General features: G+C 40.8%; 1 protein-coding gene across 4 annotated transcripts; it reads left to right on the plus strand.

Annotated features, from left to right (window-relative positions):
• The first annotated feature begins 12,163 nt into the window (after positions 1–12,163).
• Positions 12,164–54,869, plus strand: LOC125878838 (zinc finger protein 646-like). Of its 4 annotated transcripts, none has more exons than XM_049560265.1 (7): positions 12,164–12,380; positions 19,958–20,223; positions 22,529–22,775; positions 44,561–44,650; positions 46,997–47,212; positions 49,178–49,360; positions 52,765–54,869. In XM_049560265.1, the coding sequence occupies exons 1-7, from the start codon at positions 12,246–12,248 to the stop codon at positions 52,930–52,932; spliced, it is 1,305 nt and encodes a 434-aa protein (XP_049416222.1). In that variant the 5' UTR covers positions 12,164–12,245; the 3' UTR covers positions 52,933–54,869. The 4 variants fall into 4 exon arrangements, with proteins under 4 accessions (XP_049416222.1, XP_049416224.1, XP_049416223.1 ...); XM_049560267.1 differs by having other exon boundaries at positions 49,178–49,312; XM_049560266.1 differs by having other exon boundaries at positions 49,181–49,360.
• The last annotated feature ends 1,537 nt before the right edge of the window (positions 54,870–56,406 follow it).

Consider the following 56,406-nt stretch of genomic DNA (forward strand, 5'->3'; position numbering starts at 1 on the left):
CTCCCAAAGCACCTGCCCTGCTGGAGTTTATTTGAACACAAAATCCATCCTCCTTTCTTTCCTCAAGAAGACTTCAATGACTCTGTCGTACAGTTTATCTGTGCATTTCAGTTCCACCAGTAAGTCCTTCTCTATCGACATGGAGGCTAATGCTGAAAGCCGAGTCTGTCCAGTCGTATTTCTGACATACCTTTTAATTCGCTTTAAGGCCGAGAATGACCGCTCTACAGAAGCAGTGGACACAGGGATAGTCACTGCCACACAGGCCAGTGCAGTTGCTCCATGCTCTCAGATTATTCTTCTTTAGAAAATCAAGGAGATCTGCGGGACTTTTCCCTTCAAAATCAGTCATGGCATACATTACAGTCAGTTCTGTTTTTAGTCGGGACAGATCAAACAGTGTTCCGTGACTCTGTGTTAAACTGGAGAAGGCTGTTTGCGGGAATTTTCTCCGGTATGTCTGAAAGTGGGGGTCGAGAAGGGAGAGAAACATTAGCTTTTCGTGGTCTTGAAACCTATTCCGTATCTGGCAAAGAATGTTGTCCAGAATATTGCTGTGGAGTTGCTGGTAGTGTGCGTGAAGGTCTCCTTGTGCTGCGCGTGGGCCTCTGCGAGCGCTCGGACCACCGGAGATGCGCGCTGCGTCCTCGTAGATCTGACCAGAGCGGCCCCTCTCTCGCTCAACTGTGTCACAAAACTCCTTCACCCTTGCCAGACAGAACTGTACACCCAATGTTTTTTTTCTGCAGTATTCCAAAAAGCACATCAGCATGCTCAAAAATCCCATTAAATGTGTTAAGCAAAAAAATAAACTCAAAATAATCCAGGCATGCATTAAATATATCAGTACAAAGCACAGTGTCCTCGTCATACTCATCATGGTGTTCCAGTATGTGGTCAAACAGCTCCTTTAGTGCAACTCTCTTCTCAAAGACTGCATTGACCAATCTTAATGCATATTGCCACCGCGTTGGTGCAACGTGAGGAAGACGCCGCTTGCAAATGTCATCTAGTATTTTGGTGCGTTTGGAGGATCTGGAGAAAAATGCAGCGAGACCATTCAGGTTGGCAAAAAACCCTTGCATTCTTTAAGCTCTGAGGCTCCTTGAGTCAGCACCAAATTTAGTCGATGTGCATAGCAGTGAATTAATAAGGCCATAGGTGCCCTCTCTTTAACTTGAGCCTGCACCCCGTTAAGTCCAGATGACATGACCGCTGCGCCATCATAACATTGTGCCAAACTTTGTCCTTTGTCACATTCCTCAAAGAAACGGAAAATAAGAGCGGCAATATCATCAGCTCGACTGCCACTAGAAACATCTTCAAATTTGACAAAACGCTCCTTGACACTTGTGTCCGTCACATAACGCAGGACAAGTGCGAGCTGTAGGCCTACTACATTACCCACGTCTGTCGTCTCGTCCACCATAACAGCTAAAAAGGGTGTTTTTTTTAAATCTCCATTTTGATCTCTTCTCCTGTTACTTCAGCAATAGCATAAATCAAGTCGTTCTGTATTTTGCCTGACGTCCCAGTAAATAGGCTACTTTGTTAGTGGACAGGTGGTAAAGTAAGTCTTGGCTGTTTTCAGCAAAAAAGAAAGAAACTCCACATAGTTGCCTCTGTTTGTGGACTCGGCGCTTTCATGGTGTCCCCGAAATGAAAGTTCCTCTTTACCCAAAAACACAATCTATCAGTCTTTTCAAGATTTCTCTGTTTTTCTTCACCTTTTCGTTGTGAAGCTCCGTTTCCCTGCGCACTTCGTTCAGCTGTAGATCCACTCGCGTGTCCCCAAATTTTTTTTAACAGCACCGTTGCTTCCAAGTGCCCAGCCGTGCTTTGGTGTCTCGTTGCTGCCTTGGTTAAACAACTCAAGTTTGCAAACCCAGTGTGGCCCCAAACACCAAATCGATCGGTTGCGAACAACAGGCATTCCCAGCAGTACAATTTGCAATGCCTCTCGGAAGCTGTGAGAAACGACAAACCCTTTACCCGCCTGGGACAGGGTAGCTAGCGTGGGAGTTGGCGTGGGAGAAATATCCAGCTTTTCTTGAAAGGTCCGTCTTGAAAATGGCGTTGAAAGTGTATCTGCCACCAAATCAACCTCTTCTCCTCCTTCAGCCATTGCGGAGTTTTTAAACAAAACAGCGTTTAGCTTTTTCGCTTTTAGCTACCACTAGCCTACGGTCCACCAGGTCAACAGGTCAGGTTCAGTTTGGTTGTTCTGCATAGCCCTCCCTCTCACTAGTGCGTATCCAATCTAAGGACGTGAATAGCTAGGGCCTGCCAGTGCCGTAGAATATAACAGAGTCGCGACAACGGAAGTCCAAAATGCTTGTGCGTCACGTGACTCATGTAGACCTCGGATAGTTCCCAGAAGTTACCGGCGGGCCGTTTGAATACATAATGCTCAGAGACAGAACTCCTATTTTTGGTAAGTAGCTGTCAATAACTACACTGATTTATAATATATGTGTAGTATATGTGTAGCACGCCATAAACAGTTACATCTTTATGTTGTTTTTTGAAGTAAAATGTGCTAATATTTGAGGATTAGTCTTAGTTTACTACGGTTAGGTAACACTCTATTAATCCCAACCTTGGAAATTCACGTTACAGCAGCTTAATACACATGATGTGTAGTATTTTTACTGTAAAAATATAGGAATGTATAGATATCCCCCAGGAAGTGGCAAAATATTGCACACAGGAATATTACACAGTATGTACACAGTGCAGAGTTTAAATATAGCCTAAGGGATGAGGATAAGGATATGTAATTATATATGGGCCAGTATAAGTATATTAATGACATAGCATAATTATGATAGAAATGTATTATTACACAGTATAACTATGTGTAATGTGTATATAACATATATTATTGTCTGCCTTGTTTAAATATGTTCGTCTTTCCTTACATTGGTGAAACAGCGTGTTGCTTTTATTGCTTTAAATGATGTTTTCAATTCTGTCCGTAGTCTTGTATGGTTGTCAGGAGTAATCACATCCTAACATTTATTGATAATGTAATGATTGTAATGATTTATAACGAATGTTACTTTCAGTGAGACAGAAGGAGACCGACGGGTGACTACCAATGACTGTCAAGTGACAGCACAATGGTTCACTGGGCTAGCAGCAGCAGCAGCAGCAGCAGCAGCAGCAGCAGCAGCAGTTTATAGACATATATATTTTATGTATCTTTGTCTTTTTACTATGTACTTATTTACTATAACAAATTAATTTTTAATAAACTCAGAAACTGTCTGTGCCTTTCCTTCTGTGTTGTCCTCTCGTACAGTCTCCACCATGGTGCTGTGTGGGGATGTTCCAATCGTTTAGAGAGAGAGAGAGGTGCACATGCACAATTTCTTCATTGACACAGAGATGAGAAATTTTTTTTGGCTTAAGTCAGGAGGAGTAACCTGAGACTCACTACAGACTACAACAACAAAAATATGTAAGGTTATCATTCTCAAATACTGCATTAGCACATTTCCACAAACAAAGACCACACTATTGGGAAGCTCAGTGTTTGGTTTATTAAAAATAAGGAACAGGGAAAGGCTTGCAAAACCCACGGAGTTGAGACTCAGGGTAAGGGGGTTGTTTTATTGCGGGGTGAGTTCAGGCTCCATTGCATCCCCCTGTTGTTCCTGTGCTGAAAGAGAAAAAAAAGAAAGAGGAGAAATGGTTAAGCACATGTATATATGCCTGGGTCTGACGTTGCCTTGTGAGATAAGGCACAAGTATGACAAGTGGCATCAGTTTTAATTGCATTTGTTTGAAGTTGTCTTATGGATATGTAATGAGTTTATACATGTTCAGTAAGTATAAAGTGTTCCTGAATACTGTATGCATTCAACCACTATGGGATATGTCTGTAGGTAGACAAAAGTGAGTTTTGTGTGGGAAGTCACTGCAGGCACATTTTGATGCAGACCAAAAAAGGCAAGACAAGGCTTTGAGCAGATTTAATTCCCACCATCTTTGTGCATCATGCTGTGAGCGCCCCTGCACCACAATGCACCCCTGGACCTGTAACATCATTGTTATTGCCACTCCTGAACTGTAACATTAATGGTCCTCATCCTGCAGCACTCCTGACACAAGGCACGCAGCACCACTAAAGTATAATTCCTTAAAATGTTTACTTATATTTCAGTGTTGGGTGCTGTTGTAACTGATCAGCACACTGGAAACCAGCAGGTGGCTCTACCAGCTCTGGTGTATTAATTTGCACTAGTCATAGTGACTGACTGGCAAGCCAATTTGCTTTTGTTGTGCTAACCTCAGCCTCTGCCTACTGTGTTTCATATGACTGGCTCTCAAATATTCATCCCTGTCTCATAAGTTATCAGACTTTGATCCTATGTCTGGTCGTCCCTGTGTCCATAGTTATCTGTTCATTTGAAAAGGTCTGGGCTATTTAATTGTTTAATATCATCACACTGTTATTTATATAAGCAGGGGATTTTAATACAAAGTTGTAACCACTGTATGTGAACGCGTGAATCGGTCAGATCTGCACTCCAGAGGAGAGCCTTCATTAGACTATGCAATATCGCCCACTACTGGGTTTGTAAGTTAATGAACTAAAGCTCTCTGTGCTTTAATTAGCTGCTGTGAAACAACATGACCCTCTTCTATTTTATAATGCCTATTAATATTATAATATTATAATGACGGTAACTGATAATATGCAATGTATTACATTTTCAAAGTAACTTGCCCAACACTGTATATCGTATATTATATATTCAATATAATTACTTATATAATTAATATAAAATGCAGTATAATACATATTAAGTATGATTCCTTATCTCTGTAACTACTTGAAACACACCTTGTTAAGTTTTAAGTCTCACCAAGGTCGACTCAGCACTTATCTGCAGCGTCCTCTCTCACACAGTGGTCCTGCAGCATCACTGCTCCACCACCACCCAGTGCTAGCATGATCATATACATACATTTGGTATTTAGAATAATTCCCCATTTAGCCTGGTATGTTTCATTTATCAGAATTACTTATCTTGTGTTTTAAATCTCATTCAGGTCCTCAAACTTCTCTCTCACTTCGCTATCAGTGTAATATCAGCTGAGCTGTAACATATTATACACAGGTATACTCAACAGAATCACAAAGCCTAAAAAACAGACCATAAGTTCCATTTTTGTTTCATTTCACCTCCTCCACTCAACAATCATGCAGCAATGTCATATTTAACTGAGCTAATATCTAACTCATACTGGCTCGCAAAAAATCAGGACTGGAAGCACTCTAACTTCCCAATGTTAGATAAAATGGTTCAGGAGAAGACAATTTAAAACTAACAGACTGTTCATGGTTAGCATTACCTGTATGGTGTGTACAGTATGTACAGTGTCCTAGCCTAATCTGTTATCTTATCTTTTAACATTACATAAATCTACTAATTTAATGGGAGATAATCCACTAACAAGCTTTAATACACATGTTAATTTAGATAAGTTGTGCTGATAATGTAAAATTTGAGTCTTTGGACATATTACCCGTTAAAAGTACATCACAGCCGGTCTTTTCTGCTATAACTCCATTGCGCTGCTAGCATGTACTGCTTACTTGTGGGAACTAATGAGAGGCTCTGCGATCCGCCATTGCTGTGAAAAAATGGCCCATTAGAGTGAACAGAGAAGACGCGACTCTCTATTCAAGGGCTCTGGGGCCTGCTAGAAGGCCCCGGTGAGCCAACTCGAAATCTAATTGGTTATCGCAACTGTCTGTTTTTCATTCACTTACAGTGTACAGGGGCCCTCACTGTTGATTTTGAAGGCCTTGGGGCAGATTTCTTGGACTTGGCAACACATGATAGCTCAAATCTGATTGGATAAATGCTCTAACATAAATATACAACACTGGAAGCATCGCAACCAACAGGAAAGCTATGAAGGAAGATAATAGATGACGGGAAATGATTTAATACATATTTATGAAATAAATAAATAAAAAATACATATATTAAAGAAAGTGAAATTTAATTTCTGGTGATGTTTAGGCCAGCAGAGAAGGCCTTGCTGGCCCTGACGGCCCACCACTGGGTTACAGGTGCAACAAAGTTTAGGTCAGCAAACAAACAAAACATTGCTTTGCAGCCTGGTGCTAAGGTACTCTTTAATGAAGATGGTGACCATGGTAAACAGTACCTGCTAAACATGTGAGCATGATAGCATGCTGATGGTAGAATTTTTACTCTAGCACTCCTGTGCATGAATACAGCCTATTTGCCACAGTTGTGTCTTTACAGGATATTAATCCTCTAACTGCTCTGCAGACAGTCAGCCAGCTCTTCCTGCTTCATTTTCCTCAGGAAGTGCAGTAAAATCTTCAGAAGAGCCTCTCTGCTGCTTCTGCTCTGCTCTTCCTCCTCACAGTCCACCATGTCTCCCTTTTTCTCCTGACCCTCTGAATCTTTATGACAATCTGAACAAAGGATGCTCTGAAAGATTTCCAGCTCATTCTTCATAAACGTCATCACATTCTCTTAAAGCAGCTGCAATAATGAACAATGAATGACCTTGTGAAATACAACATCACAACACCTTGATATGAATTGTCTTTTAGAAAGAGTAGCATGGAGCTGATATTGTAGCCTATTTCATATTGTGTTAACATTAACAAACCATAAATATGGACTCCAGATCAGTTTGATGTTCCTATACAGGCTCACTGTTGGTAGCCTCTGTCTCCTCCTGGTGGAATCTGAAAACAACGATTTGCAAATTTGCAATAATACACACACACACACACACACGCGCGCGTTTTGAGGCACAAAACTGCAGTTTCACACTGCATAAAACACTGCATTTTACATGATGATACATGGTGTTTAGAAATACTCTCCCTATGTGAGTGTGTCCATGTATTTATGTGTGTGTGTGTGTGTGTGTGTGTGTGTGTGTGCGTGTGTGGGTGTGTTGAGGGTATCTGTAGTGTAAAATGAGCCTTGACCGATTGAAAGTGTGATGGAATGTATTACAGTTCTTTACAATGACTTCAGCTCTAATTTCAGAACCTTGATATCCCTTTGCACATCTCTAGACACAAAACTCAAAACTAATTGCACAATTTTTTCAAAACTGCTAACACTTTTTCCAATTCCTTGGATACTATACACATTAACCCAAGATCATTTGTTCATTTAACTAAAATCACCTGTTCAAAATGACACAACTTAACATGAAAGTATTACCATTTCAAAATGCAATTCACACATTACATCTGAGATGACTGTCTATTCATTTCATTACAATGATCTAACTATCAATGTATACAACCAGGGCTGCCCCTGACCAAACTGGGGCCCTAAGCGAAATTTTATTTGGAGGCCCCCATCCCAAATGTATCATAGGTACAAAATGACCGTACAACAACTTGCCATTTAACTTGACAACCTTTACTGGAAATAACAAATGTACTGTAGATACAGTAGTTTGGCTGTATGAGTCAAATAAAATGAAAAAATTCAACCTGAAATAAATAAATAAATATTAAATAAAAATAACTTCAAACTGAAATAAATAAATAAACAAATCTGAGTCACAAATAGCCATCAATTACTCATCAAAAGAAATTAACTTCCACCACCTCAATCCCCCACCCTTGATTAAATACTGAAAATAAAATAAAAGAGGGGGACAGGTTTTTCCTATTTAATCTTATTTTGTTATATTTCTCCCTCTCCCCTCTCTGGGAGCGTCCGCCCTCCCGGCCCTGCACATACCACTGAGGCTCTTTTGGACGACATGTCGACAAGTCTTCACCTGCTGCAGCTCTGCAAGTGCCTGCCAGCGCACCCCTCCTATTGTTCAGATGTCGAGTGCTGTCAATCATTGCAGCGAGGCATGGGCGGTCAGGTCTCTTCTCTCCTTCCTCGAGCTGATTCTACGTGCCTCACGGTACCGCATGTGCGCATCCATTGTGCATATGCGCAAATGCGTCCCCTCGCACAAAATGTGGCCCCCGTGGAAGATGAGGCCCTACGCACAGCGCGTGTTCTGCGTTTAGGGAGGGGCGGCTCTGTATACAGCTGCTCAAAATAATAAGTTAAAATTGCATTTCTCTTAATGCACAGTTTTATGGAAACTGCTGAACAATATTTAATGTTTAGATCATGAAAGGCCCTTGTAATTGCTTTTCCAACACTCTCAACACGTTACTGATGATTGATTTCACCTTGTGGTATGAGTATAAATGAGTGGGATCCATGACAGCACAAGCGATTTCAGTACAGTAACATGGAACTGGCAGACAACAGAGGTCAAGCAATGGGAAGAGGAAGACAAGGAAGACATGGTGGTCAAAGGATTGGCAGGGGTCACGCATCCCTTCTGAGAGGTGGTCGTGGGCCTCTTATGAGAGGAGAGCTTGGGCCTCAACAGAGAGGTGGCCACAAAAATGGTCACAAAAATGCAATGAACTATTTTTTTAAACTAAAATGTTAGTCCACTGATCTCTGCTACATTAAGAGGACACTGAAGTTTAGCTCTGTGTCATGTCTGCATTGAGCTGACATTTGGTACTACTGGAAGTCTTTTATGGTTACACACTTCACCAAAGATGTAACTTTCATTTCTACATTGGTGGGGATGCATATGATGTGGGGGTCTGGAGGAACCTCCCCCAGGAAATTTTGTAGTATCAAACACTTTATTTCCTGCATTCTGGTATAGTTTTATGCACCATTTTATGGTGGTAATGTCTATGTAAAGAAAATTCAGGCGGCAGGTGAGGATTCAGAATACAAAAATGGGCTATGATGTAACATTATGCAGTAAGGCTTTCATGAATTCTGTATTGCTGTCTAATATTTTGGTCTCCTGTAAATCAACTTTAATGTCATCTCTGCTGAGTCAGCACACATGGAGCATGGTTTACACTGTGTCCTTGGTCTGGGGCAGTAACCTGTTTAAATGTTTGTGGCACCTATACACATCAGTGATATATTAATTCATTTAGAATAATTTATAAAGCCCTGGACTTTAATATCTCGTGTGTTTCGGCAAGATTTCAACTCAAGTCTAAAACTTGGCAAATAAAAAAGACACACACACACACACACACACACACACCATGCTGGTTATTTACAGTAGTAGGAGAGAGGCAAAACCTGTTAAGTGAATATATATTTAATTTTCCCATAGAAGCAGATTTATTGGTTTTAATGTCAGTAAAAAAAAAAACAAAAACACTCACATCACTATAAAGGCTGCCAGAGACTTGATTTTATAAGTGTTTGCTGTAATTATGTCATTTTTTTAATCAAGTCTTCATTTATTTAAAAGATTATAAACAAAATCGCACCATGGCAATGACTTTAAATGCTTAATTGTTTAAGGTATGTTGATTTTAAACATAGAAATATTACAGTTACCATTAACAAAAGATGATAAAAAAAAAAATTGGTATGAGAATGAAGTATTCTCTTTCACAAACACACTTCTGTAAATTGTAACAATCCAAACTGCTCTAAAATTGGTCCCAAATTCTTTGAGTTTAGAATGATTTTTAGTGGCTGGGCTGTTTGTATGACTGCTGCATTCACATGGAAGATTAAACCATGAGGTAATGAAGTGAACAAAATGCTGTCTGGTTACAACTGGTAATCTATTCTGTTGAAAAGTAGAAGTAAATAAAGGTGTCCAACATGTCTCTTGTTTTAAGTGAACTTTTGCAAAGTAGTTAGCCTACTTACTGGAGCTCAGTTTCCTTTACATTGTTACAACAATCTTTTTAAAGCTATGAATGCATTGTGTTGCGTATATAATTGGCCCAAGTGCTTTCATTTTTTATTATTATATAGTTTAAAACTGTCCCTTTCCCCTGGAATTTCCGCCTATGGATGAATTTGAAAAAAAAAAGACTAAGGCAAACAGCTAACCCCGGGACACACACCCAGGCTTGATCAACCTGTGGTGGGCCTGCTCAGTGGAGGGCGTCTTGTGTTAAATGGCCGAAACACCCGTCGATGCTGAGGTACACAACTGACGATGTGTCCCGGCGGTAAAGCCTCATAGCAGCCATCTTTCAAGAACTTCCCATGAATTAGAAGTGGTGCTACAAGAGGGACTGCAACATCTAGTCCTTTGAACAAACTTATTCAGAAAATCTTTATTTACATTTTTACAAAAATTTAGGCCTAAAGAAAATATGGAAGTATACAGATACTTCAGATACAGATACAGATACAGGGCTATCACACTGTAAAAGTACTCCATTACAAGTACGTGTAGGCTAGTTACATAATTACATTAGTAAAAGTTTGTAACATAAGCCCCTTTTCCACCAACATTTCCAGGAATTTGTTTACCAATAATTCCTGGTCTGTCTGTGCGGTTTGCGTTTCCACCTCACCTCAAAGTTCCGGAAAATGTATTCAAATTAGCGTGATGACATAGGTGATTCGGCATGTGTCCTGTATTTGGCTCCGTCAGCTTGGCTGGTTAGGCTACATGTCGGTGTAGGGAGAGTTGGGGCTGTTTGTCTCAGCCAGCAGCTAAGTTTAAAAGTATTTTAAGATAAGTGTCAAAGTTAGTCTACATACAGACAGCTGTCATTTCAGCTTATTAGTAACAATTCGCTATCAGCTGAACTAGTGTGCTGTCCTTGTGTAAGACATAACGTTAGTGTCAGTGAGTGAAGCTTGTAGAAATGAAATAAAGCTTGTGGTGGCTGCCTGTACCAGGAAGTGCGGAACGCTGCAAGTGTGTGCTCCACCAATCAGTGTTTTCGGCACACACCCCCTCCCCTCAAGAATTCCGGGTAATCTGAAAAGTCCTACCAAAGACGGTGGATAAACCAGTAGTAGTAGTAATCCAGTATCTTTGGTCCTACCTCCCTGCTAGGTACTTTTTTCCAGGGTAAATTTGGGGTTGAGGGAAAGTTTTTTACCCAGGTAATTTCGGTGGAAACGTGTAGAGGTTTTTCAAAATTCCGGGTAATTGATAAAAGTTCCTGCAGTGGAAAAGGGGCTATAGGCAAAAAAAAAAAAAAAAAAAGTCATATTGATGGGTGGCTTAAATGTGTAATATTTTATTACCTCATCACACACTTTGCATACAAAATCTTGACTTGTAAAGTAGACTAATAGCTATCAGACATAAACGTAATAATTCTCTCTGCAGCAAAAATATAAACTAGCATGAAATGAAAATGATGATATTTGAAACATTTACCACTAGTCTGTTGTACAAATGATGTGCATCTTTATTTTACACCTAACTTTGATCTAAAAACATTTAGGAGAACAGAGAATAGCCATAAAGTGTGACGTTAGGCTACAAACCAGGGTCGTCAAAAATATAGCCTGCGGGCCAGAACTGGCCTGCTAAAGGCTCCAATCCAGCCCACTGGATGACTTTGCACACCTGAGATTGATACACTTGTGAAGGCTAAGAGGTGGCAGGTTTCAGGAGTAAGTTAAACAGTGAGTAACCTGCTTCATGTAAAATGTTACTTCAGAAGCTTTTCACCCTGACCAGAATACAGCTCTGAAAAGCAACAAGTAGGCTACTCTGTGCACAATATTATCATATCAGCAGCTTCAGTACAAAAAATGTGTATCAGACTCCTATCTTAAAACAACATGGATGGAACTCTATTGCTAAGGTACTGCCACAACTTTTAATTTGTAAATTTGTCAGACAGGGGATAGCTTAACCTGTGTGGTGATGCCAGCCATTACAACACAGGAGTGAAAATGTAAGGAGAAATGTTTGACATGTGTCATTCGATTAATGCGAGAAAAAAAACCAACAACCCTAAAACGTATTATTGAAATTGCACTTATTTTCTTACGATAGGCTATTTCAGGCTGTTAATCTGTTTTGTTAACAGATTAATGTTTTCAGAAAATACTTCTTTACTTTAAAAGAAGGAGGAAAGTCGGAGGTGTTGTTAGTTATAGGTTATTATATGCAATGGTTTTACCGGTCCGGCCCACTTAAGGTCAAATTGGGTTGTATGTGGCCCATGAAGTCAAATGAGTTTGACACCCCTGCTATTAAGTGTTCGCTCACCACACTCAGTCTGTGTTCTCTCACTCCAGTCCAGCAGGCGGCAGTAATGTTTCATATGCTTCAATATGTCCGCCGCCAAAACTCTCATTTCACAGAAGAAATATTTTTCTTTTCGGAAGAAGATCCCGACAAAGCGGCCCTATTTCTTTTCAGCCAGAAAAAGTCGAAGAATCCGAAAACCGACGATGTACGCCAGGACTAATACCGGCAGCACACACGGAGACTTTCAAGATAGAAACGGAGTGAATTATGTGACATCGACAGAGTCTTTCGGCCACTGCTCTCAATTGTTCTGGAAAAAGGATCCCAACGACTCCGGAGTAAGAAAGCCAGCTGCGACTCCCGTTAGCTAACGTTGGCGAACCCAGCCATCAAATAGCTTTATCAAAAGGCTAATGGAGCAACATTTTACTAAATAAGCACTGGGCACATCCTGATTTTTACACGGGATTGTTAAATGAGTGTCTGACCACCAGTTCAGTAATACTGATATGAAGCTGAAAGTTTTGTTCCAGAACAGCTTCGTTAGCTATGTGCTAGCGTTAACGTACCAGTGTTCATGCTGAGCGGCTCATGGCCTACTTTCACTCTTAGCTGCTATGCTAAGTGGCTAGTAATCATTAGCTCCTGCATATTTTATCTGTTACACCTTCTATATAGGGTTTAGTGAACCTGGACGTGTATGCCCAGCGATGTGTCACAGCTGTGTTGTGTGAGACGCCGAAGGGTTAGGAAAATACATGTTATTGTAACCAAGCATCACCAAGCTAATGCTAACATCAGACAACACTGGCTGCCTCAGTGAAACACCGTGCGCTTAGCTTACGCTAGAGCCCATGCAAAACATGGCAGCGTTTTTCTTTTGGGTCCAATTTTGCATAAAACGGCATATTAAAGGGTCTGTTCCAATGTCGTGAAGTGTAAAGGGTCTATTGATCAATGAACGCAGAGGTGTTTGCACGACGCCTGGAATATTATTGGCGAACAGCGCAAAGTAAACAGGAGCGGACTGTCCCACAGGAAATGGGAGCGGAAGACGCCCCGCGGAGGACTTTGAAAGACCTCTTTGTGAAGCCAGACTGTGCGGTTCATTCATGGTCAGATTATCTGCACTGCGCGCGCACTCATACACATACACACATTAATTTTTGTGTTTGATTTGCTTGTGGGCGGCCTTACAGGCCACTTTCATTATGCCAAGTATCTTTCGTTGTCAAACACACATGCAAGATAAATCAGTATTTATTAAAGCGTGTGAACGGGGATCTTAGCAAATTTCAGAGTTTTTTAATTTCCCCTAACTCTCCGTTGCGTAGTTAACTGCCAGAACTCTTGTGTCATTCAGGGGATTTGGCAGCACTTTCCAGGTGTCACTCTCCTGTGTCTTTCTAAGCTGGGTATATTCAAACATCTTCACAATGATGATTTACCATCATTGATAGTCGTTTTGCTTTTGTGTGATGCTGTGGGACACACAATAGCTCATGGGTAACAGTTGTTGTATGCACAGTAGGGTTGCATGATTCTTGCTAAAATGTGAATCATGATTTTTCTCCTTAGGAATAGAGATCACGATTCTCTCACATTAATACTTTTTTTTCTCAACAAAAACATTTATTGCACTCTTAAATGCTCAAGTGAATATACATGTCTGAGTTGCTTGCCGTCTAGACAGGCCTTTGAACAGACGACATACACATAAGACATATCCAAGTGCCTGACTTACATGTAACATATATCACAGTGCTGGACATAAAAGTCTCTTGTAACAAAAGAAAACCTCAAATTTTTATATTATAAATAATTTAGTATTTTAGTTTAGAACATCAAGATGATGAACTTCAATGCTGCTGGATATTTTGAAAAAATAATGTAAAGTTACAGCTTTAGAATAAATGACACACACACACTGACCATTACATGACACACCTGTCTTGAGTTAAGTGCCTGTAACAGTGGACGTTTTATTTCCCATAAATTCTTCACAATCAAAGTCCCATGTTGTTTTGTTATTTAATAGATTTGATTGTAAAGCCGCCAAAACAGAAAATATTGAGTTTTTATCTGCAGTGACTTAATCCTATCCACCTGAGAGTGAACATGAAACCGTAAAATAATGCAGATATCTGAACATAGGAGAGACGCTACACTTAAACTCAGAGATTCAGTTCAAAACTATAAAAGTTCTGAACACACAGACACTATGAAAACTTGGGGCTGCTGCACAGACCTGAGTTGAGCCACAACACATAGAAGCCTGTCAGCTTCGGTTTGACTAGTTTGGGGTTGACGTGTCTGTCTTTGCTTTTAGGTAGATTAATTTAATAAGTTACACTTACTTGGAAGATGTAATTGCATGTACAATAGTCTAACGAAAGTTTGTTACCTCAAGTAACATCGTGTGTTGGTGGCGTTTCTTTCCTCTTTTCTCTGCCCCGTGTCTGTGTGCACTAGTGAAGCACACAGCAGAGAAGAGAAAAGCGGAGGGAGAGAAACGCAGCTAAGTGACAGGAAAGCTCAGTAAAGGCTCTCACCCTGAGAACCCATAAATAAAATATTTACTGTCTTTCAGGGGCTGAGTGATCCTGTTGGTAGAAGAAACAATTGACTGCTACTGTCATAGTTCCGCAGCAAATAAGTCAACAGATGAGAGTCCTGCAGAGAAGTAGGAGCAAGTGAATTGTCGTCATTTAAGAAATGAGATCACATACATAATGGATTAAGATTGTGTGTGTGTGTGTGTGTGTGCGCGTGCGTGCGCTTGTGCGTGTTGTTGTTTTTTTTTTTTGTTTTTTTTTTTGGACTAAGCGTGCAGTCCTTATGCACAATGGCTCCCATCCCAGCCATTGAGCTGTGGCGCTCCTTCACAGTTGATGTGTTAGGAGGTACACTTTATGTAGAGTGTAGGAAAGTGGTTTAGAGGCCATTGATAAGGAGACACTTTCAAAAGCTCCCCATTGCTATTTTAGTTCTCTGATCTCTTAACCAATGCAGCCAAGGCAGCTCAATGCATTGCATCATAGGAAGACAAAATGTAACCACATAGATGCAGCAAGAAAAGAAGCATCCTACAGCAAATGCAGATAGTCAGACACAGCAGCAGAAGTATCTTGGCGACATGAGAAACTTAATAGCTTGTGTTTTTATTTTTTCAGTGTGTTTCTGTTAGAGTTGTACGGATACTGATACCAGTATCGGAAATGCCTCTGACTGCCAGGAGTTGAGACGTACAACAATTCATATCCCATCCATTTTTTTTTTTTACGCACTGGTATCGGATCGGTACTCGGTATCAGCAGATACCTAAGGTTCAGGGATTGGAATCGGTATCGGGAAGGAAAAAGTGGTATCGGTACATCTCTAGTTTCTGTACACCATGCCTCATATTCTGCCTTAACGAAGATAATGTTCAGTTCAATTTGATTGACACTGTCAGAGAGGTGTTAATTTAACCAACCTATTTGTTTATTATGGAGGTTGAAGTTTGCAGTGGTGTTGAACCGAAATGCATTTTATTGAGCGGTGTTTTTAATGATTTGTCAATCCCATTTACATATATTAGGTCAGTGTGTTTCTCAGTTTGCAGCAGTTGTTCTTGATATGTTGTTAAAGTCATGAAGACGATTTTTTCATTTTCTTGTGTTGTTGTCCACTTGCATTTGTTTTCCTAGGTTACACTGAATACAGAGTTCACACTGAACAAATGGGAACGAAGAAAGTGTATTTGCAAAAGATAATAGTGCTATACTGTACCATTACAATTTTTTTGAGACTGTGTCTTCATTTGCAGACGTGAGCGCTGGGCAGGAAGAAGCTTGTGTCTACTGAGGTGATGTAGGCTAGAGTTCTAGCTCTGGACATTTTGTCATGTGAAGCTTTAGTCTCAGGCTGGGTTTGGTTGTTGTCAAATGTCATTTTTAAATTTCTCTCGGCTCCTCTGTGACTGGGCTTATCACTGAAGTCTGGGTTATGTGTTGCAAGTAGATGCAATGCTCAGTAATAGAAGCAAAATATACAGAGTGCAGATGTGTTGCATTAGACTGGCTCAGTTTAAGGCCCATGCAGATCTATAAATTGGGCAGAGTTGCTGTCCGTGGTGCTGAGCTGCCTGTTTTCAAAGCTTTACACTTGCACATCATTTTCACCTGTTGTGTATTCTACGGCAGGCCAATGTAAAGCAATGTTTTATGTTTTGAATGAAATGTTAAGCCCACTGACTAAAGCAGGGCTTGGTAGAATGATCATCATTTAAGGAATTCATGACACATACTAAGACATACCTCATAGTGTCAGTGTATGCACTCAGTTGCATGTGCACTCATGCAAGAAAAATACACGAACACATTTTCTCTTTATTTTGTTCGTATCCATGATTTGTTCTTATTTTGTAAGTACCCATTGATTTCAGATATTTCTTCTTTTCTTATTTTTTCTTAGTTTTGCTCTGGTCGAGAACCCTAACCAAGATAAGAAAAACAAAAACATCTTGTTTTCACAGTCCACAAACTGTGTGAGAACAAACACAACTTAAATTTTGGGACAATTTTTAAAAAATGCATGAATTTGACATGGTCAAACTTAGATTATGTTTTTTTTAATAATTATGATGATTGGGTTTTAAATTTTAGGGCTTAGGAAATACCACCATACTTGGTCCATTGGTGCAAATTACTGTAATTTCAGTGACTTTGCATCCCTCTGCTGACCAGTCCTGGAATGTAACTAAGGGCATTTACTCAAGTACTCTACATCAGTACAAATTTGAGGTACTTTTACTTTACTTGTGCATTTTAATCTCATGCCACTTCTACTTCAGTACACTTCAGAGGGAAATATTTTACATGTTTAATCCACTACATTTATGTAATGACTTTAGTTACTTTACGAATTAATATTTTTGGACACAAACCATATGAAAATGTGCAGCTGAAACAATTAGTGATTTGATAAGCGCATTAATTGGCAACCATTTTGATAATTGTTGAAGTCATTTTTATTGCAAAAAAACCCCAAAACATTTCATGGTTCCAGCTTCTCAAGTATGAGGACTTGGTTATTATTATTATTTTAATAATTTTTGTTTATTAAGTTTATTTAAATTTTTACTTTGAATACATAAATACATTATGATGATTATTGTAGTTACATACTTTTACTTCAGTAACATTTTTAATGCACACCTTTTAATGGTAGCAGAGTATTTAATTTTTGTGATATTAGTAGTTTATCCACGCCTGCTGCTGATACAGCATCACTAATGTCATTGTCGTTGCTGGGTTTTAATTTTCTAGGAACACCAGTACTGACACTCTGGGAATTCATGTTTACTTTGTTTAAGTTTATTTAATAGCACATTATTTCTAGGGGTAGGGGAAAAAGTTGATACAGCATATTATTGTGATATTTTTGGCGTGGAAATATCGTATTGACCAATGGAGCAAGGTATCACTTTTTTATGACCTAAATTATTGAAATTACAAATACAAATTAACTTTTGGTAGCCTTCTAGGATAATATGATCAGTTGCTTTTACAGGTCACTAGATACAGTTTGCCGCAATCAAAATCATTGAAATGAGATTAGCTAAATGACTGAAAATTATATCTTTAAACAGATGTTGAAAAAGTTCTCTTGAAACATAATTTGTAGTTAATAAATGTAATAAATCGCAGTATTTTGCAGTACATGTTACAACAATACTCAGCATATCGCAACACATTTGAAATCACAATACTAGTGTATCATGACTGAGGTATTGTGATGATATTGTTTCATGGGGCCTCTGCTGATTCCCACCCCTATTGATTTCATTAATGCAGAAGTTTTTTTTCTTACAATCTTTTTTGGTGGCATCTAAGATTCTTGGGCACGTGCCAGAGTATTTACACATGGAACAACACCTGCCCTTACAGAATGGTAATCAGGCTTTACTTATTCCAATAAGTGGCTTGTGATCAAGTGGGGTTCATCACTTGAGTACACTCAGGTCAGAGCAAGTTTGGATGTTTAAAAACTTTTGGTGCATTTGGAGTTGACTTATTTTTTTCTTTAAACCAAAAACTAAGAGAAATGATACAACAAATTTAAGAGAATTTAAAACATTTTAAAAAGTCTGACCCTCAATTTCCAATTTTGGCTGATTCCAATTGTACGATTTAACAGCATACCCAACAATTTTTGTTCTTTTAGAGCCTTTTTGTATAAATAAAATTCAACTGAAAATGAATTACAGTATATCCCACTTTATCTAACAAGAAGGTAGGTGCAACAGATCCATATGTTCAAATGAATTATACATTTTATTTTATTTTATTATAATTTTAGTTTTAAATGGATGGTAAATGCACTTGTTCTTAAATAGTGACTTTGTAGTCGTCTGACCACTTAGAGCGCTGTTACACTAAGTCATTTTCACCCATTCACACACACATTCACACACTAGTGGTAACCATACAAGGTGCCTCCTGCTACATTCACACACCGATGGCACAACCATCAGGAGCAATTTGGGGTTCACTATCTTGCTCACCTATACTTCAACACACGAACTGGATGAGCTGCGGGATCAAACTGCTGATCTTCCAATTAGAGGACGATCTGCTCTACTGCCTGAGCCACAGGCGCCCCATACATATGTTACATATCAGAGAAAATATTAATCTATAGTGTATATAGAAATATGATAGTCAACTAATTATCTGTCTAAAACTATGTATTTATGTATACAAAACTATTTTAGGGGAAGGTAGAGGTGTGTGTTCAGTAGGCAGTATAGAAACTCCCACTCCTGTGGCGAGCAGTGTCCTCCTGGCATGGCACAAGAGGAAAAGAGAGACTCCACGCTGATGGCAGAAGAGCCAGTCACTGCAGTAACTCTGAGCTGCATGCATGTGAATGAAATATAACATTTTTCCCAATGTTGTGAATAAGTTCCGAATTTTGTTGTTAGTGGATATTTAGAAATAAAGTCATTAGATGATCTGGAAAGTTGCTAACAAGGGGGCGTGACAAAGCCTTGGTATTTGACAACCTGGTAATGAGAAGAGGTTGTGCAGTTTATGCATATTATTTTGCTCAGCACAGGATCTACTATTTTGCAGAGTGACAGGCTAGTCACTGGTCACTGTTGGTCAAGTAGAACATTAGCCAAATCCTGTCACGTCAATTAATGAGTGCATCTATAGTAGTTTAAGCAACCCTGGCCCATATTAGGGTTGGGTGATATATTGAATATACTCGATGTATTGCAGCTTGTTTCACGTGAGCTCTATAAAATGACTATTTTGCGAACATTGAGCGTAAGTGGTCACATCATTTTTTTAAGCCACTGGCTTTAGACTCACTTCTGCATTTTGATTGTCTCGTCCTCTCTGGTGGTTCTCTCTCTGTGTGTATTTTGAACTGTGCTTCAAAATAAAAACACCAGTGGTTTTACTTTTATTTATTTAATTATAACAATATTCAACTTATTTAAAACAGTATTTTATTAAATTCTATTAAAAAAGTACTTTAACTTTATTGAAACAGTACTTTAGCTTTATTTTAACAGTAGCTACTTAAGTTTTTTTCTAACTATAGTTCATTTAATACATTTGTATTTTTGTAGTCTACAGGACTTTGGAGGAGATTTCAAGAGGTCTGTACATATTGTGTATCATGATGTAGCTTAGAAAATTTGCAATATTATTTTTAAGACATATTGCCCAGCCCTAGACCATATTATACTGACAAATGTTTTGTTGTATTTCAAAATGGTAAAGGAGAAAATATAATTTCATATCAAAATTACCACTTACCAGGGAAATTATCAAATAACCAATCATGAATGTGTCAATGACTTGTTGATATACTCATATTGGAGTACTCATCTTTGATGTACTTCTCTCCCCTTTCACAGCCAAGTTCGACCATCAGCTGGTGTGATCAGCTCCCTTCGTCCTCAGCAGCACTCTCTAGTTCCAGCCTCTCCTCAGCATCACTCTCCAGCTCCAGTCTCTCCATGGAGTCCCGAGCGCCAGCACCTACACAAGCACCAGCGACAACAGCGTCAGATGACATGGAATCAGATGAGAGGCCATATGTCTGTGACCTGTGCACCTGCGCCTACAAGCATGCGAGCTCCCTGCTCAACCACAAGCTCACCCACAAGACTGGAGACTTCAGGTAGAGATTCAAGGCTCTTTTGTACAGATGATTAAGATTTTCCTCCATTCCAGATATTAGAGATGTCCCAATCACATTTTTTTGCATACAATCCGATACCAAGTCCTTTATTTTGATCCGATACCGAGTCCGATCCGTTACTTTGCAAAGCATTAAGAAAGAAAAAAAAAGAATGAATCCAAGTTGTCCCATAAGGTTTGTTTTTTATTTAGATAGTATCCAAAAAGCTTATCAGTGGTTCAACAAAACAAAATGTGAACAAATTCAATATCTTCTTCAAAATAGGCTTATATCTTTTGTAGTGGTTTGACACATGAAACAAATATTTTTCTTTTACTCAGTCAAACCCCACAAAGAAACCATGAAACCCATAAAGCAGGTCCCTTAACACCAAAATTAAATTGTTTTACCTGGTTTCTGTTAGGGATGTCCCAATCCGATATGCGGATCGTTATCGGCCGCCGATATTAGCAAAAAACGTGCATCGGCATCGGATCGCACTGCATGGAAAAATGCAGATCCAAGAACTCTGATCCAGTTTTTCATGGAGTCTGATCCAGGTTTTCCGGCCAACCCAGCACTCCGCGATTCAAGCAGTCCATTCCAGTGATCCGCTCCAGCTCTTACTATCAATCCACCAGGCCAGCATGCAGACGGCAGACACACACGGAGGGAAGGGTAGGAAGAGTAGTGGTTGATTTAGTTAACTGACTATTTGTTTTCTGCTCTGGTTTTTTGAGAGCGATATTTTTATTTGGTTTACACTCTTACTGTTTAAGTAAAGAGCACTGATGGCATTGTTTTGGGCACAATTAGTGAAATTGGAGCCATGGATGGACTATTGCTTGTTTAAACAGGCTGGCACTGACACTACTAAAATAACTGAAAAGGAAAGGCTGCATTGTTTGTGTGTGGAGTCTTGCTGCTATTTTAATTTCAATGTTAGACATTTTAAAGATTTCTTATGTTGATTTATTTTCTATTTATTAAGGGGCCAAAGCAAACCAGCTATATTTTTTAGTTAATGTTAATGTTCAAGTTTAAAGTTTGTTTATTTAACCCTGTTAACAATAAACGGGTCAGTTTCTCATACCAACTGTTGTGGATCATTCTAACTAACCCGATTAAGTAGTTCTTCTTGTTAGAGTAATATTGCTTGATCAAACCTTTTCTAACATGACTGACAACCAAATAAGTGAATATGTATAATACGTGCTTGGATCGGATCCGTATCGGCCAAAACTCAAGGCTGTAATATCGGTATCGGATCGGAAGTGAAAAAGCTGGATCGGGACATCCCTAGTTTCTGTAGAAGAAGAAGAAGAATTATACTCAATTTTCAGAAATACAAATACAACTGTAATCAGTTTCAAGAAAGTACATATTTTTTTCACCAAAGAAAAGAAATGTTCTGTTCGGTTTAGTCAGTTCAATCTAGTTCAAACAAAAAACTCCACTCCGGGATTTCCAAATAACATATCACAGTTCAAGTCAGTTCAATCCACACAGTTCGCTAAACAAAAGAAAACTCCACCCCAGGTTTTCCTGTAAACAAGGAAGTAAAGAAAATCCACTGTTTGCTCTGACTCAGTTCAGTTTCAAAACAATAAATCAACCCGGCCCGAAGGTTCCGAATAAGGAATAAGGAATAATGAATAATGAAATGAAAAGTAACCCCAGGCTTTTGCCAACTCATGGGACCGTGGGTGAACGCCGTAGTGCTCCAGCGTTGTTTTGGGCGTGGTGGCTCCGTAGGATCCCTTGATATCCATGGTGGGCCGAATACACAGAGGACTTCTGGCTCATTACTCACTCGCTGGCGTCTCTTGCCATACTGCCAGGAGCGGCATAGTGTAGGGGCTGGTCTACCTGGGCTCAGCTGATCGAGCCATCCCACTGGCTGATAGCACCGGTGGGTGTGTCTGGAGGTGAGCAAGCCATCAGCTGATAAACAGTGTCTTATAAAAAAATATATTTATATAATATACAGGATCGCTACACTTTATACATTGGAAAGCGGAGGCAACAATGACCGATATAGATGAAAAACCTGGCCATTTTTGTTGTTTTGATTCCTCCGATCTTTTATTACCAATTCCGATTTTGTAAAAATAACGTGATCAGCGCCGATACTCGGATCGGGACATCTCTACTCGATATTAATTGTTTTCAGTTTCAGACACAGAGCCCCCTCCATCTCAAATCATTGTAGGCCACTAAGTGGAGTGGATCAGGTAAATGCCTGCATTGTCATTTACCCCTTTTTACCTCTAACCTCCACACTATTGTTGTCTCTAAAATGTAGGTGCGACTTTTGCAGCAAGCCCTACACCAACTACATGTCCCTGCGCAACCATATGCGAATCCACGGTCAGAAGCGCTACATGTGCGACCTGTGCGGGAAGGCCTTCCGTCTGGCCCGGTACCTCCGTAATCACCAGAGGATCCACGATGACGGGCCCAACCGCTTCGACTGTCCCTCCTGCTGCAAGAGCTACAGGACCATGCTGGAGCTGGCCCAGCACCGTTGTACTGCTGCTGCATCCAACCAGGTGGGTATACAAGAGATGGTGCTTGGAAAAGAATGAATGATGTTCGGATGGTTTGTGTTGGGCTACATCAGTATTGCTAATATAACTATTCTGTTAGAGTCACTTTGTGGCTGTGGGAGAGCTTACATTTTGTATTGGAATGAAATGAAATGTAGTGAGATATTTAAATGTAGGATGTATTTTGCCTTATAAATACTTTCTGAATGTGATACCATGATCAAGTTTATTAAGCACAGCTCCTAGCTGAGGACATGAACAAAATGTTTGCTCATAGCGCATGCAGTACCCTGATCAATCAATCAATCAATCAAACAATCAATTTTATTTATAAAGCCCAATATCACAAATCACAATTTGCCTCACAGGGCTTTACAGCATACGACATCCCTCTGTCCTTAGGACCCTCACAGCGGATAAGGAAAAACTCCCCAAAAAAACCCTTTAACGGGGGAAAAAAACGGTAGAAACCTCAGGAAGAGCAACTGAGGAGGGATCCCTCTTCCAGGACGGACAGACGTGCAATAGATGTCGTACAGAACAGATCAGCATAATAAATTAACAGTAATCCGTATGACACAGAGAGAGAGAGAGAGAGAGAGAGAGAGAGAGAGATGCAGGTAATGGCAGTAGCTTACAACAACATTGATGAAAGTAATAATATTATAGTTATAGTTCTGGTTACTGCGGTACAATATGTTGAAAGTATGTATTAATACCTGGCAGTATACATGTGTGACAATAATCATATGTGTATAATAACAGAAGAAGTATGACTAATGACTAATGATGGCAGCAGCAGCAGGAGGCATCTGGCGGGACCACGGCAGCAGCACAACCACACACGTCACACTGTCCAGGCACCGCTGCGATACGAGTTAATCTGAGAGACAGTGGAGCACAAAGGCTCCGGAGAAGAAGCCGAGTTAGTGACATCCAGAATGGCCGGGTTAGCTAGATGCAGTAAGAGGATACGAGAGAGAGAGAGAGAGAGAGAGAAAGAGAGAGAGAGAGAAGGGGCCCGGTGTATTATAGGGGGGTCCTCCGGCAGACTAGGCCTAAGTCAGCCTAACTAAGGGCTGGTACAGGACAAGCCTGAGCCAGCCCTAACTATAAGCTTTATCAAAGAGGAAAGTCTTAAGTCTAGTCTTAAATGTGGAGACGGTGTCTGCCTCCCGGACCGTAACAGGAAGATGATTCCACAGGAGAGGAGCCTGATAGCTAAAGGCTCTGGCTCCGATCTACTTTGGAGACTTTAGGGACCACGAGTAACCCTGCGTTCTCAGGCGCAGTGTTCTGGTGGGATAATAAGGCACTATGAGCTCTCTAAGATATGACGGAGCTTGACCATTTAGAGCTTTATAAGTTAACAGTAGGATTTTAAATTCAATTCTGGATTTTACAGGGAGCCAGTGCAGAGAAGCTAAAACAGGAGAGATATGATCGCGTTTATTAGTTCCTGTTAGTACACGTGCTGCTGCATTCTGAATTAGCTGGAGAGTTTTTAAGGACTTACTAGAGCTACCTGATAATAGAGAGTTACAGTAATCCAGCCTTGAGGTAACAAAAGCATGGGCCAATTTTTCTGCATCTTTTCGGGTCAGGATAGGCCTAATTTTCGCAATATTACGCAGATGAAAAAATGCAGTCTGTGAGGTTTGCTTTAAATGAGAATTAAAAGACAAATCTTGATCAAATATTACTCCGAGGTTTCTTACAGTAGTGGCAGGGGCCAGAGCAATGCCATCTAGAGAAACTATGTCATCAGATAAAGAGTCTCTGAGTTGTTTGGGGCCAAGAACAATAATTTCAGTTTTGTCTGAATTTAACATCAGGAAATTGGTGCTCATCCAAGTTTTTATGTCTTTAAGGCAATTATGGAGTTTAGTTAATTGATTGCTTTCTTCTGGCTTCATTGATAAATATAACTGAGTATCATCCGCATAACAATGGAAATTTATAGAGTGATTTCTAATGATGTTACCTAAAGGAAGCATATATAGAGTAAACAGGATTGGTCCGAGCACAGAACCTTGCGGAACTCCAAAACAAACTTTAGTACGTAAGGATGGTTCATTGCGACGTCAACAAATTGAAAACGATCAGATAAATAAGATTTAAACCAGCTTAGTGCTGAACCTTTTAAGCCAATTAAGTGATCCAGTCTCTGCAGTAGAATTTGATGGTCAATTGTGTCAAGCGCACTAAGATCTAATAAAACAAGTACAGAGACGAGTCCTTTGTCTGAAGCAATCAGAAGGTCATTTGTAATTTTAACTAGAGCTGTCTCAGTGCTATGATGCACTCTAAATCCTGACTGAAATTCCTCAAATAAATTATTATCCTGGAGAAAATCACACAGCTGGTCTGCGACTACTTTCTCAAGGATCTTTGACATAAAGGGAAGATTAGATATTGGTCTATAATTGGCTAACACCTCTGGATCCAGGGTGGGCTTTTTTAGTAGAGGTTTAATTACAGCTACCTTAAAAGACTGTGGTACATAGCCTGTTAATAAGGATATATTGATCATATCTAATATATGAGTGTTAACTAAAGGAAAGACCTCCTTAAGTAGCCTAGTTGGGATGGGGTCTAAGAGACACGTTGATGATTTGGATGAAGAAATCACTGCAGTCAATTCTTGAAGAGAAACTGGGGAGAAGCAATCTAAGTATATATTAGATTTTACAGCTGTGTTTGAGGTTAGATAGGTACTATCTAAGGGCAGGAGGTCATGAATTTTGCCTCTAATAGTTAGAATTTTGTCATTAAAAAAGCTCATAAAATCATTACTGCTAAGGGCTAAGGGAATACAAGGCTCAATAGACCTGTGACTCTCAGTCAGCCTGGCTACAGTGCTGAAAAGGAACCTGGGGTTGTTCTTATTGTCTTCTATTAATGCTGAGTAATAGTTTGCTCTGGCATTGCGGAGGCCCCTCTTATAAGTTTTGAGACTGTCTGTCCAGATTAAACGAGATTCTTCCAGTGTGAAGAATCTATGTGACAATGATAATCATATCCGTACAATAATAGTAGAAGTATGATAATAATAATAATAATAATAATAGTAATAGTAGTAGTAGTTGGCATCAGGCAGGACCATGACAGCAGCATAATCACGATTCAGGCGTAGCCGTGATTCAGTGTTGTGGTGGGACAACAGGGTACAATGAGCTCTCTAAGATATGACGGAGCCTAACCATTTAGAGCTTTGTAAGTGAGGTGAAGGATTTTAAATTCAATTCTGGATTTTACAGCCTGTGCAGAGAAGCTAAAACAGGAGAAATATGGTCTCTTTTCCTAGCTCCCGTCAGAACATGTGCCACCGCATTCTGGATCAGCTGAAGATTTGTTAGAACACCCTGATAGTAGGGAATTGCAGTAATCAAGCCTTGTGGTAACAAACGTGTGGACCAATTTTTCTGCATCTTTTTGAGACAGGATGTCCCTAATTTTTTGCAATATTATGCAGATTAGAGAACACAGTCCATTTAGTTTGTTTTATATGAGAGTTAAAAGACAAATCTTTGTCAAATATTACTCCAAGGTTTCTTACAGTTGTGCTCGAGGCCAGAGCAATGTCATCCAGAGAAACTATATGTTAAGATAGACAATTTCTGAGGTGTTTGGGGCTGAGAACAATAACTAGTTCGGTTAACTGATTCGTTTCTTCTAGCTTGATTGATAGATATAATTGTGTATCATCTGCATAACAATGGAAGTTTACAAAGTGATTTCTAATGATGTTACCTAAGGGAAGCATAAATAAAGTGAACAGAATTGGTCCGAGCACAGAACCTTGTGGAACTCTGAAACAAACTTAAGTATGCAAAGATGATTTGTCATGAACATGAACAAACTGAAATTAATCAGATAAATAGGATTTAAACCAGCTTAGTGCAGAACCTTTAAAGCCAGTTAAATGTTCCAGTCTCTGTAGCAGAATTTTGATGGTCAGTTGTGTCAAATGCGACACTAACATCTAATAAAACAAGTACAGAGACGAGTCCTTTGTGTGAAGCAATTAGAAGATAATTTGTCATTTTTACTAGTGCTGTCTCTGTGCTGTGATGCACTCTAAATCCTGACTGAAATTCCTCAAATATATTATCTTCATGGAGAAAGTAACATAGCTGGTTTGCAACTACTTTTTCAAGGATATTTGAAAGAAAGGAAAGATTAGATATGGGTATAATAGGCCCGTTTCCACCGCAGGAACTTTGGGGTAAATTTACGGGGCCGTTGGTGCGTGTCTCCACCGCAGGAACCACCCCCGAAGGACAGAGTTCCGGAACTTTTACAGGGGCTAAACAAGTCCCTGCCTCGGAGCAGGTATTCAGAACGGCCCCGAAAAACTCCTGGCTGGGGCTTGGGGATTACTTGCTGCTGATTGGATATACTCAAGGCGGAATGTGGCGTCAACAGAAAGCAACAAAATAGCCGGCATTTTTAAAACTCAGCAGATGAGGGTTAGCTCGTTTGTAGCTTACACCGCCATGTAAACAAACTCAATAACCGGTCTGTGAAAAACATATTTTTTCCGGCGGATATCTTAGTTACAACATGATTGAGCTAGCAAAGCAGTTTTGTGTTGCCATGTGTGGTATTTATTCAGTTTTGGGAAATCACGATGTCTAGAAAGCATCAGCTGACAGGGACAGCTAACAGCAGCAGCAAAGCTAACATCAGGACGTCATCTGTTAAAAGCCTCCCGTTGTCAGAAACGACATGAAACTACTCCAGTTAGCTCAATCATGTTGTAACTAAGACATCCGCTGGAAAAAATATTTTTTTCACGGGCCACTTTGTGAGTTTAGTGAGTTATTACAGACACCGCTAACGGCTAACACACATCCAGAGCCCGGTAACTTTACAGGAACCTTCCTCCTACTCCGTTCTCTCAGTGGAGACACAGCAGTTGAGAGGGCCGAGCGAGAGGACGTTCCTGTAGTAGTTCCTGTCCCCCAAATAGTACCAGGAACTTCTTCAGTGGAAACGGGCCTATAGTTGGCTAACACCTCTGGATCCAGGGCAGGCTTTTTTAGAAGGGGTTTAATTAAAGCTACCTTAAAGGACTGTGGTACATAGCCTGTTAATAAAAGATCATGTCTGATATAGAAGTGTTACCTAAAGGTAAAACTTCTTTAAGTAGTCTAGTTGGGGTGGGGTTTAAGAGACGCATTGATGTTTTAGAGGAGGTTAGTTGTTGAAGGTTAATAGGAGGGAAGCAGTCCAAATATATATTAGGAGAGAAATGGAAAATTGCCAAAAAGCTGTTGTGAAGCAGGTTAACCAAGGCTTTCACACAGAGATTTGAAGCACAAAAGCTTGAATTGGAGGCTTCTGCAGTATTTATTTAATTTAATTAATTAATTAATTTAGAAATAGGGATGCATATTAATGAACAAATACATGAGTATATGTAAATACGCCAGATTGTAGCCCACGGCTAACTTCCATCTGTTATCCCTATAGGCAGGTTGATGTAAAAATGTAGTTTAACAGCAGTGACAAAAGACAGAGTTAAAATTCATAGCAACTGTGTAGACAAAACAGAAGACACAAGAGGTGTACAATATACATTCGAAAATACATCAAGTGTGGCCCATGACAAGACCAGAAGTTGACCAGGGATATCGTAATATTGTACATGACCCCATTGCACGTGACCGCAGGTCAATCCATCAACAATGTCAAAAGCATATACAGTACAAGACAAGACCAAAACATTCAGTGCAATAAAATACAATGCAAAAAGGAGTTTGAGTGGGGGACTGTCAGTAATGTGTAGATGGAAGATGAGACTGCAGCAATGCAAAGTCCTGTTCATGGTTCTTGTTAAGCTGTATTGAAAGAATGGATATGAATGAGTAAGATTACAAAGTGCTGCAGTGCTCATATGAACATGCTGTTGGTGTAAAAAAATGAGTTACATTAAAGTTACATTAAATCAGAGAGGAGGAGTCTGTCAAGGGTGTGTATGGAAAATGAGGTTGCAACAATGCAAAGACCAGTACAGGATTTTTGATGGAGTTGTGCTGAGATGGATTGAAAGTGATGCAATATTCATACTTAAGTGCTAGTGTGCCCATACCACTGCACATGACCACAGAGGCGCTTTATACATTAAATTAAATTAACAGTGGTTACAGATCTGATTGGACTCGAGACAGTCTTTTAAGTGTCTTTTAAAGATAGAAAGGGTAGAGCATTCCCTTATTGAGATTGCTTGACTATTCCAGGTTTTACTGTCCCTGATTGACAGAACAGTTTGTGAAAAGGAAGTGTGTCTAAATGGAATTTCAGTCTCCTCTTGAGATTGCTCTAGTGGTGGTATTACTGGAGGAGACAACACTTAGCCTAACAATACTAATTGTAATCGATAAGCTGTATCTGGCAACAGTGTTAGGTCGCTGATCCACTTGGACAGGGGAAAACGGGACATGGTGGTGATCAAGCTTAATTTATAGAGGTATCGAGTACCCTCAGCTATAGGCAAGGTTCAAAACAATTATCAGACAATAAAACCAATGTTGGTTCAACAAGAAATGAATGCTAACAGACTTTTCAAAATTGTAATTCAAACATGCATCAAATTGCATTACCATATATAAGATCTGGTTTTCTATCCCCCAAAAAGGAGTGTGGCCTTGATGTTTTGCAAAGTACTAGTGTGCCAGTCTGCTCCATCGCTATATGTAGATAGTTGACAGCAAGAATGTCTAACAAACAAGTAAAGTTAGCATCGTAGCAGTTTGCTAATCAGCAAATGCCTGCAAAGTTCGTGTTTAGTAAAGTATTGCTATATTGCTTTAAACCTATTTTAAACTGCTTAAATAAAGTCATGGAAATAGAGTAAAATATTATGGAAAAGTTTTGAAAATTCCATAGTAAAAATATGTGGGAACCCTAATTTTATTAATAGCAATGTGACATCTACAACTGTGTACAGATGTGTGTCTAAAGCTCTTCTTGAGTGAGCTGATGCCCTAAATATCTTCCAGTGGCGCAAAATAAAACTGATGCACTTCAGCTCTGCTGCTGGAAAAAATCAGAGCAGAAACACTGTGTTTTTATTTTATTTTATTTTAGTTTGTTTTGTAGTTACACAATATTGGTTCAGGTAGTTTTCCCTTTTTTCCTATAGTCTAGGTTTTATTTTTGTTTTTTTTCACACCTATTTTACTTTATAACTGAGTTAAAGTTCACTCTTATAACCTTGCTGCATGGACAGAGACATACAAAACTTTACAAGGTAGACTCCTTATCCTCCAGGCAGAAGCCTCTCTAAATAAAACATGCTAAGTGCAAAGGGCACTGATTTTTCCCAGGCCAACTATGTCAGTGCATAAAGAAACATTCTTGTGAGAAACAGAGTCAGTTATTTTGTTATGATCAAAAATTCCTTCAGAGGTGTTTCTTAGTAAACCCTCAGCATGTCTCACTTGGGCTGAGTCCAAAAAGCCTTGACTAGTGTACTTTGTTGCATCACTCTCCTCTGCACTTTCCTGGAGGGAAAACTACTTAGTCACTGTGCAGCACACCATAGGCCCGTTTCCACTGAAGAAGTTCCTGATACTACTTGGGGGGCAGGAACTACTACAGGAACGTCCTCTCGCTTGGCCCTCTCAACCGCCGTGTCTCCACTGAGAGAGTGGAGTAGGAGGAAGGTTCTTGTAAAGTTACCGGGCTCTGGATGTGACGTAATCGTTGTGCAACCATTTTGACCGGGGCGACGTAGGGGCGTAGGGAGGCTGTTAGCCCTTAGCGGTGTCTGTAATACTCAATAACTCAATAAACAGTCCATGAAATTTTTTTTTTTCCAGCGGATGTCGTAGTTACAACATGATTGAGCTAATTGGAGTAGTTTCATGTCGTATCCAACAACGGGAGACTTTTAACAGATGGCGTCCTGATGCTGTTGTAAACTGTCCATGTCATGTGCAGCCACTGATGCTTTCTAGATAGCGTGATTGCCCAAAACTGAATAAATAACACACATAGCAACACAAAACTGCTTTGCTAGCTCAATCAAAAAAATATTTTTTTCACGGACCATTTATTGAGTTACTGAAGCTATGAACGAGCTAACCCTCATCTGCTGAGTTTTAAAAATGCCAGCTATTTTGCCGCTTTCTGTTGACGTCACATCGCGTCTTGAGTATATCCAGTCAGCACCAAGTAATCCCCAAGCCCCAGCCAGGAGTTTTTCGGGGCCGTTCTGAGTACCTACTCCGAGGCAGGGACTTGTTTAGCCCTTGTAAAAGTTCCGGAACTCTGTCCTTCGGGGGTGGTTCCTGCGGTGGAGACACGCACCAATGGCCCTGTCCCCATAAAATTACGGGGCCTCGTGACTCCAGGTTTGACATGTTGTTGCTTTAATAAAGCAGACGGGGGGCAGTGTGCTGCAGCAGCAGCATTTTAAAAAGTATTATTTAAGTTAATATTAGACTGCATCTGCTCACCTGGTCTGTTTCATCTGAGTGAAACTACTGCTTGAGTCTGTGCCCTTATGTAACATCTGAGACTGTGTAGGGACCGACCAACCAAAGACCAGTCACAAAGAATCAGAGGGGACAGAAATAAGGCTGTCGTTGTCCAGGTCAATTATATATATAGCCCAGTGTCACTAATCGCAAATTTGCATTAAGGCACTTTACAATCTGTGCAGCATATGACATCCTCTGTCCTGTTCACCTTCACTTTAGAGAAGTTTCTAGATTCTGTTAGATCCCCAAAATGCCTTTTCGTAAAGGCTCAGACACACCAAATGGACTTCAGAGAACTAGTGGCAACGAAAGCTGGTCTCGGCCAAAAAGTTGCAGAATGAACAGAAATAATACAGTCGACGGCCAACCACCACGTACATCCTGCACCTGTGTGACAGGAAAATAACTCGGCGGTGGTCTGTAATCGTCATTCAAAAAGAGAAACCAAAGACCATCTAGTAGCCATTAATCACATTAACAACACAAGTCAGTGTTTAAAAAACAGAGCTTATTTGCTGTGCACCAGTGAATAATTACACAAACGAAAGGAAAGGTTTCTGCTAAAGAGCTAAATGGATAAAGAAAAATAATCTTACTTTATATAACAAGTTTGTTTTGGTCTCACACCCTGTTGACTGTATCTGTTCATTTACTTTCCTCACCTCCATTTCTTGTCTTGTGCGCTGAGCCGAACTACCAGTCAGAGTGATGTCATTCACCAACTGGCTTTGCCGTCTCTGATGCTGATTCAACATGCAGAATCAGCCAAAAACAAGCCAACAAGGTCTGACGAGGGCCAATGGTTGAGGACACACAGCACTGACTAGGGCAACAGACACTCACTGATGCACCAACACTGATGATGATTGGTGTATCAGGGCTTTAGGTTTAACGTTCGGTGTTAATCAGGTATCTGTTCAGTTTGCACCTCTGGTCATTATTCCCAGCATATTTTACAGGGAAAAGACGCTGACGGTGGTGAGACCAGCTATGTTGTTTGGTTTAGAGACAGTGACACTAAGGAAAAGACAGGAGGCTGAGCTGGAGGTAGCAGAGATGAAGATGTTGAAGTTCTCTGGGAGTGACGAGGATGGACAGGATCAGGAATGAGTACATCAGAGGGACAGCTCATGTTAGATGTTTTGGAGATAAAGTCAGAGAGGCCAGACTGACATGGTTTGGACATGTTCAGAGGAGGGATAGTGAATATATCGGTAGAAAGATGCTGAGGTTGGAACTGCCAGGCAAGAGGCCAAGAGGAAGACTAAAGAGGAGATTTATGGATATAGTGTAAGAGGACATGAAGTCAGTTGGTGTGAGAGAAGAGGTTGCAGAGGACAGGGTTAGATGGAGGCAGATGATTGGCTGTGGTGACCCCTAAAAGGAACAGCCGAAAGAAGAAGAAACTCTCTGGAGAAATGTGTGTGGCTATTGCTACACATTAGGGCCGTAACGGTACATGTATTTGTGTCAAACCATTCGGTACGCGACTTTCGGTTTGGCACGACCCTGTACCGAATTATTGGGCGCAGGATTCCATTTTATTTTATTTTGTTTTATTTTAATTCCGTTTTTGCGAGCCAAACCATTTAAAATATCTAGTTCCCTGACGGACATAATTGAGTGATGGACCGAGTCCCGTAAATCTCCGCTTTCACTTTGTGCAGCTCATTCTCGCATTTTTACAACATGGCAAGTGAGCCTGACGAACCTGAAGACCCACCCGCAAACAGTCCTCCGTTTGGGAACACTTTGGTTTCAGGGTAAAATACGAAGACGGAAATAAACAAGTGGACAAGACAAAAGCAGTGTGCCGACACTGCAGAACAGCGGTCGGGTATGTACTTGGAAACATGTCTAACATGCTAACGCATCTAAAGCGACACCACCCAAGTTTGAACATTAACCGGCACGACTAGAAAAAGCAGTCTGGTGCAAACTACGATATCGTCGTCGTTTAAAAAGAAAGAGCGCTTCCCTGACCATCGCACTAAAGAAATAACCAATGCCATTGGAGTTGAGTAAAATTGTTTAAGCTGCACTTTAGATATAAGCACGTTTTGTTTACTGCACTTTAACAAAGTGGGAAAGCTAAGTAGGTTCCTAGTAAAACTGAATCTGAGCAGGCTTTGAAGCTGACCAGCTGCACTATACTTTTTATTTTAATTGAGTAAAACTGTTTCAGCAGAAATTTATATTTATATTTTCATTCAAAAAATGTGTTAAAAAAAACAGCAGGATTTTATTTTTCACTTTTATATTTCTATTTTCATTCAAACAATGTGAAAAAGCAGGGTTTTATATATATTTGTTTCATTCAAAAATTGTGTAAAGAGTTAACTGCTGTGGTGCTATGTTTTAATAAGGTTACCAATAAATAAAAGATATTTAAAAGTTGTCTATTTTTTTCATTACTGTACCGAAAAAAAACTAACTGTGACTTGTGTACCGAGGTACGTACCGAACCGAGATTTTTGTGTACCGTTACACCCCTACTACACATATTAATTGCCAAGCCCTTTTCAAGGAACAAAATAATTGACTTAACAGCAGCTTCACTGTGAAGTACCATGAATCTATAAAGGAACTTCAAGTTAAACTTCCCTTCAGAATCAAACATAATAAAATCTACTAATTACTATGAACACCACTAAAGCAGTGTTTCTCAAACTTTTTCAGACCGAGGACCACTTAACCCATAAAACAAACACTCACAGACTCTAAGTAGCCCCCAAAAAGAATATGACAACTTCAACAGTTCACTAATTACAACCTAAAATGAGAGCTTTACCAATATCAGTCTCTGTACTCACTCATTGTTGTCTTCTTTTGCCATCTTGAAGAGAAGAATGGTGCTGCTTTTTCTAGACCTTGAGTGAAGCAATGTCTGGCTCCAAACTGGAGAGTTTCAGTCTCATATCGTAGTTCACACTGATCCGGTTGCACTGCTTTGTTTTCAGGCCAACAAGTGTAGAAAATCCAACAACACAGTTGTAGGTGGTTGGAAATGACATCAACAGTTTCAGAGCAGAGTCATCCAGCTCAGGATGTTCAGTTTGGATGTGGAGCCAAAAGTCAGTCAAACCTTTCTCCCTGAAAGTTGACTTCAGTGTCCCATATGATGCAGTGTCCACAAGGCTGTCAACCTCTCTTGGTGAAAGCTCGGAATTGACTTGCTCAATGTGCATTATGTCCACAAATGGATTTTTGATCCACTCAAAGCTTGCATCTAATCCTGGGAAATATATTCCCAGCTGGGGTTGGAGATCTTGCAGATGTTGCTGTGATCGAGATGGCCACACCACAATTCCATCTAAAGGTGTGTGGCTTAAATTTTGTCCTGAAGATGAACATGAAGATGGTGACAGTCTTCCCTTGCAGTGCCACATTCTAAGTATCGAGAGTGCTGAAAATATCAGCCAAGTATGCCAACTTTGCGAGCCAGTGGAAATCATGCATTCTGTCGTACAGTTCATCACTGTGGTGCAGGAATAACATTATCTCGTCTTGCAGTACAAATAGATGGGTGAGAACTTTTCCGTGTGACAACCAGCGAACTTCAGTGTTAAAAAGGAGTTTTGTGTGTTCCCTTCCCATTTCTTGACACAGAGCTTTAAAAAGACATGTTCAGTGGTTTACCTATGATCTTGTTGACTATTTACACTGACTCGTCCAGTACTGATTTTAGGCGCTGTGGCATTTTTTTCACGGACAGTTTTTCTCTGTGGATACAACAGTGTGTTGCTGCTGCAGATGATGCTACTGCATCAACACGCACTACTAGTCCTTTCTGTTTTCCAGTCATTGCAGTTGCACGGTCAATGCAAATGCTGACACATCGTGACCAGTCCAGGTTATTCTTCACAATGAAAACACTGAGTGAGTGAAAAATTGCTTTTCCTGTGGTGTTGGTTGGCAGGGAATGACAAAAGAGAAAGTCATCATGCACTCCACCGCATAAAGGTATCTCACAAAACATAGCAGATTTGCCTCATTCGCCATGTTGGTAGATTCATCCAACTGTAGTGAGAAAAACTGGCTTTGGCATAAACATGTCACCAACTGATCTTCGACACTTTCAGCCATAGATTTTATGCGCCGCTGGACTGTGTCATTGGAGAGAGAAATTCTATTCGTTTCATCACTGGCTTGTCCCCCAAACAATATGTTAGCCATCACCTTTGCAGCTGGTTTGTCTAAATTCTCACCTTTTGAATGAGGTTTTCGTGCTTTGCCAATCAAGAGGGATACCTTGTTAGCCTCTGGAGCTTTTGCATTTTCCCCAGGTGCAAAAAACTGTGAAGTCTCCTTCATCATACTTGTTTTCTTTTAAAAAATCCAGTAGGTTTCCCCACTTACTCCTTGTATTTCATAGCCTTGTTAACCACAGTTTGGTTTGGGATCCTCCTCATGCGCAGTCCAAAAAAACTGCACTGTATGTAGTCGCCGTGGTATTTTCATTTCACTCCTTGTGTTTAGTTTCCAGATGTTGCTTTAACTTTGCAGGTTTCATAGCCTTGTTAGCCAACATTTCATAGCATAAAACAGTGTGGTTTGGTATCCTCCTCATGCCCAGTCCAAAAAAATCTGAACTGTATGTAGTCGCCATGGTATTTTCGTTTCACCTTAGCGGTGGATTTTACGCATTCATGTCGAGTTTCACAACTTTGCGGCAGGGTCTCTTTGAGGACGTCGCTAAAGTTAAACCATAGTCCTGGGACTCCAGGGCAATGTTAACTGAACTGATGCTACTTGCATTTGCATCAAGTAGTTGCACCTTTCCAGTTGTGTCAGAGGTTTCATCTGGTTTTCTTTTGAATGACCTTGTCCTAAGCCACTGATCCATAATTAACTTAAAGGGTCTGTGTGTAATATTTGGCATGGTTTATTGTCAATCTGAATTTGAATCTGAATATTCTACCCATTAATATGTTTATATAAGTGTATTATCGCTATAAAATAAAATTTGTTTGGTTTTCGTAGCCTTATAATTATGCTTTTATATCTATCTATATAGCAAGGGCCTTGCTTTAGAGAGGTCTCCATCTTGCGCTGCCGTGTATGTACGGCAGGCCGAGTGGACAATCCAGCCAGCCAGAGAACGCGTTTCGCGTGTATAAATGAACCAACGAAGACAGCGGAAGGAAGGAAGAAGGAGGAGGAAACAGCAGAGAGTGTTAGTAGTTCGTCGATAGAGAGTAGTGAAAAGTTTTTTTAGTTATAAAGTTTGTGAATGGACCACACTTACCACGCAACAAGAGTGAATGAACCCGAACCATCATCTGCGAGGAAAAGAAGACGCAACTTCACTCTTTGTGATGCACTCTCTGCAGCGCTTTTCCTCCTGGTGATATATCTCCCAACGATGGTAGCAGTAGCACAGAATCCCATTCTGTGCATTCAGCCTCTCTTCTCACCCGCTCAGCATCAAACACATGGAGTTCCTTATCTGTATGCTCTGGCTCAAACAGGTACGGCTCTGGATCTGTGTCCGCTACAAGAAACTCTTCAAAATCGCGTTCAAAGTCGTCCATTGCAGCTACTATAGTCCGGAGATATTGCTAGGCTAAATAAACAGCTGAGCTCTGTTTACTGGCTACGCTGTCAGTCAGTGTGCGGGCTGGAGATTGGTGGAGCAGAGAGGGGAGGGGGGTCCCCATTCAGTATGGCAAACAAGTATGTGTGTAAAGTTATGAAGTGTGTCTGTTATGCTAGAAGTGTCAGAGTTTGGGAGTGGAGTGTTACCGGAGTTTCTGGAGTGCTCAATAAACGGGCCTTTTTCCTGAACGCTCTTCTGGTCTCCTGCTCGTGAGGGACTCATTACAATATCGTAAAATGGTTTAGATTTCTAAATAAACATGCACCTCCTCGCTAGATAGACCTACTCCTGAAAAAGTCGTGCGCAAGGCTTTTTGTCCCTACGAGGCCACCGTCATTTACCCGACGGGATGGGTGAGCGAGTGAGCCCTGCAATCTAGAATTTGACCACTGATGTCACTGTTTTCAACCCATTTTACACACTGGCCCTTTAAACGTTAGCACAATCCCAAGGTGGGCTAACTCTAAGCTTCGCACATTCCTGAGGTCATGGCAGATTCACGGTTGTTTTGACATAAAACGGTTGCGGTGTCACAAACCTGTTCGCTGCACTGCTTAAGTTCGACAATGCCACTAAACAGCAAATTCAAGTTTTGATTTTACATAGTAGTTGATTTCATTTTGAAATCAACCCACCTTTGAAATCAACCCACCTATGCTGCAGGCAGTTTGAGAAACACTGTAAATTTTAAAACATGAGAAGTTACCATGTTACCTTGCGGACCAGTAGGCGGCGCTCACGGCCACCAGTGGTCAGCGAACCATTCCTTGAGAAAGGCTGCTCTAAAGTAACCCTGTAATAGTGTGTGTGTGTGTGTGTGTCTGTGTGTCTGTGTTGTGAACTAACACCTTGCCTCAGCTGCAGTGTGATAAGACTTTGCTGTGGCTGGTATGATGCTATGTTCTGCTCTTTGGTGAGAGGCTGTGTGCATTGTTTCCCTCTCATACAGCACATTAATACTAATGTAATGCAACTCTGTGTGTTCAAAATCAAGATGGTTATTAATATTACTGCAATTTAACAGGGTTGTTTCTGTCACAAAATGAGGCAGAGGTGGTACCATCCTGATCATGTACACACACACGTGCATGTGTAATGGGCCTTCAACTGGCTCAAGGAAAAACTTGTAATGAGCAACATATTTTAGGCGTACTAATAATTATGTGATTGGGAAAAAAATGCAATTAATAATAAACTGTGGCCAAATTAGTCAGTTGTGATTTTCTGTGGTCCCAGCAATAATTGTTTGTGTTCTGAAGAAGCAGTTCACACGACCTGGTTAAGGTTGAGACTGAGAATATGTCCAAAAATACTGATATACTGATTATCTCTTAAAGATATTTTATTCTGCTTGTAAAGTATTATTTACTAGTCCATACCCATTGAGTGCACAGTTGCCCACGTACATTTTTACATGGTGTGTGTTTGGGATACAGGTCATAGGAAATTGCAGATTAAATATTCAACTGAACCCATTAAGAAGAGCAATGTATTCAGACAGAGTTGTTGTGAATTTTATAGTACAATTGCTTTATTGAAAGTACAGTAGTACCATTGGCAATAGTGGGATAGTTTTGGGCTAAAACTGTACATTAGTATTCGAGGTAGCACAATGAAAGGCAGATAGTTAAAGTGTTTATATGTGAGGGCGCACTGGTTGTTCACATGGGAAAGATGCGGCTAGCCCTTGTTGCAGCGGTGGGGGTTGGAATCCGGCCTTTGCTCATTTTTCTGTTGTTATAGCGCCATCCAGTTGCCAAATAAAGGTAAATTTCTCCATTCACCTTGAGGGGTCCTGTTCTACATATCTACCAAGTTTAGTAAAAATCGATACGGCGGTTAGGCCTAGATAAGCTATTATCTCTCTAGCACCCCCATTTTGTTTGAGCGGGTCAATAATGGAGGGGTCCCCTCAGATTATGTGTGGTCATATGCCTACAAAGTTGCGTGGTGATGGGTGAAACCCTTGAGATGTTATACACCTTTATGTGATGAGCCATGCCCTCCGCAATATTCATTGCCTTATAGAATCTCAGTTTTAGTAAGTTTTCCAACTTTTGCCAGGAGGGAACTTTAGATATTGGTCCCTAGATTATGTTCACAGAGTTTCATGCAGATCGCTCAAACTTCCTAGGAAGAGATCGATTTGAAGTGTTTTTCAAAAATTCAAAATGGTGGAAAATCTACATAACCGGAAGTTATGGGTTCTTGAGGCACATTTGTTCCTGATGAGGAGAGGCATCTCTGTGCAAAGTTTCATGTCTCTACAACATACGGGGCATGAGATATGCCCATTCAAAGTTTGCAATTTCAATCGGTTGCTATAGCGTCCCCCTTTGGCCAATTGATTTAATATTGCTTCATTCGCATCCTCCCATGACCCTCTACCACTGTGCCAAATTTCACATGGATTGACCAAGTCAGTGAGGAGAAAAACGTGGAAGACACACAGACACACACACACTCAGAGTTTTTGTCATTATATAGTAAGATAAGATACAAATGTAGATCTCCTGTTTTTTAAGCATTTAAAAGAGTAATTCCATAAATAATTGTATTTGAAATAATCCCCTCTGCCTTTACAAGACAGCCTGTTGTTTTGTTAATAATTAATTTTGATAATTTTACCTTCTAATTTTAATAACTTAATTTTATCAGTACGCTTTATGTGGCAGTTAGGTTCTCATGTCATGTAATGAACTAATATCAAGGCTCCAGACTGCGACCAAATGGTCACAATTTTTTTAGTCAGTGTGAGTATTTTTTTCAACTACTTGCTAGTGTGCGACCCGCAAATTTGCAGACGTCTTTTTTTTCCCATGTTGTGAAACAAGGGAGCGAGTCCGCCATCGTAGGCCAGCGTGTGTGAGAGGAGGGATGTCCGGGAGCGAGTGATTAGTTAACTGCAAAGATCACTTCATCTACACTCATCATTAGGCTTGTTCAAGATGAACTGCACCTCACCTGGAAAGTGGATGAGAGCAGGCGGCTGCAGCAGTAGATGGCGACAACAAGCTGCGGTCAAGTCAAATGTCGACTCTCTAGATTTGCAGACTGAGTCCTCACAGACTTCAGTTGAACGTAGTGTGACGTATTTACTGTCATACATAACGTCTGTGAGGACAGTAAGTGCAAGTGGCTGATAGACAGCCCTCGACTGTTTTACTCGTTGCCGTGGAAACATTCAACTATTGCTGCTGTCATATACACATATATGCTATATAAGTTGATGAACAGTGCCTACCCATCTGTTCCTGCAGACAACAAAATATAAATCCCATGTATAACCTTTTTTGTGACTAAACAAAAATGTATCAATATATCTGTGTACAACAGGCTACACACATTCAAAAACAGAAATGTTTGTAAGTAATCCTGTAAGGACAGGACTATAACTCAATAAAGGAGCAGCTGCAGCAGTCGGCTCATCTCGCTGTGTTGCAGAACAGAGCATTTCAGGAGATCCTTCGTCCCCACAGCAATAAGACTGTTTAACACCTCCTAAATCCAGTCACACACACACTAACACACATCACATTAGCCATTAACCACAACTGGCTGCACTGTGGGATGGACAATTTTATTTTAATTCAGTTTCTATTGATGCACTTATTTTAACATATTTTATTTTATGACTATTTTAATACCACTGTGGTGGTGGTGTTGTTGTTGATGATGATGATGAGGGGAAGTGTGGTTGTTGTTCTTTGTCTTTTATGAGCTGCTGGACAGCTGAATTTCTCTCCGGGGATGAATAAAGTTCTTTGTATTCTGTTCTATTCTATTCTATTCTATTCTATTCTAAGTTGGGCATTACTGACATTAGAAGACATTCTTTTGTTGTTTTTCGGCCAATTTTTTTAGCCTATTATTACACTGCGCAGCCTGATAGGCTGCAATAATAAAATGCATTTTCAGTCCCTCTATGGCCTGTACTTAAACATATTTCTGTATCATGATGTTGATGTTGAATATTATTTCTGGCCGACACAATTACAAGTAGCTTTTTAATAGGCCTATCAATAACTCCTTTAAGGTTTTTTTGTTTTTCCAGCAGTTGAAAAACCCACCTCACGTCCGTATTGCAATGAATAGTGGGTTATTAAATTAGTGAAGTCTGCACTCCAAGCAGACTCTCTGGATGTTTTCAGAAAGTCTGCTTGAGGCCCCTTACTCCCAGACTTCCTGGGAATACACCTCCCAAGTCCATGAGTCTGCAGCTGCAGTGAAGTGTGGACAAATGGATTCATCCCGACAATTTCCTGACAGTTTCCAGCAGCCTACAGGAAGTTCCAATTTATGTTCATGTTTCAACCTCCTTTTACGTGAATTCTCATGTAAATCGGCATCATAAGAGTTTGCTGCTGCAGAGCAGACCTGTCCCCCCAACTACAGTCTGAATAAATTGTGACTGACCATAAGCTAACTATTTTCAGAGGACCCTTTGCTGCATGTCATCCCTTCTTTCTCCCCTGCTTCTCCTGTCTCTCTCTCCCTATTATTATTCATTTAGCTCCTTTAACTTTAGCTTATATTGTAGTTATGCTATGTAGCGTGTGAAATAGAGTATGGTGAATGTGCTAGGAAAGGTAGTATCAGCCCTGCTTCTAACTAGAGCTCGCATGTACGGAGCCTGCGTTTGGTTGACGGTGGCAGTGCTGTTTGGGCTGAGAAAGCCATGTGTAAGTAAGGTAAAGGAGGTTATTGGGTTGGTGCGGGGAGGGGAGCAGTGAGACCTGGCATTAGGGGAGTGTCTCTGGGACGCCAGAGATCACTGTCTAGCTTCCTAGAGGTGTTGTTGGACCAACTAGATGAAACACTGGTGAAAGGAGGTTCCCACCCGATGACCCCAAAGACATGCTAGTTATCACTGCTCACTGGTTTGTATAGTTAAGCCTTGCCATATTAGCTTATCACAGGGCTTAGGTTATTCACTGAGTGTTGATCCTTTCTCTAGAGCACAAACTTCTTGTGTTTATGTGAACTACATATAGTTTATGATACAGTTAAAATGTAAAAAAAAAAAGTTGATTTAAAGAATCTACTATTTTCCTTACATTTCATTGGTGTAGACTTTGTAGTCTTAGTACGTCATGGCCGTTCTCACACTTCATAGGGTGCATTGAGCAGCATTTACAAACCTCCTATCCAACTGCCCATTTGCAAATGCATAAACTACAACTGCTAATATATTGCAGCTCACCTGGTGGAACATGTTCCATTAAGGTTGAGTCCTTATTGCAGTGGCCCGGACCCTTTGCTGCATGTCATCCCTTCTTTCTCCTCTCTCTCCTTATTAAATGAGCAGAAATGCCAAAAAAAAAAAAAATCTAAAAAGAAAAAAAGAGAGACCCAGTCCATTACAAATCCTCATGCCTTTTTGGTTGTTACACCAAATGTGGAAATCCTCCCGGAGAGAACCTTGTACTCTCTCTTCAGTCATTCAGTTAAATAAATTCATATTTAACTTTATCCTATCAAAATATAATGAATATAGCTTAATACCACGCTAGAAACCCCAATTAAACTATTTTGATGTCTGCGACATTAACAGCTTACACGTTGTTATGGGAGGTTTAAAAAAAAAAAAATGGGTTTTTTTTTCGGGTTCAGGCATGAGAATTCTGAAAACCTGTCGGGCCGGGCCCGGCTGGGGCTCCACCCCCTCGGATCAGGCCCGGGCCCAGATAATAGGCCCGTGCAGGGCACTACCTGTGCTCTTGGTCCTCTGTCTTCACATTTAAAATCTCATGTAAAGAATCTTGGTGTCATCTTTGACTCTGGCTTTAAATTTGATAAACAGATCAACTCAAGCTTCTTCCATCTAAGATCCATTGCAAAACTTAAATCATTTCTGTCCATAAAAGATTGAGAAATTCTGGTTCATGCTTTCATCTCCTCCCAATAAGATTATTGTAATTCCCTCTACACCGGCATCAACCAGTCAGCTCTGTCACGCTCGCAGCTCGTTCAGAATTCAGCAACAAGACTCATTACTGGTACCAGCACTGCATGGAGCAGCACCAGATTATATTTCAGAACTCCTCACTCCCTATTCCACCTCTCGTCCCTTCAGATTCTCTGACAAATCACTGCTTTCTATCCCACTTACAAAGTTAAAAAGCAGAAGTGACAGAGCTTTTTCAGTTGTTGGTCCGAAACTGTGGAACAGCCTGCCAGAAACAGTTAGATCCTTACCCTCTTTAAATATATTCAAAGCCCGGCTAAAAACCTTTGCCTTAGCTTTTGGTGATCATCATGAGAACATATTGTTTGATATTCATCTTTTTCATTGAGTTTGCTCAAGGCGAACTCTACTGTCTTCGTTGATTATTTTTCTTGTGCATACTTGTATCCATTGTAAAAAGCACTTTGGTCAGCGATTGTTGTTTTTAAATGTGCTCTATAAATAAAGTTGACTTGGCTTGACTATGTGGATACACTGGGCAAGGCTAGCCTGGTTGTTAATATTGCCACAGTGATTAAGACGTGCATTAAATTTAAATAAGTAAATATTAATGTAAATAAGTGCATAAAAAGCATTGAAATCGGGGGGGGGGTGTCCAGGGGAGAATCCCTCCGGACCTTCCAACAGAGGTGTAAACTTTTCATAAGTTTTGTGCCTGACATTGACAGTGTCAGTATATGCATGCAATGTATTTAGTTCTCCTGTTCTAAACATGGAAACTGTGAAACATAATGTAGTTCCACCTTGGTGCATGTCTATAAACTGTAAGATAGTCTGGCCATTATGAGTTGAATGGAAAAATGCAAAGTGAACTTGCTTGATTAACCAGTTGCGTTGTGTGCCACATATCTTATGAAAGATACACTGCAGGTCATTTAAAATTGGTAAGCGGGCCAAAAATGGCCCCCAGGCAGGACTTTGGACAAGCCTGACTTTAAAGATGGACGAGTACTTGCTGTCTTCCTCGGTTTGTAGGAGATTTTTTAAACAGAAAACCCACATTTTTTATAGTGATATTTAACCTACTGGAAATTGGACAATTATTAGAGCATAATACAATTAACAGCAAGTAGGTTGGTCATTTATCTTACCAGAAACTTAGCTTCCTGGCAGTTTCCTATAGGTGTATAGAAACTCCTCATTTTAACTTCATTAATCAGCTGTTCCCTGTCAGTTGTGGGGCTTTCAATGCAGGTAACAGGAATAAAATACCTCTGTTGTCGGCTTCATATCCTAAATGTCCAAAATATTACTCACAGTAGCTCCATTAGTCTGATTATCAACATACTGATATATTAATCATGTTGTCATATTGCTTATTACTAATGCAATACAAGCTTGATTTAGTGCTGTGATGCCATCAGCACAGGTTGCTGATATAGGCATATCATAATTACAAATACTGGTTGAGCGTGTTTGCATAAAATCAAATTGGGTGAAGCTTCTACACCGGACAGGAAAAAACAGAAAATCAATGCAATTCTACATACTGTAGCACATTCTCCTTGACCCTCTGTCTTCTGTTCAAAGTATTAGCCAACTGAAGTGAAAAGTGTGCTGTGGAGTCAGGGTTAGACCAGGGTTAGGCTAAGTTTAGGGAAAAGGTCAGGGCTTAGAGGTAAGGGAATGAACACAATTCAGTGGATTTTCCTCACAAGTATAGTAATCCAAATTTATGTGTGTGTGTCTGTGTGTGTGTGTCTGTGTGTGTGGGGGGTTGGTTCATAAGAACCGGTTCAACTGCCCGTCCTGCTTTAAGAGCTACAGAACCATGCTGGACCTGGCCCAGCACCGCTGCAGCGCCGCGGCCAAAAACCAGGTTGGTGTGAGCGTGAGTGAGCGTGTGTGTTGTGTGTGTGAGGCAGAGTCAACAGATGAAACCATAGCTGTGAGTAAGGGCCAACTTGTTTTAGACGTGGTGGTCAGGAGCAAAAACACTTTCAATTGAGGCTGTCTGAAATCAACATGCTTCAAACTGCTTTTATGTGGCTTTTGAACAGGAAATGATTGTCATGACAAATTCTGGCTGCAAATGTTTTCTCTTGGTGCTGTCTCAGTGTTACTGCATTGATGGCAGTGTTAAATTGACTTTGACATTCAAGCAAGGACAAACTGTTAACGACTGTCAGAGCAGGCCTGACAATTACATCTAAAACCCATGCACAAATAAAAATTTCTTCTGGAATAATTCTTACTAATCACTAACTACGCCATACAAAATGCACAGAGAATGGGAGAAGTGGAGGGTGTCAAAAGGGGCCCACAGCTTATTTTGCACCAGTGAGTTATACTGGCCCTGACCAGTAAACACATGTTTAAGTCCACAGGTCTTCACTTTGTTTGAACAGATCAGTTTATTAAAACCACTTATTTTGGAAGTGAAAAGTAAAGGTTAGATTAAAGGGCAGATCTTAATAGGTCCCCTCTACCACAATTCCAACATAAGTGATGGGGGATAAAATCACAGTAAAAATACATCCCATAGTTAAGCTGAAGCTAATATGACGTAGTCTTTTTTTTCTCTCTCTCTTTTTTGGGGGGGACAAAATTTCTGTTTTTTGAGAGCTACTCTTAAATGTCACCCAAAATGTATTTTAATAGTCCACTGCATTTAAAAGCACTTTTTATTTCAACTGAAGTTGTGCGTGAAAATGCAGCTGATGAACTTGTTTTCACTTCCAAGTTACTGTTCTAAACAGCTGGTAAACTGGGTTTGTCTCAGTCCCTGTTTATTTTTTGGTCTGTAAAATTAAAGGGAAATTTCGGTTTATTTCAACCCGTCTCCTATCGTCCTAAATTTGTTTCAAGTGACTAGTGACATAGAAATAATAGTTAGCATGTTAGCCGTTAGCCTAGATACAGCCGGGGCGCATTAGTAGCGTCAGACCTGTTAAAACTAAGTGAACGGGCATCCTTTCAAGTGCAAAGTTAGTCCACTAAACAAGCTTTTTTCCACAAAGACCGCCTCATATTGTTAGGATAAATGTCAGAGAACATATAGAAAACGACATGTAAACGTGTTGTCTTACCTTACCGGTGTGGTGTCGTGTTTGTTTATCCCTCTAGCTCTGCTTTCCAAAGCACGGCCAAAATATATCTCGCCAGCTCTAGATAAAGCCCAGCTGGATACTACTCCAGGTGGAGGTGTCTCGTCCTCGGTCACATCCAGACCTTGAAAATAAGGCTGCAACCGCTCCCATTCCTTGCAACAGAGGCATTCCTCTTCTGTGGGCACTGGGGCACAGCATTCACAGGTACACCACCAATCTCCAGAGCTACGCAGCCTTGCAGCAGCCATTGCTCCTCTACCTTTTGCGCCTGTCTCTCTCTCCTCCTCCATTCTTCAATTTCATGAAGCTCTTCGTCAGTGTATCCTTCCAGCTGTTGCTGCTTGTTCAGGCATGCTATGAGATCGCTGCTTGTTCTCGCGATATTTCGGCCGCGCTTTGAAAAGCAGAGCTAGATGTTAAACAAACGTGGCAGCACACCGGTAAGGTAAGACAACACGTTTACATGTCGTTTTCTATATGTTCTCTGACATTTATGCCAGTTATGGATAATGGTCTGAAAGAAGATAATCTAAGTTGTGAAACAAAAAACTAGGCTGAATGTTAGAGGAATGATGAGGCCAAATTAAAGTTCAGAGGTCTACTGCAGCTCCAAATATTCTGGGACTAGGTTTAGGTTTAACACTAATTTCAGCAAAAATACTATAGATGTCAGGGTTAGAGGACAAGTGCATAAGGCAAACATCTTCTGTAACTGTCATGGTTACAGAAGACTCACTCAGACTGGATTTATGTTAATGTTGGAGTTGACAGTCTATATATAGTTATAATTTCTAAGTTTGGTAGGATTAATGTTTGTGTGAGTGCATCTGTATGTGTTTGTATGTGTGTATAAGTTGACCACTCCATCTCCTCATATAAATACACCTACAGAAGGGTAATGAAAGGAAATGCGTATGTAAGACAGGGCTGAAATAAAGAAACTTAAGACATTTACAGTGAATGTCACAAAAAGAGACATATGATTAAGTGTGGAAAACAAAGTTCATCACATTCATCTGTCACCGCTGCTCTGCTCTGACAAATAATTTACAAAATGCCTCTTCCCTTCTGTCTTTCTCTGTCCACCCCCTGCTCTCCTCCCTCCTCCTTTACAGTCTGGTGGTCGTCGTTCCAATTTTGCCGCCACTCCTCGCCGTCAGCAGCAGCAGCAGCAACAGCAACAGCAACAGCAGAACAGTGCCAACTCCATGATGCAACCGCAGCATGGAGGACACGGCCAGCAAGAACCTCTGCCCTCCCACTGCGTCTCCCCCATGTCCCAGGGAGGGCAGGGTGGCGTGACCAGCCAGTCTGTGCCTGACCCCCACCAGGTAGGGGAGGAGAAACACTGGGGAACCATTAATTGTGAAAGATCTAGTGCAGTGATACTCAACCCTTGGCCAAATGTAGTTCATAATAGTGTGTTAGGTGGCCCCACAAACCATTTTCTAATTTACAATGAAAATAAATTGATTCACACTGGCAATTTTTTATACCTTTACTTTAAATAAGAGGCCATAGTTTACCAAAAAGCATAAAAATAGAGCTTGTTTACCAAAAGAATGCCAGGAGAGGACCCCACATAACAACCCATCAGAGGTCCAGACTATTCCCCCAAAGTCCTTAAAACACCCCTGCATACACCATACTCTGTTCAGGGCTGCTGTGGTTGGCCCCTGGCCCTCTGTCAATTTGCAAAGTGGCCCCGGGCAAAGCGAGTTGAGTATACCTGGTCTATTGTGTAGTATTTAGTGGCATCTGGTGGTGAGGTTGAAGATTACAATTGACTACAACTTAACTCATGTGCCAAGTGAGGGTGTCCCCGACTCAGAATTTTCATAGTTGAATCTGATTTGACAGATTTTTCCTTGAGCCGACTAATCATCGAATCATGTTGTTTTCCCCCTCATTGATTAATGAGCTCATTTGCGTCAGTTTCCGCTCCAGAGAAAAGAGCTAAAACACCCAAATAAACAAATTGAATTCTTCAGTTGACATAATAAGATAATAATAATAAAAGTAAAAGTAAAACAGTTTTCCTTCTTTCTGACTTCAAGTTACTTCATTAATCAACTCAGGTTCATACAAGTTCATCCACACGGAGCGTGCGTCACCGCTCTCAATCGTCGGGGAAAAAAGTAGCCAAATAAAAAATAAGAGTCTATCAAGAAAACAATCAGCGGTGAAATTCGTTTCAAGACACTTCAGGTAAACGAATAATCCTTCAAAATTTTTATTTGAGAGCACATACCTCCTCCAAACTTCAGCACTGAGCTGAAGACAGCGACACAAGGGAGCCACACCGGTGCACCGGTGTTGCTGTCCTCAATGCTGCAGAAAAGCGCTGAAACAGAGACAAAGGGGAACCCGTTTTCTGCTTATTTTAACTGGCCCATCCAGTTTTCTGGAGGCCCACCCACAATCAAAATCCTGGCGCCGCTACTGCTCCAAAGTGTTTGTTTATGCGCTCCACCACTGTAAATCATCACCACATGATTCCTGAGCACGGCACCGCTGCTGCTCACTGCTTCCGCAGGGGATGGGTCAAATGTGGAGAACAAATTTCACACACTCAGGTGTGTGACAATCAGTGGGACTTTAACTTTAAATCACTGTCGGCCTCGATGCTGCTCTGATGGTCCTGCAGCGCACTGACTCACCTCCGCTTATTTGGATCGAGCAACTGGGTGATTTATTCATGCGTAGTAATGATTATGCCTAGTGATTAAACGCACATGTCATTTTCAGTTTTTTATTAACAGAAATTAGGCTGATGTTTGTATCAAAATAGGCTATATATCATGAATTACTGGAAAACAGATACATACTATGTCAAATCAAGTTCAGCAGCAGTGAGCACCCCCATATAGTCAGAATGGTACGGTCTTGTTTCATAACCACATTTTGCGATGATTCGACGGCGAGACTGGCAGTCGAATCAGACTTCTCCGAATCGAATCACCGAATCATCAACTATTCGGGGTCGCCCCTAGTGCCAAGAGAACAATGGTGGCCAATGCGAAAACACAAATGGCCCCATCTAGAGCCAGTGTTTGGTTTGTCCTCTCTGGGATACTGTAGAAACAACATGGCTGACTCCGTGGAAGAGGATCTGCTGTGTGTCATTCTAAAGAAACAAAAAGCATTCCCAGCTTCAGTTGATTGCACATTATTGGAAACATAGTTATGAATATTACATTCCATTTCTGCCAATCTATCCCTCTGAATGCTACACACAGACCTTTAATAGAAGTTTTGTTGTTATGAGAGAGTGGTTGATAATCTGTCTGTTCCAGCAGGGCCGTCCCAGCTCAGTGTCCTCCCAGAGCAGCCAGCAGAGCATGAGGAGCTCATCCTCCAACAAACACATCTCCTCCTCCAGTGCCACCCCGTCCTCCTCCTACTCCCTGCTCCAGCCCCTGGTGCCTGAGGTAAAGGAGTTGAGCTCGGGATACACTAGGCTGAGCGCCAACCCCATGGTAGGAGAGAGAACCGCCACACATCCGCTGTCTGCTGGCTAGCTGCCTTCTCCCTGTCTGGCTACTAACATCAAGAGAGAGGGACTAATATTTAAATGCTATCTTTGTCCACTGGGAGCCTCTGCTCACAGCACATGTCCTTCCTCTTCTCGACTGTAGATAGGCCACATAACTGTTTGTAGCAGTAAGTAAGGGTAAAGATAGGTGCAAGATAGGGCTTTACTCTGCTATTTTCATCTCAAATATCAATCAATCAATCAATTTTATTTATAAAGCCCAGTATCACCAATCACAATTTGCCTCACAGGGCTTTATAGCATACGACATCCCTCTGTCCTTAGGACCCTCACAGTGGATAAGGAAAAACTCCCCAAAAAAACCTTTAACGGGGGAAAAATATTTCTTGGGCACTGATGGAAATGGGTTACTACTATGTAATTGAAATAAATTATATTGACAGGACAAGTAAAATGTCCATTCACTACATCCTCCCTGTGCCCACTTGTCTCCATAAATTCAAGATCATGGCAATACTGTCAGCAACCTACTTACTTTTAGATTCTAGCAGCTATAGTCAGTTAGTGTTAATTTTGTGGCTGTCATGATAAATAGCCAGTGGACTGTGTCTTTTTTTGCAAATAAAAAGACATTAATAAGAGTGGTAGGTCTGTCAGTATTTAGGTGTTGGCTGACAGTCTAGCTACCACATAGGAGGCTGAAAAATGATTTACACAAGCAGTCGTGTACTGCCCAAGTAGGGCTGAGCGATGAAATGATCTCGATAAGTTCAGTTTATTTCCTTTATTAATCCCCCTGAGGGGAAATTCAATGTTTTCACTCTTGCTTGTCAATTACACACAGGTCCGAAAGACACACACATGCACAAACAGGACCTATACATGCACAAAGTGGAGAGATGTCAGAGTGAGGGGGCTGCCCTTGGTTAGGCGCCCTGAGCGGTTGGGGGGTTCGGTGCCTTGCTCAAGGGCACCTCGGCAGTGCCCAGGACGTGAAATGGCACCTCTCCAGCCACCAGTTCATGCTCCATATTTTGGTCCGGACGGCGACTCGAACAGGCGTCCCTGTGGACTGAGCCACTGCTGCCCTACGGCTTGCAATAAAGTATATGTCAGTAATGATGATAAACTTTGGACATTTTTTACTTGATATGAAATGATCTAGCCTATCACACATCAGAAATAAATGCAACAGCAGTCACTCAGTCAGTCAGTCAGTCAAGTGCCTCTCTTCTTTACTTCTGCTCTGTGTTGCTGCCTGTTTGCAGGAGGGTGGGGCTGAGTTCCACACACAGTGGACAGCAGCATAACTTCGGAGAAGAGCCCACAGCAGAGGGAATGAAACAGAGTCTAGGATATATTTGACCGTATAATCAATCTATGTAACACATGCTAAACAAGCTGAACACACATGCACAAGTGTGGCATTTTGGCCATTCTGTCCACAGTAACTTGCTGCTTCCTCTTAATCCACACTTGGTTTGTTTGACACAGCCCGGAGCTTGTTGTGCTAAAGTGCTGGACGTGAACTTGCGTCATCCTCCAAGGCTGTGGAAATTGTTGACAAAATGGCTTACACCTCGTCAGTTGTGAAGTGGTTTGGACATCTAAAATGCGAGGACGCATTGATAAAACAGTCTGGAAAACATGCTGTCAGTCAGTGCCAACCCAGACGGAAAAATGCAACAAACTGAGAATTATGGATGTTACTATGGTTCTAGGAAATCTGAATGACTATCAGTTCCCTTACCTGAAAAGGACCCATCCCAGCAACTACACCATTACTTCAATATGCTATAAGACAAGCAGATAAAGCATGTTTGCAAAGGTGAATGTTTACATTTACATGTTATTCAATATATTTTATCACAAAGTCCCTAGTAAAATATATCCAAGAGTCTGTTTCATTCCCTCTGCTGTGGGCTCTACTTTGAAGTTATGCTGCTGTCCACTCTGTGTGTGGAGCTCAGCCCCAACTTCCTGCAAACAGGCAGCAGACTGGCTGTGGTCACGTGTTTTTTTTTTTTTTAATTTATTATTGCTGTGTGATAGGCTGTTGTATCTCTTTATATTGAGGAGAAATTTCCAACGTTTATCATTGTTACTTACATAAATTGTATAGCCTTGCCCCATCAAAATTGTTTTATCACCCAGTCCTAAATTAGCCAGTTCAAATGAAATTTGAGTCTTACACAGATCTCAAAGGACAATTCTGTTTTGCAACGCAATCACCACAAAAAATATTGGCATTGTACGTTTCTGCAAATCATGGATTTGTTACATTTGTATGTTACTTTTAGTACCTGAAACTTCGCATTTCTTTGCGTTTCAATTATTCTGTTGTTAAGGTGTGGTTAGGTTTAGGCAGAAAAACTTACTGGTTATGGTTAGGAAAATCATGTTTGGCTAAAATACACAATTTTCTGGCATTACTGCTGATAAGGCAGTGGTGTCTCAGTAAAAAACAACCACTTTTCGTGGCACTATCCCTGATGGGGAAAAACAGCGACAGGTAACACACAAGCAGTTTTGTTGTTTGTCGGTCTTGAACAGTAGTCTGTGGTCTGCAGCTTGGCACCAAGCCTAGGTGTCACCATCCCCTCCACCTCCTGATGAGGAAGGTCACTTTAGAAACATTGATACGATTCGTATGTAACATGCAGATGTAATGTATTTGTGGTTTGCAGAAATGTACAATGACAACATCTTGTACTGGCAACTGGGCCGACTTTGGTCATCCTTTCATTAAGCCCTGTTTTCTATGTGCAATGATACTGCCATACAGCAGCACCACAAACCTGTCTGATCATCTCACTGCATGTTTCTTGCTGCATCTCACTCTGTTGTGGTCACATTGCATAATGAATGGAAAGAGCAATTACCAAAACACCATTTACCATTTAAACACGTCATTTACCCTGAGCACCTTACTACCTCACTTAATATCGGAACACGGTTCGATAACAGTTACTGTATCCTTATCATTTTTATTACATGAGCAAACCTGCAGACATCCAGGGAAACCCTCAGTGAAACATTTGAGGCACAGAAAATAAAAATAACATACTGCTCAGATGTGTGCAGCTCTACTTAGACTGTCTGCGCGCAACTCTAACTATGGCTTCATTGTTGCTTTCTGCATAGTCAACCTATATAACCATTTTGCAAACTCCTCATCCATCTGAACTTCACCAGTGCCATGCAGTGTTACTAATGTGATGTAAGGCTGACACTGACGTTTTACTCTTTTCTTCATTCTCTTTTCACCACCCTTTCTCTCCCTTCCCTTCTGCTTTTTCTCAAACTGTGCTTTTCTTCTCTCTGTCTCACTCCGATTCTCGCTCTCTCTTGCTCTTTTCCCTTGTCTCTCCCCCACTTCCCCCATAGCCAAAGCACCAGGACACTTTCTCCCTGGCCCCCCAGCGGCCCCTCACCACCATCAACCCCATCGGCCACTCTCTCCATCCGAATGGAGCACCCACGCTCAAGCCTTCCCCAGTGCCACGCACCATCCAGGCCATGCCCTGGGAGCAGCGCTCTCTCTACAATCAATGAGACCCCTGGGAACCAGCCGCCCCCCCTTCACGTCGCGTCCAGCACCACCCCCACACACCCTCCTCATCTCCCCACCCCTTTCGGACCCAGCATCAAGGAGGGAGGACTTTGGATGCCCCTCCGACCTCTTACCCTCCTCTGGAACGTTGTGTTTGGGAACAGGGATGGGCACCATTGAGAACTAGCTGAGATTGATAACTGAGTAGTTAGTTTTAAAAAAAATGTGTTGCCTTGACCCTCATGTATGATGTATGCCATGTACTGGATATAAGTTAAAATGTCTGCCCCCTGATCTATCCTCTCACCAAGAATTTATCTGCCCATCCTCCTCTTCCACTCTAATTATGAAAATATCTATCCTTCCCATTATAAATAGTGTGTCTCTCTCTGCCCCGCCCTTTATCTATATGTTGAATTAAACAGAAGGCTATTTTTATCAAGAGTATGTTCCAGACTTTGAACAACGAGGGATGCCAGGGAGCTGCATTGTCAAATTAAATGTGACAGAATTCACCCTTCAGTCTGATATGTTCTTGAACATAAGGCCCAACTTTTTAGTGAAATGAGGCCTCTGAAAGGAGAAGGGGATACTTTCTTTTTCTTCTTCTTCTTCTTCTTCTTCGTCTTTTTTTTTTTTTTTTTTTGTTTTTGTTTTTTTTTTTATAAACGTACCCCTTCAACGTGTTCCAGAATGAAGTTTGTGTATAGTGTGTGTTAGGAGGTGTCATGACTATTTCTGAAAGGCGTTTTTCATTCTCCCTGATGTCACAGTACCCACACCTCTCAATTCCAAGCATCATCAGCAACGAACACAACGTATGCAGCCCAGCTGACTGTTGTTCTGCACAACATGTTGACATGTACCCGCCAGTTTGGCTTCTCTGTGTTGAGAAGACGGGAACCCTGCTGTTGGTAAGGACCTCAATGTTACCAGCAGCCACCACCACAGACATTGACACTTTGGAGTGGTTACCTTCTTTAACACACAACTGAAAGCTCACTTTTTTTCTAAACTTGCATCTGACTGGTGGCTTGTTGTTATTGTAGTTTCAATAATCTCTTGGCTGGGAATCAAATCTATAAGATAACAGTACAAGTCTCTGTCTCTTTTGTTCCAAACTCACTGGTAACATTTTTGTTCCTTTCACTTTAAAGCACTTTAAGAAAAGTGCTGTATAATTCTTACTGTCTCTGCCACCCACCCCCACCCTTTATCAAGAGCTGTGTTGGCTGTGAAGATGTAATATTGCCTTACATCAACCCCTCATCATTACTCACTCACATGATCAACAGTGACTTATCAGCAGTATTGGGCCGGTTTGAGCCCATATCATGGCTGGAAGCTACAGTGGCCAAAGTACAGTACATGTGCAGCTCTGGACACCTCCACCCCCACCACAGCTCCAGCACGCCCTGCTATTGGGAGAAGTTTGCCTTCAGGGCTTTCTGCCAGAAAGCCTGTTTTTGGTTAGATTTAAGAAAAAGATCATGGTTTAACTTACAGTCTTAAGGCAAACTTCTCCCATGTGCACACTCCCTTCAGTGTTGCTTTTCCTTCAGAAAATGTCATGGCTCCGTCTCACTGCTCGCAGGATGGATTTAGTTAACACCTACCTGCAGGGTGTTTCAATAAGGAGCCAGTCACAATTCGCCAGATAACCCCAGATAAACACAAAAAAGGCCAAGTGAATTTTGTAAACCTCAATTTGAATAATAGTTTAATCACGGTTCCAATATGTTCTGTTACAGTATCTTGCTAACTTGGTGTTCATTGAAATACCCACAGTTCTACTGACATTGTATTTTTCTCTTTTTAAAGTTGTTTCTATTTTTATTCATGACATGTTTTCATTGTTGCTTTCTCTCTCCTTGTAAAGTGTCTTTGAGTATTTAGAAAAGTGCTATACAAATAAAATGTTTTATTATTATCACCATCAGTGCTGCTCTTCTTATGTATATGTAAAGATGATTGTTTTGAGCCTGTAGTCTTTTTTTTAATGATAATCCTTGTTTGATTTTTTTCCCCCCTAAGAACTGAAAAGATGCACAAAGATATTTTACAGGTAAATAGGATTTCTCTCAAGCTAAACAACTTTAAGGTCAAGAATGAACTCATGCTCGTGAGCAAACGTGTCCTAAAAGTGCTCTGAATAATGTAAAGTGGGACACTTACAGTTAAATAACAGTTGACCAAACTTCATCTGATAATGAACACTGTGATATGGGCAAATGCTCCTACATAAACAAGTAAGTGGACCTTGCCAGGCAACCAGACAGACCATTTTTGCAGTTCCAACCTGATGTAGCATTGTTTTATGTTCATATCCCAGTGGTAAACAGTTTGAAAATAGCCATAGGGGAGCAACATGACTTCTGTCCATTACTATCATTTTAAATCAATTAGAAATAGAGAATATTAAAACCATTTGGACTTTATACCACTGATGATTCTCTATGTTCTTCTGATGAAGGATCAAACCCACAGAGGCACACTTAATACATTTTACTGTTGATGATAAAAGACAGGCAAACAATGAGCACATTATCCATTCAATCAAGTAACACCTGTCCATTTAAAGTACAGCCAATCATCAGGACACACGCATGTGAAGTCTTTGCATAAAGTTGTGGAAACAAAAACCCTCACTGCAATTTGACTCCTGATTCCTTAATGGAATTTGATATGACAATGGCTATTCAGGTAGAGTTGCAGGTGTGTGTAAATATAGCTCGGGTCCTCTACCAGAAGCCTGGGAGTTTGAGGGCTATGCACAGTATCTTAGCTGTTCCTGGGACTGAACTCTTCTGGACAAAGACCTCAGATGTTATACCTGTAATTTGCTGGAACCACTCTCCTAGTTTGGGGGTCACAACCCCCAATGCACCCAGGGGCACCACTTTGGGCATCACCTTCCATATCAATTCAATCAATCAATCAATTTTATTTATAAAGCCCAGTATCACAAATCACAATTTGCCTCACAGGGCTTTACAACATACGACATCCCTCTGTCCTTAGGACCCTCGTAGCAGATAAGGAAAAGCTCCCCAAAAAATCCTTCAATGGGGAAAAAAAACGGTAGAAACCACAGGCAGAGCAACTGAGAAGGGATCCCTCTTCCAGGACGGACAGATGTGCAATAGATGTCGTACAGAACAGATTAACATAATAAATTAATAGTATCCATATGTGTTCCCGTTGGTCCGTCAGCCCTTGGTACTTCTCAGTCTTTTCATGCTCTTTCTAGCTGATGTTACTGTCAGCAAGGATTGACACATCTACCACAACTGTCCTCTTCTGCTCCTTGTCAACCGCCACTATGTCAAAGACTGTGCCTTCTATCCCCAAAAGAAAATTCTGCCACAAAAAAAGATGCCCCTTGAGCAACAAAACTGAAAATTTTCATGATCATCCAACCAAAATAAATCAACATAAAATGAGGTCATTTGACACAAAAGTACAACCCTTATGTC

This window comes from Epinephelus fuscoguttatus, linkage group LG19 (assembly GCF_011397635.1).
Source record: "Epinephelus fuscoguttatus linkage group LG19, E.fuscoguttatus.final_Chr_v1".
Lineage (NCBI taxonomy): Eukaryota > Metazoa > Chordata > Actinopteri > Perciformes > Serranidae > Epinephelus > Epinephelus fuscoguttatus.

Bases quoted from the DNA above. Each gene is read 5' to 3' on its own strand.
- LOC125878838 (XM_049560265.1), top strand. From the start codon at position 12,246: ATGTACGCCAGGACTAATACCGGCAGCACACACGGAGACTTTCAAGAT. The intron at 12,381-19,957 runs GTAAGAAAGCCA...CCCCTTTCACAG, and splicing joins AGGATCCCAACGACTCCGGA to CCAAGTTCGACCATCAGCTG. The intron at 49,361-52,764 runs GTAGGAGAGAGA...CTTCCCCCATAG, and splicing joins GGCTGAGCGCCAACCCCATG to CCAAAGCACCAGGACACTTT.